We start from the raw sequence: 71,761 nt of genomic DNA, 5'->3' as shown, positions 1-71,761 counted from the left end.
CACCTCATTTGCTTACATCATATATAGACTTGTTTATACTGTATTATTGACTGTATGTTTGTTTTACTCCATGTGTAACTCTGTGTCGTCGTATGTGTCGAACTGCTTTGCTTTATCTTGGCCAGGTCGCAATTGTAAATGAGAACTTGTTCTCAACTTTGCCTACCTGGTTAAATAAAAGGTGAAATATATATATTTTTTTTAAAGAACAAATTCTTATTTTCAATGACGCCCTAGGAAGTGGGTTAACTGCCTGTTCAGGGGCAGAACGACAGATTTGTACCTTGTCAGCTCGGGATTTGAACTTGCGCTAGTCCAATGCTCTAACCACTAGGCTCCCCTGCCGCCCCATGAATATTTGTGTTGGAACTTGACATCAGTTGGAAAGGCAGCACATGTATCTGTTTATGTTTCCCTTCCAATGAGCTTATCATATAAACTACAACGCGAAAAGTACGGTTTACTTCACTTTTAATCATGTCAGCACAGGTAACAGCCGTTTACAGTCTTTTCTTTAGTTTTTCATTCTTACTCTTCCCAATTCACTTAAACTATTTTTCTTTATTTCCCATGTGCTTCACCAGAGTACCCCCTAGTGGCTGGAACTGTATTAAGCCCCTTACATTTAATTGCTACCTGATTCAAAAGTAGTGGACAGAAATGTGGGCATACTATAAAACAAGTTAAAATAAAATAATGACAACCACATCTTGTTCTTTTTGAATTCAGCGTTTTTTAAGTCAGGGTAGCTTGGTGATCATGGCCACGTGTAACAGCATTGATGTCCTCTCTGGTACCAGAACTGAATTGAGTATTACTAAACCAATATACCCTCAACTATACAGACACACAGCAATGTAGTGCTGCTGACCTGGGTTCAGGACCCACTAGGGGAGTCACTCTACATTCTAAGGGGCGGCACGTAGCCTCAAGGTTAGATCATTGGGCCAGTTACCGAAAGGTTGCTGGCTCAAATACCAGGTCAATTCTATGGCAGCCGGGTCACCTGGCGAGCACGGGGTCAGAAGGTGATCCACCATCAATTGACTGGTGGCACAGGATGGCCCTCACACCTAGAGTACCATCACAAACAACAAAATATCTTAAAATCTCCTAAATTGTAGAGAAAGAGATACACTTTTAGTGTGCTGTACAAGAGTGGACTTCAATAGAGTTACCATACAGTATTAGTAGAAAAGTTTTAAATAAATCACAAATGACTGAAATTACAGTATAGACAGAGAGATAGTCCTATGTGTTCATCTTATTATATTTCTACAATGCCAAAACTGTGTGTATTATTGGCAACGAAACTGAACCTGTTTGCAAATAATTAACTCTGAGAGGTCAATAGGGATCTGAGCATGGTATTTTCAAGTTAGGCCTACCTTTCCACCCCAGACCGAGTAGGCCTACTGACGCAGAAAAATGTAAGCTTCAACTGCTGGCTAATCTTCTTCCTCGTCTTAACCCAACGAGAGGTCACAAGTGTTTCCCTAAAAGCTGTCTGGCTTTAAATGTATTTTATTGCACAGAATGTGAATAGCTTAATCAATTGATAATGACAGAATTAGATTATTTCCAAATGAAACAACAATATCCCCACATGCATCAGAGTCACGTCTTTCCCAGTTATTCCTGTTTTACAGCTTGTTTCTAGCATTAAGTATCGCGGACCAAAGCGTTGTTATAGATAACTGCATATAATCACATCTGTTTGATTTTCTTCAAAATCTTGAACTAACAGTGTACTTTTTGCCCTTTTCTTTAAGAAAAGGTAGGCCTATGGCATACAGTCATACAAACTTAATTTGAAGTCTTAACAGACACAGAGGTGGGCTATTTAAAGAGTGCATGGCGGGTGGAGGAATTGACTAACATATCAATGGATATAGCAGCCTATAGCCTAATTTAATCTGTCAAACAGGTAGGCCTTCCTCTTATTTCTGAAATAGGAAGAAATAGGCTCCAACACATATCCCTATTTAAAATGGAGAGGTTTAAAATGAATAATGTTTACTCAATTTTTCATACTTTCAGCACCATGAGCTGTCCATTTCCGATTGATTGTGCCGTGGCTGCTGTTTCAAGTTTCAGCACCACAATGTAAGTTACTCAAATCTGACTTCTTGTGAGGTCAATAACTCTGATAAACCTTTTTTGATATCCTCAGAGGACCGTTATTAGCATGTTTTAACCACTCCTTCATTATTACTGAAACACGATTCAAAGTGGTAAATATAAAGATCCAGTCCATAAAAAAATTGGAGGCCCCTTACACTTCAGTGTTGTGATGCAAAAATGCTAGCAAAATGTATAGCGCATAGAATTAAAAAGGTATTGTCGGACATTATTAGTTCTAATCAGACAGGTTTTTTACATGGACAATATATTGGAGATAATTTTTGAGGCCCATGTTGACAAGATGTTGGGGAAACACTGGAGGGGAATATTGACCAACTGAGCATCTCCGTGTACATCTCAATAAACACAATAGGTGTTTTGTTACATTTCAGTCTTCTGTGAAATATTTCAAGTGTCATATTGGGGTGCAAACTCAACAATGAATACATTTAAACTATATCTGACATGTTACTGTTGTCTTCTTTTCAAGCCACTGACCATCTGTGTGAGGTGTATACAGGATGTAAATAAATGGGCATAAGCACTTGACACAGATAGTAAAAATATTGACATTTAGATGTGTCTATGGAATACATTTTAAAAATGTTTAAAAAGAATATATATGTGTATAAAATATATTTGTCTGTACAGTAAGTAAATGTAGGAAATCCAAAATGCATTTCTAAAATAAAATATATGTGTATAATATACACTTGTCTGTAACGTAAAGCAATGCAGAAGCAATAAGCATTGTAAGCGATGATAGAACACATCAAATTACATGAGGACACAAAGGAGAGATTTAATTAAAAATCATCTTTTAATATTTTTTAATGCTGAAGTTTTTTAACACTGAAAAAATCTATGTTTGGCAAATCCACTCTGGTTAATTGGCCTGTTGGACAACACAAAAATAGTTAACATTCTTGCTATCTCAGCCATTTGCTATGTTCAAGTAAAATCTCAGTTAATGATGAATGGATACAATTTGGAAGTATTCTCCAGAGTCATACCTCAGTAGGGTAGAATGTCAGGTGGCACAACCATTGGTGCCATGAGGTCAAAGTGTGAAGGAGGGAGCAAGCCAGAGAGCTGTCTAGTAAGCTGTCCAGGCCCATGGCTTGGAGGCTTTGAGTTGGTCCCATCATTCAAATGCATTGTAGGGTATCTGCTGCCCCATAGACCTGCTGGTAGTGGGAAAGGTATTAGCAGGAGATCACCAGGGACATCTATGATTGGCTGACACAGTTTTGGTTAAACCACATGTATTCTAAAGCAATATTCACCTGCTTTCATAGAGTAAGGATTCACTCCTTTGGGGACACTGCCAGTGTTCCCCTGATATCCATATGTCCCCATCGGTGGAGGGGTGGTACACACTTGTTCTGTAAAACACATCAACAATTTTTCCAAATTGTTAGTAATATTATCAGAGTTGAAATACAATGGTTGTTCACTGTTTTTAATTTAATTATGTACCTCAGCCTTGGGCTCAGTTTTGTTAACCCATCTGTGCAGAGTTGGATCCCAGACAATCTGAGGAAGAAGATATTAGCAATGTGAAGCAAGCCACAATTTCTTTGAAATAAAATCCACTCAATTGTCTCTACATAGAATATAGTGTTAAGAACCAGTTCCTAACAGATCTGTCTTTGTCCTCAGGTAGATGAACCTCCTTCTTATTAGCTCTTCCACTCCCAAAGACCCAGCTGAGCCAGCCTCCACTGTTATTGTGAACAGCAGGGGTCTCGGGCTCAGCCACCGGCCGGGTGCCAGTCTGGAACTGAGGTTTGGCATCGGAATGTTCCGGCTTGGTGATGGACATCATAGCAGGATGCTCAACATATCTAAGTCGGACATCTGTAATAAGTGGGAGAAGTCAGGCCACTCTGCTCATGTCACCATACAGAACAATTACTAGCTGACAGATAGGAACGTCTCGCTCTGATACTCTGTTACAACCCAATCTTAACCTACACGCAGTCACAGGGATTACTGGGAGGTTACTCAAGGACTCTGCGATCGCATTGTTTTGGTTGCAAAATCAACAATTCCCTGCATATTATGTGAGGGCTTACAAATTTGACCAATCACCGCACATTTACTGCATAATGGTTTAATCAAGCCACACCTCAACACAGTTTTTCCTTTGTCAGTGCATTTTTGCAACAAATGGACAAAACAATTGCATATTGCTATGCAAAATGTCATAATTGTCGCTGCAAAATCTAGCATATTTATCTGCCAATATCAAAAATGAAGTATGAGTATGAAAATGTACACTCACTACTGTAAGTCGCTCTGGATAAGAGCTTCTGCTAAATGACTAAAATGTCAAAGTAAAATGTAGCTAAACCTATTTTATGTAGAAAATGCATGAAAGTATTACAGATATACACTCACATGAGCCGTACATTTAACCTATCACAACTTATTCTCACGCTATCACAATGGTAATTTCTTTACTAATTAGGTAAGGTTAAGTGACCTCTTCTCTTGGAATAGAAATCCACAGGTGGAGTACACGCTCCACCATCCCATTTCCACAGTGGTGCCACCATGGGGATGATGGGAGGTGGTTGTGGATGATTGTTTTCATTCTTCACAGGGACACTGGCTGTGAGGAGAATCTCCTCCCTCTCTGCAGGGACACCAGCCTTTGGGACGATCCACTCCCTGTGCGCAGGGACGCTGGCCTTTGGGAAGATTCCCTTTCTCTGCGCAGTGACACTGGTCATCAGGAGGATCAACTTCCTTTGTGCAGGGGTGAGTTGTGATGCTCTGAGGATCTTATTCTTCTGCGCAGTGATAGAAGCTGCTGGAAGAATCCCCTCCCTCTTTGAAGGGATGAGGCCTGATGCTCGGAGGATCCCCTCTCTATGTGCAGGGATGCTAGCTGCTCGGAGAATTCCCTCCCTCGGTGCAGGGACACTGGCTGTTTGGAGGATCCCCTTCCTCTGTGCAGGGATGAGGCCTGATGCTCGGAGGATCTCCTCCCTCTCAGCAGGGACACTAGCCCTTGGGACAATCCCCTCCCTGTGCACAGGGACGCTGGCCATTGGGACGATTTCCTCCCTCTGCGCAGTGACACTGGCTGTTTGGAGGATCCCCTCCCTCCGTGCAGGGATGAGGCCTGATGATCGTAGGATCTCCTCCCTCTGTGCATTGATGCTGGCGGCTGAGAGAATCCCCTCCCTCTGTGAAGGGACACTGGCTGTTTGTAGGATACCCTTCCTCTGTGACGGGATGAGGCCTGATGCTCGGACGATCTCCTCCCTCTGCACAGCAACTTCGGCTGGTGTGATGATCTGAAGGTATAATATAGAGCATATTGTCATTCCCTAAAAAATCAACTCAATAGGAAGGTGTTCTTAATGTTTTGGTCACTCAGTGTAGATTAATCCCTAGCATATACTTTCATTTGTATGTGTACTGATACTGCAAATACACAAATTATAAGGAACACCAGAGGGCAGGCTGGGCTCATGGATAGTAGCCCAACAAGGCATGGGAGACAAGGTAACCAGAGGCAATACACAGCTATACTAATGACATACTCTCCTTCCCCTATAAGAGAGAGAATGGAACCAGCAGAGAGAGGGGGGAAACTATCTCTGGAAGATGGCCACCGAGAGAGAGGAGCTATCCAGGAAGAACCACTAAGACGGTGACAATCCCGTGACTTTTTGTTGTAGTTTAAAGATAAGCCTATTGTGTTCCTGTTTCATCTGGAGAAGATGTATGTTGTTCCTTGGAAGATTGTCATTGATTATGTTGGAGTGTTTGTGTTGACCAAATGCCCTCAATAGAGAACTGTGTTCAATCAAGAAAACTACTCCTGATTTTATTCCACCTTCTCGCTTTAAAGTGACGCTTCTTGGTCCGCTCACATTATATTAATGTTATCTACAATATATTATAATACCATAAGCCTCCCTGCTGCAGGGGCATTTCCTACTACAATTTTAAACTGATTTTCTTCACTTTAGCAATATTTTGTATCTTTGTTCATTTTCACATTTATTGTGTTTGGAATGGCACTGTTACTACAGCATTTGATGTAAGTATGTAGGACAATTACCCATAATGCTCAGTGACTGAACATTCAAAATGACCATGGCAATTATTGACGCATTCACATGCCATCGGAAACTTGGAACCTCAGAGTTAAAATGAATGTAAGTTATTAGCGTAGAGCTTCCTACTGGTTGATTCTGATACTTCACAAGTGGAAAACTTAAAATCATCATTCCATAATGAGTTAGCGAGTCAGAAATGTCAGAATTTCCTAGTTCCGAATTGAAGGTTCTTCTGTGATGTAGGACAGGTCAGTAACCAAATTATTTTACTGTGCCCAGTGCCCACACAGACTTTTATGGTCACACAAGTTGCCACCGGTGGATTCAAAATGAGTAGCCTAACAATTATTTACGGTGGCCCCAGTTACATTTACAACCAAATTGTTTTTCTGCGAGAAATCAATAATAGTTACACAGATAGGGTAACCGTGAGCAATTGACAGTGAGCAATGAGCAAGATAACCATAGACGGGAAGTTGACAATAGCTTATTAGTGTAAATAAATTGTATTTGTATGGTTGCAGTCCTCAAAGAATGAATTGCGTTGAATTGAATTAATCAGATCCAATGATTTACCGCCTGTAGGGTGGGGTAAAGCTAGTCATCATTATTATAATCACCATCTCAATCATTATCACCATACCATCATAGACTTATTCTTCTGTATCTGAGACTCATCTGACACTACCTTAGATATGGCAGTCTGCAACTCAATACACTGCCCTTGCATGGTGTTCAGCGTCCCCTGCATGTGGTTAATCGACTGCTTAACATCGTTCAGCAGGATCTGAATCTCAAGCCTGCAGGAAATCAGGTGGTTCAACATACTGAGATGACGAGAGGCTTCAGACCATGCCCATTGGACCATCTTTAGGATTCTTTCCCACTTAACACCAATCTTATTAGGAATGTAACTTTGTGCAGAAGATGTTACTATAGTGTTATTTAGAAGAAAAAAAAGTGTACTTTGTCAGGCGCAAAAAGGATGATGGGATGTCTCCCTGCTCCAGTGAGCTCTGCTGACAGGTCTTGCTCACTGTTGGGAGGAACGGGAGCCAAATTAGAGGAAAAATATCTATGGTTGTTCAGCAATGAAATATTCATGGCATAATGGGATTTGTCCTTCCCCGTGAAAAGAATAACAGCAGCTGGGGTTTACTTTCTCACTTTTAGATAATGTAATACAATCTTTAAACCCATCAGAAGTGTAGTGCTTACCTCCATGAAAATATTCAGCCCTGTTATTTTGGGCTGCATTGTCCCAATGTTGACCACTAGTTCCAACTTGTGATGAGTTCTTGATGAAATGATCAAGTCAACATTTTGTTAGACATTTCAGAGATAGCATTAACAATTGTACATGAGACAGTGCTTCCAGATATTGAGGTATCTTCCTTCTGAGGTATGTAAAAAAAATCTGGTGTGTGAGTACTCACATGAAAGGTATCCATGATTCTTGATTAAGCCAATCATGTATGTGATTACCATCCTATGGGTCAAGAGCAGGAATTATTGCTACACAGCTTTCAGGCAACTTTACGTCTTGGGCCTAGATGAATAATTGAAATACAAGAAGTATTGTGAATTTGTGATGCATAATTGCATTGTAATTTGGAATATTCCATCAAAGTTGTTTGTTTTGACAGTCAAAACAACTAACTAACTCTTACGATAAATCACTTGACGTGAGTAACTTGAATTGCCGGAAATAGCTATTATATATTCTGACCTAGACACCGACTTGTGCAATGCCTAATGCATAATCTATGCATGTTATTGGCTCATCATAGTATATAGCAAAGGATCTCAGAGTCCAAAAACAGCATTGGCCATTGGACTGCTCAGTCAAAACAACAAACTTTTAAGATTAATCACTTGACTGGAGTAACTTGAGTTCAGAACTAAAACATTAAAAGTAGGCTATAGCTTGACTCATATCCTTACCTTGGACAAGCGTATCTAAAAGGCCTATCCAGTCGTGCGTGAAGATACCTTTAGGCAGATAAAAGCGCGGGACGATTTGAGACACGCTCGGTATTGTGAATCTGTCACACTGATATAAAAGCACGTGTTCATTTATAATTTACACTGTAGAATGACCTGCAGGCCAATCAGAATCGAGTTTTAAACAATACCGTGGGTTCCATGGAACGTCACAAACATATTCGGCCACTTGCGTCACAGATTGCGTTCACTGAACATTGGTTTAATAGCTATATTGGCTATATGTACATTATATGCACATCGTATTGTATTGAGATTACATTTACTGCCCCACTAAAACTATCTAGCCTAATCCTATGAGGATCAAATGTCAGAATCATGGCACATGAAAACATTTTTTTATTTTTTTATTTCACCTTTATTTAACCAGGTAGGCAAGTTGAGAACAAGTTCTCATTTACAATTGCGACCTGGCCAAGATAAAGCAAAGCAGTTCGACACATACAACGACACAGAGTTACACATGGAGTAAAACAAACATACAGTCAATAATACAGTAAAAAAAAACAAGTCTATATACAATGTGAGCAAATTAGTTGAGAAGGGAGGTAAAGGCAAAAAAGGCCATGGTGGCAAAGTAAATACAATATAGCAAGTAAAACACTGGAATGGTAGTTTTGCAATGGAAGAATGTGCAAAGTAGAAATAAAAATAATGGGGTGCAAAGGAGCAAAATAAATTAATTAATTAAATACAGTTGGGAAAGAGGTAGTTGTTTGGGCTAAATTATAGGTGGGCTATGTACAGGTGCAGTAATCTGTAAGATGCTCTGACAGTTGGTGCTTAAAGCTAGTGAGGGAGATAAGTGTTTCCAATTTAAGAGATTTTTGTAGTTCGTTCCAGTCATTGGCAGCAGAGAACTGGAAGGAGAGGCGGCCAAAGAAAGAATTGGTTTTGGGGGTGACTAGAGAGATATACCTGCTGGAGCGTGTGCTACAGGTGGGAGATGCTATGGTGACCAGCGAGCTGAGATAAGGGGGGACTTTACCTAGCAGGGTCTTGTAGATGACATGGAGCCAGTGGGTTTGGCGACGAGTATGAAGCGAGGGCCAGCCAACGAGAGCGTACAGGTCGCAATGGTGGGTAGTATATGGGGCTTTGCTGACAAAACGGATTGCACTGTGATAGACTGCATCCACTTTGTTGAGTAGGGTATTGGAGGCTATTTTGTAAATGACATCGCCAAAGTCGAGGATTGGTAGGATGGTCAATTTTACAAGGGTATGTTTGGCAGCATGAGTGAAGGATGCTTTGTTGCGAAATAGGAAGCCAATTCTAGATTTAACTTTGGATTGGAGATGTTTGATATGGGTCTGGAAGGAGAGTTTACAGTCTAACCAGACACCTAAGTATTTGTAGTTGTCCACGTATTCTAAGTCAGAGCCGTCCAGATTAGTGATGTTGGACAGGCGGGTAGGTGCAGGTAGCGATCGGTTGAAGAGCATGCATTTAGTTTTACTTGTATTTAAGAGCAATTGGAGGCCACGGAAGGAGAGTTGTATGGCATTGAAGCTTGCCTGGAGGGTTGTTAACACAGTGTCCAAAGAAGGGCCGGAAGTATACAGAATGGTGTCGTCTGCGTAGAGGTGGATCAGAGACTCACCAGCAGCAAGAGCGACCTCATTGATGTATACAGAGAAGAGAGTCGGTCCAAGAATTGAACCCTGTGGCACCCCCATAGAGACTGCCAGAGGTCCGGACAGCAGACCCTCCGATTTGACACACTGAACTCTATCAGAGAAGTAGTTGGTGAACCAGGCGAGGCAATCATTTGAGAAACCAAGGCTGTCTAGTCTGCCGATGAGGATGTGGTGGTTGACAGTCGAAAGCCTTGGCCAGATCAATGAATACGGCTGCACAGTAATGTTTCTTATCGATGGCGGTTAAGATATCGTTTAGGACCTTGAGCGTGGCTGAGGTGCACCCATGACCAGCTCTGAAACCAGATTGCATAGCAGAGAAGGTATGGTGAGATTCGAAATGGTCGGTAATCTGTTTGTTGACTTGGCTTTCGAAGACCTTAGAAAGGCATGGTAGGATAGATATAGGTCTGTAGCAGTTTGGGTCAAGAGTGTCCCCCCCTTTGAAGAGGGGGATGACCGCAGCTGCTTTCCAATCTTTGGGAATCTCAGATGACACGAAAGAGAGGTTGAACAGGCTAGTAATAGGGGTGGCAACAATTTCGGCAGATAATTTTAGAAAGAAAGGGTCCAGATTGTCTAGCCCGGCTGATTTGTAGGGGTCCAGATTTTTCAGCTCTTTCAGAACTTCAGCTGAATGGATTTGGGAGAAGGAGAAATGGGGAAGGCTTGGGCGAGTTGCTGTTGGGGGTGCAGTGCTGTTGACCGGGGTAGGAGTTGCCAGGTGGAAAGCATGGCCAGCCGTAGAAAAATGCTTATTGAAATTCTCAATTATGGTGGATTTATCAGTGGTGACAGTGTTTCCTATCTTCAGTGCAGTGGGCAGCTGGGAGGAGGTGTTCTTATTCTCCATGGACTTTACAGTGTCCCAGAACTTTTTAGAGTTAGTGTTGCAGGAAGCAAATTTCTGCTTGAAAAAGCTAGCCTTGGCTTTTCTAACTGCCTGTGTATAACGGTTTCTAGCTTCCCTGAACAGCTGCATATCACGGGGCTGTTCGATGCTAATGCAGAACGCCATAGGATGTTTTTGTGTTGGTTAAGGGCAGTCAGGTCTGGGGAGAACCAAGGGCTATATCTGTTCCTGGTTCTAATTTTCTTGAATGGGGCATGTTTATTTAAGATTGTTAGGAAGGCATTTAAAAAAAATATCCAGGCATCCTCTACTGACGGGATGAGATCAATATCCTTCCAGGACACCCCGGCCAGGTCGATTAGAAAGGCCTGCTCGCTGAAGTGTTTCAGGGAGCGTTTTACAGTGATGAGTGGAGGTCGTTTGACCGCTGACCCATTACGGATGCAGGCAATGAGGCAGTGATCGCTGAGATCTTGGTTGAAGACAGCAGAGGTGTATTTAGAGGGGAAGTTGGTTAGGATGATATCTATGAGGGTGCCCGTGTTTAAGGCTTTGGGGGGGTACCTGGTAGGTTCATTGATAATTTGTGTGAGATTGAGGGCATCAAGTTTAGATTGTAGGATGGCTGGGGTGTTAAGCATGTTCCAGTTTAGGTCGCCTAGCAGCACGAGCTCTGAAGATAGATAACATAATGAAATTGACTGCAGATTATAAAATTCACTGTGACACAATAAACCCATGTAATTTCAATGAAATTACGTTGAACCAACGTCGAATAAAAATTGAATTGATGTATGTGCCCATTGGGAAGTGATCCATTCGAAATTATTGAATACTGTAGCGACCCGCACAGACAGCTGTGTGTTATGTGCTAGGCTAGGAGGTGGTTGTGTTGTACTGACCAGTACCCGGTGTTCGCGGGGTCCGACATGTCAATCAACCTGCTATCTGCCAATCACGGGAATGCCTGGAATGTTCTGATGCCGGGCATCCTGGTGGTTGGCGGAGTGGTGTGGAGGGGGGGTTGGGCATTGGAAGTTAAGACCAGGTTCAGCCTTTGTTCTCTCTCTCTTACATCTGGGCTTCACAAGAGAAGGTCACGGTTGGATTGTGGGTTATCTGTCATCTATTTGGCGTGTGCTACGGCCCAAACAGTAGCCTGTGTAAAGTTGGTTCAATAAACCGTCAATTCGCAAACTCAAGCCTCTGTCTGGACAATTGTTCATTTATGATCTAGTCAGGTCATTACATTGGTGTCAGAAGTAAAAACGTTGATACAAGTTAGCCAGCTAGCTAGCTGACTTATGTGGCTAGCTACCGTAGGTGAGAACGGGGATTGAAAATGCTTCGAGGGAATCCGAAAGTGAAGGTGGAGGTAGGGGACGATTATGGCCAAGGAGGTGCGTGTGAATGGACGTCGGGGGGTTCTGTCTGAGGAGATCGCCAGGGCGTCGGAGCGCAGAGGCCGCTTGAGGGAGGACGTTAGAGTGATGGTGGCTGAAGCGGGCATGAGTGCTTCGTCGAGTGTATTTCGCGCGGATTCTGGTGGGCGGACCGAAGTGGCGACGTCGACGCGGCGTGACGAGGAATCTGGGGCTCAGGATGTAAACAAACATGGCGGCGCCCAGTTCCCGGCTGCGTCCGTATCTGTTAAGACCCCGAAGTATTCCGGTAAGGCGGATTGGGAAGCTTTTCATGCTCAGTTTGAACTGTTAGCTCATTTTAGGGGGGTGGTCGGATGAAGAAAGGGCACTGCAGTTGGCTTTATGCCTCACGGATGAAGCTCTGTCCTGTTTGATATTGATTAGCCCCGAGGACAGGCATGATTATGGTGCTCTAGTGGGAGCACTGAGGCGCTATGGACAGTGTGTACAGCCCGGGCTACTGCGCTCCGAACTGAGGAATAGACGCAGGCAGCCTGGAGAGCCTCTACGGGTGCTAGCTAATGACATTGAGAGCCTCTCTCGGCGGGCATATGCTCACATGCCCCCCTCCGTGCAGAGCGAGCTAGCACGGGACCAGTTCATACAGGCGCTCTCCCCTACGGAGCTGCGCATACAGACCCAGCTGGCTCATCCTGAGTCATTGCAGACAGCCTTGGAGATGGCTTTGGAGAGGGAGCTGGTGTGGGCTGGGGCTTCAGCTGGGGCTTTGGTGGGGGTGCAGGGAGACACACCCTCTGTGCGAGCTGGGGGGCAGAGCAGCCCGGAGCCGGAAAAGCCTGCTTGGGTGGCCGAAATGACAGAACTCATTCGGGCTGTGTCGCTACAGGCGGCACGAAACACAAGCCCTGGTCCCAGGGTCTGCTGGGGTTGTGGCCAGCCAGGCCATCTGCGCCGAGATTGCCCCATGTCCCCAGAGCTCAGGAAACGGCTCGGGGTCCGCATAGACCGGGTAGTGCGGACCCCTGGCTTTCTATCCCAACCACCATCATCTTCAGGAGGAGCCCACCGGCACAGACGGGGAAGCAAGGCTCCACTTCCCCCAGAAGCAGACGAGGGCAAGCGGAGGGAGCCTGTTGTTGTGGTGGGCCGGACCTGTGTTGGGGACTTTTGTCATGTCCCTGTCACTGTGGAGGGGTGCCCTGCTCCGCCCTGGTGGACACTGGGTCCACAGTAACCCTGGTGAGGCCAGATATTGTGCCAGGTTGGACTCAGTGTGAGCCTACAACTGTGCAGCTCCGCACAGTCACAGGTGAGCTGGCACCCATGAAAGGGAAGGGAATAATGACTCTGACAGTAGGGGCAGGACTGTGCGTCATCCTGTGTGGGTGGCGGCTGTGCAGGACCCTTGTATCCTGGGGTTGGACTTTCTTAGGAGCACAGGCTGCCAGTTAGACCTAAATAGGGGCACACTGAGCTTCCAGGGAGGGACGGAAGTCACCATGGCCCCCCCTAATGTCACATTCACTCAACCCAACAAACCCTTTACTCCAACAGTTAAAGCAGCAGAGACTCATGGCTGCGCCCCCTCCCCCACAGCTGTGTGTGACTTTTCCCCAGTCCCCCTGTCACCTACGGCGGTGTGTTACATTCCCCCAGCTACCTCCATGACACAGCCCTCTGTGAGCCCGGGCCGCACCCCCAGCCCAGCTACCCCAGATGGGAGAGGAGAGGACACTGTCTGCAGTGAGGGAGATATGGGGAGGAACTGTGTTGGTCTTGACCCTGAGCAGCAGGAACGGTTGTGGCAGTTGCTGTTTGAATTCAGAGACAGCTTTGCGTTGAGTGAGGAAGAGGTGGGTCAGACTCTTCTGGTGCAGCATGAGATCGACACAGGTGATGCTCGACCCATCAAGATGCGTCCCCGCCGTATCCCGCTGGCACGCCAGGAGGCGGCAGACAAGGCTGTGTTGGAGATGCAGCGGGCAGACTTCATTGAGCCCTCAGACAGCCCCTGGGCGGCGCCAGTCGTCATGGTTCCGAAGAAGGGGGGCAAGCTGAGGTTCTGTGCGGACTACAGGCGGCTGAATGAGGTAACCAGGAAGGACTCATACCCCATACCACGTATCGATGAGTCGCTGGACCTGGTTAGGGGTCCTCCTGGTTCTCCTCACTAGACCTCCGCAGTGGCTACTGGCAGGTGCCCCTCTCCCCAGAGGCCAGAGCCAAAACTGCGTTCTCCACTAACAGAGGACACTGGCAGTTCAAGGTCCTGTGCTTTGGCCTGTGCAACGCTCCAGCTACTTTTGAGCGTTTGATGGACAGGGTGCTGGATGGCATCCCCCGACAGCAGTGTCTGGTATACCTCGATGACATCCTGGCCCATGGCAGCTCCTTCCAGTCAGCCCTGGGGGCGCTACGGCGTGTGCTGGAGAGGGTGGCTGCCGCAGGTCTGAAGCTCCACCCCGAGAAGTGCCACTTCATGAGGAGAGAGGTGTCCTTCTTGGGCCACCGAGTGGGGAAGGAGGGGATCAGCACCATGGAGGACAAGGTAGGGGCTGTCAGAGACTGGCCCACCCCCACCGACCAGCGTCAGCTGAAGAGCTTCCTGGGCCTGGCCTCGTACTACAGGAGGTTTGTACGGGGCTTCTCAAGCGTTGCTGCTCCACTGAACCGCCTGCTGCCGAAGGACAAGGCTTTCACTTGGACAGTGGAGTGTGAGGAGGCGTTCAACACCCTCAAACGTGCACTGATCGAGGCCCCGTGCTCGCCCCTGACCTCACCTTGCCCTTTATCCTGGACACAGACGCGAGCAATGTGGGCATGGGTGGGGTGCTGGCCCAGGTGGGGCCAGAGGGGGAGAGAGTGGTGGCGTACTTCAGCAAAACATTTGACAAACATGAGCGCCGCTACTGTGTCACCCGGCGGGAGCTCTTGGCTGTTGTGGCTTCCGTCAAACACTTCAAGTACTACCTGGGTGGTCTGCCCTTTACTGTAAGGACTGACCACTCTGCTCTCCAGTGGCTCATGTCTTTCAGAGAGCCAGAGGGGCAGGTGGCACGCTGGTTGGAGGAGCTTCAGCCGTATGACTTCACGGTGGTGCACAGGGCAGGGGCACGCCACTCCAACGCCGACGCCATGTCCCGTCGGCCCTGTACTGCAGACGGCTGCCGCCACTGTGAACGGAGAGAGGGACGGGAGAGAGAGCTGCGGGCAGAGGAGGGTGTCTGTGCCACAGTGTGTCGGGCGAGCGGGCCTGTCTGCTGTGAGCTGCAGACTGTCGACGTGGCTGAATGGCGGCAGCAGCAGGGACGGGACACAGACCTACAGCCAGTGCTACAGTGGGTAGAGGCGCAGGTGAGGCCACCATGGGAAGAGGTGACAGCGCTCTCACTCGCGACCAAAGGGTTGTGGTCGAAGTTTGAGAGACTGCGGCTGGCTGATGGCGTGCTACAGCGGGCATGGAAGGAGTCAGCTACGGGAGAGGAGAGGTGGCAGGTGGTGGTCCCAAAAGCATTGCGGGAGGCTGTGCTCCAGAGTACTCATGGGGGTGGGGACTGGACACTTTGGGGTCACAAAAACACTGCGCCCGTCTCCGTCAGGGCTTCTACTGGGGGCAGCACAAGAGGGATGTGGAGGACTTTTGTCGCCGCTGTGACAACTGCACAGCGAGAAAGGGCCCCCAGGCCGCTCTCATGCTCAGCTCCAACAGTTCCCAGTGGGGGCTCCCATGGAGAGGGTGGGAGTGGATGTAGTTGGGCCGTTCCCACCACCACAGACAGTGGAAACCGCTGGGTGCTCACGGCCATGGACTATTTCACAAAATGGCCCGAGGCCTATGCTCTGCCTGACCAGGAGGCAGAGACCATCGTCGACGCCCTGACAGCGGGGATGTTCAGCAGGTTTGGAGCTGCAGAGTCCATCCACAGCGACCAAGGCAGAAACTTTGAGTCCCGTGTGTTCGCCACCATGTGTGAGAGGCTGGGTATGCACAAGACCCGCACTACTCCTCTCCATCCTCAAAGTGATGGCCTTGTGGAGCGCTTCAACAAAACGCTTGGACAGCAGCTGGCCATCGTCTCTTCCAAACACCAGCGTGACTGGGACAAGCACCTGCCTATGGTCCTCATGGCATGCCGCTCCGCTGTCCAAGACTCCACCTCCTGCACGCCTGCCCTCCTCATGCTGGGGAGAGAGATCCGCACCCCTGCGGAGATGGCGTTTGGTCGGCCCCTGGATAGCCCTCATGTTCCTCCGGGGCCGGAGTATGCCCGGAGACTCCAGGACCGCCTGGAGACAGCCCACACCTTCGCCAGAGAGCAGCTGGTGAATGCAGGTGTGAGGCAGAAAAGGAACTATGACGTGCACACCCGGGAAGGCACTTTGTGGCTGGGGAGCTGGTCTGGGTCTACAGCCCCTAAGGAAAAAAGGCAGATGCCCCAAGTTGGACAGTCACTGGGTGGGACCCTGCAGTGTCCTGGAGAGGGTAGGGGAGGTTGTGTACCGGGTGCAGCTTCCTCCCAGGGGGAGAAAGGTGGCACTGCACCGGGACAGGTTAGCCCCATACAGAGGGGCCTCTTCTCCCCAAACCCCAGGAACCCCCACAATTCCCCTCTCTGGCAATGACATTCTCCAGGCACCCACCCTCAGGTGCCGCAGACAAGGCTCCAGACAGCCCACTCCCCCTGTCTCCCCCTGTGTCACCGCGTGGTTCCCCAGAACCACGGACTGTATTACCCGTTCCCGCTTCCTTGTCCCCCATATCCCTGCCTTCATCCCCTGGTTCCCAGAGGGGCACTCTGCGACCATCACGGCCACGCAGGCAAAGGAGACCTCCGGGTCGCTTCAGAGACTTTGTTTGTTCCCTCGGGGACGAGGGACTTTGTGGTGGGGGGGCTGTGTAGCGACCCGCACAGACAGCTGTGTGTTATGTGCTAGGCTAGGAGGTGGTTGTGTTGTACTGACCAGTACCCGGTGTTCGCGGGGTCCGACATGTCAATCAACCTGCTATCTGCCAATCACGGGAATGCCTGGAATGTTCTGATGCCGGGCATCCTGGTGGTTGGCGGAGTGGCGTGGAGGGGGGGTTGGGCATTGGAAGTTAAGACCAGGTTCAGCCTTTGTTCTCTCTCTCTTACATCTGGGCTTCACAAGAGAAGGTCACGGTTGGATTGTGGGTTATCTGTCATCTATTTGGCGTGTGCTACGGCCCAAACAGTAGCCTGTGTAAAGTTGGTTCAATAAACCGTCAATTCGCAAACTCAAGCCTCTGTCTGGACAATTGTTCATTTATGATCTAGTCAGGTCATTACAATACATACAGTATTATAAAGAAAGACGTAAAAAAAATGGAATCGGAAAAACCTTTGAAAAAGTCCAATTTTACGTAGGTAAAATGTATGTATGCATTACTGTAAATCGTTTTGGATGAAAACGTCTGCTTTCAAATCTGACTCTCACACATATTTACAATCTCGCGATGTTTATTTCTGGCGCTCTCACGTTTGCGGGATTTTGTTTAGTAAATGATGCGTTGGAGAGCCGATCCCACCACCAGGGTTGTGGGTTCGTTTCCCGGGGCAACCCATACGTAAAATGTATGTGCAAATGACTAAATCGCTTTGGATGAAAACATCTGCTAAATGGCATATATTATGATTTTATTGTTTTTACAACAGACCTACAATGTGAAAGTCTATTGCTTTTTCAAAATTTTCCCATTATTTAACTAGGCAAGTCAGTTATACGTGTCCCGTATATATATATATTTACAACTTTTTTCACATAATGTTTTTTAATTTTCCATAAATTAATCTTCAAAACACTCTCCTGCAACCCGCCTCACCAATTTATATTTATAAAAAAGTATTATTTACCTCAAATCTGTAATCCTCCAAGAAGCTAGCCAGAAACTCCAAGAAGCTAGCCAGAAGCAAATCCAGAAGCTAGTTAGCTTCTTTACTGGCAAATCATTAGTATTAAGCTAACCACGGTTTGTGGTCATCAGCTATCCTTTAGCTCGAAAATCTATTGCCAGTTTTGTATGGCGCAGCGCGGCTCGGAACGAAACATACCGGACCAATTTTTCTCTCCATGTCCCTGGATTTCAACCGCTAACTCTGGACATTCATACCTGGATCTCACAGCTAGCTAGCTGCTATCCGTGTGACTATCGGCTTTCGTCGATTCCGAGCAAACATCAATTGTTGGCTGGCCCTCGCTTCATACTCGTCGCCAAACCCACTGGCTCCATGTCATCTACAAGACCCTGCTAGGTAAAGTCCCCCCTTATCTCAGCTCGCTGGTCACCATAGCATTTCCCACCTGTAGCACACGCTCCAGCAGGTATATCTCTCTAGTCACCCCCAAAACCAATTCTTTCTTTGGCCGCCTCTCCTTCCAGTTCTCTGCTGCCAATGACTGGAACGAACTACAAAAATCTCTGAAACTGGAAACACTTATCCCCCTCACTAGCTTTAAGCACCAACTATCAGAACAGCTCACAGATTACTGCACCTGTACATAGCCCACCTATAATTTAGCCCAAACAACTACCTCTTTCCCTACTGTATTTAATTAATTAGGCTCCTTTGCACCCCATTATTTTTATTTCTACTTTGCACATTCTTCCATTGCAAATCTAGCATTCCAGTGTTTTACTTGCTATATTGTATTTACTTTGCCATCATGGCCTTTTTTTGCCTTTTACCTCCCTTATCTCACCTCATTTGCTCACATCGTATTTTTTTATTATTTTTTTATTTTTTTATTTCACCTTTATTTAACCAGGTAGGCTAGTTGAGAACAAGTTCTCATTTGCAACTGCGACCTGGCCAAGATAAAGCATAGCAGTGTGAACAGACAACACAGAGTTACACATGGAGTAAACAATTAACAAGTCAATAACACAGTAGAAAAAAAAATGGGCAGTCTATATACAATGTGTGCAAAAGGCATGAGGAGGTAGGCGAATAATACAATTTTGCAGATTAACACTGGGGTGATAAATGATCAGATGGTCATGTACAGGTAGAGATATTGGTGTGCAAAAGAGCAGAAAAGTAAATAAATATTTTTTTTTTAAAAACAGTATAAAAACAGTATGGGAATGAGGTAGGTGAAAATGGGTGGGCTATTTACCAATAGACTATGTACAGCTGCAGCGATCGGTTAGCTGCTCGGATAGCTGATGTTTGAAGTTGGTGAGGGAGATAAAAGTCTCCAACTTCAGCGATTTTTGCAGTTCGTTCCAGTCACAGGCAGCAGAGTACTGGAACGAAAGGCGGCCAAATGAGGTGTTGGCTTTAGGGATGATCAGTGAGATACACCTGCTGGAGCGTGTGCTACGGATGGGTGTTGCCATCGTGACCAGTGAACTGAGATAAGGCGGAGCTTTACCTAGCATGGACTTGTAGATGACCTGGAGCCAGTGGGTCTGGCGACGAATATGTAGCGAGGGCCAGCCGACTAGAGCATACAAGTCGCAGTGGTGGGTGGTATAAGGTGCTTTGGTGACAAAACGGATGGCACTATGATAGACTGCATCCAGTTTGCTGAGTAGAGTGTTGGAAGCCATTTTGTAGATGACATCGCCGAAATCGAGGATCGGTAGGATAGTCAGTTTTACTAGGGTAAGCTTGGCGGCGTGAGTGAAGGAGGCTTTGTTGCGGAATAGAAAGCCGACTCTTGATTTGATTTTCGATTGGAGATGTTTGATGTGAGTCTGGAAGGAGAGTTTGCAGTCTAGCCAGACACCTAGGTACTTATAGATGTCCACATATTCAAGGTCGGAACCATCCAGGGTGGTGATGCTAGTCGGGCATGCGGGTGCAGGCAGCGATCGGTTGAAAAGCATGCATTTGGTTTTACTCGTATATAGACTTGTTTATACTGTATTATTGACTGTATGTTTGTTTTACTCCATGTGTAACTCTGTGTCGTTGTATGTGTCGAACTGCTTTGCTTTATCTTGGCCAGGTCGCAATTGTAAATGAGAACTTGTTCTCAACTTGCCTACCTGGTTAAATAAAGGTGAAATAAATAAATAAAAAATTCTTATTTTCAATGACGGCCTAGGAACAGTGGGTTAACTGCCTGTTCAGGGGCAGAACGACAGATTTGTACCTTGTCAGCTCGGGGATTTGAACTAGTCCAATGCTCTAACCACTAGGCTCCCCTGCCGCCCCATGAATATTTGTGTTGGAACTTGACATCAGTTGGAAAGGCAGCACATGTATCTGTTTATGTTTCTCTTCCAATGAGCTTATCATATAAACTACAACGCGAAAAGTACGGTTTACTTCACTTTTAATCATGTCAGCACAGGTAACAGCCGTTTACAGTCTTTCTTTAGTTTTTCATTCTTACTCTTCCCAATTCACTTAAACTACATTTCTTTTTTTCCCATGGGCTTCACCAGAGTACCCCCCTAGTGGCTAGAACTGTATTAAGCCCTTTACATTTAATTGCTACCTGATTCAAAAGTAGTGGACAGAAATGTGGGCATACTATAATACAAGTTAAAATAAAATAATGACAAGCACATCTTGTTCTTTTTGAATTCAGGTTTTATTAAGTCAGGGTAGCTTGGTGATCATGGCCACGTGTAACAGCATTGATGTCCCCTCTGGTACCAGAACTGAATTGAGTATTACTAAACCAATATACCCTCAACTATACAGACACACAGCAATGTAGTGCTGCTGACCTGGGTTCAGGACCCACTAGGGGGAGTCACCCTACATTCTAAGGGGCAGCACGTAGCCTCAAGGTTAGATCATTGGGCCAGTTACCGAAAGGTTGCTGGCTCAAATACCAGGTCAATTCTATGGCAGCTGGGTCACCTGGCGAGCACGGGGTCAGAAGGTGATCCACCATCAATTGACTGGTGGCACAGGATGGCCCTCGCACCTAGAGTACCATCACAAACAACAAAATATCTTAAAATCTCCTAAATTGTAGAGAAAGAGATACACCTTTAGTGTGCTGTACAAGAGTGGACTTCAATAGAGTTACCATACAGTATTAGTAGAAACGTTTTAAATAAATCACAAATGACTGAAATTACAGTATAGACAGAGAGATAGTCCTATGTGTTCATCTTATTATATTTCTACAATGCCAAAACAGTGTGTATTATTTGCAACGAAACTGAACCCGTTTGCAAATAATTAACTCTGAGACGTCAATAGGGATCTGAGCATGGTACTTTCAAGTTAGGCCTACCTTTCCACCCCAGACCGAGTAGGCCTACTGACGCAGAAAAATGTAAGCTTCAACTGCTGGCTAATCTTCTTCCTTGGCTTAACCCAACGAGAGGTCACAATTGTTTCCCTAAAAGCTGTCTGGGTTTAAATATATTTTACCTTTATTTAACTAGGCAAGTCAGTTAAGAACAAATTCTTATTTTCAATGACGGCCTAGGAACAGTGGGTTAACTGCCTGTTCAGGGGCAGAACGACAGATTCGTACCTTGTCAGCTCGGGGATATGAACTTGCAACCTTTCGGTTACTAGTCCAACGCTCTAACCACTAGGCTACCCTGCCGCCCCCAGAATGTGAATACCTTAATCAATTCATAGTGACAGAATTAGATTATTTCCAAATGAAACAACAATATCCCCACATGCATCAGAGTCACGTCTTTCCCAGTTATTCCTATTTTACATCTTGTTTCTAGCATTAAGTATCGCGGACCAAAGCGTTGTTATAGATAACTGTATATAATCACATCTGTTTGATTTTCTTCAAAATCTTGAACTAACAGTGTACTTTTTGCCCTTTTCTTTAAGAAAAGGTAGGCCTATAGCATACCCTGTCATACGAACTTAATTTCAAGTCTTAACAGACACAGAGGTGGGCTATTTAAAGAGTGCATGGCGGGTGGAGGAAATGACTAACATATCAATGGATATAGCAGCCTATAGCCTAATTTCATCTGTCAAAACAGGTAGGCCTACCTCTTATTTCTTAAATAGGAAGAAATAGGCTCCAACACATATCCCTATTTAAAATGGAGAGGTTTAAATGAATAATGTTTACTCAATTTTTCATACTTTCAGCACCATGAGCTGTCCATTTCCGATTGATTGTGCCGTGGCTGCTGCTTCAAGTTTCAGCACCACAATGTAAGTTACTCAAATCTGACTTCTTGTGAGGTCAATAACTCTGATAAACCTTTTTTGATATCCTCAGAGGACCGTTATTAGCATGTTTTAACCACTCCTTCATTATTACTGAAACACGATTCAAAGTGGTAAATATAAAGATCCAGTCCATAAAAAATTGGAGGCCCCTTACACTTCAGTGTTGTGATGCAAAAATGCTAGCAAAATGTATAGCGCATAGAATTAAAAAGGTATTGTCGGACATTATTAGTTCTAATCAGACAGGTTTTTTACATGGACAATATATTGGAGATAATTTTTGAGGCCCATGTTGACAAGATGTTGGGGAAACACTGGAGGGGAATATTGACCAACTGAGCATCTCCGTGTACATCTCAATAAACACAATAGGTGTTTTGTTACATTTCAGTCTTCTGTGAAATATTTCAAGTGTCATATTGGGGTGCAAACTCAACAATGAATACATTTAAACTATATCTGACATGTTACTGTTGTCTTCTTTTCAAGCCACTGACCATCTGTGTGAGGTGTATACAGGATGTAAATAAATGGGCATAAGCACTTGACACAGATAGTAAAAATATTGACATTTAGATGTGTCTATGGAATACATTTTAAAAAATGTTTAAAAAGAATATATATGTGTATAAAATATATTTGTCTGTACAGTAAGTAAATGTAGGAAATCCAAAATGCATTTCTAAAATAAAATATATGTGTATAATATACACTTGTCTGTAACGTAAAGCAATGCAGAAGCAATAAGCATTGTAAGCGATGATAGAACACATCAAATTACATGAGGACACAAAGGAGAGATTTAATTAAAAAATCATCTTTTAATATTTTTTAATGCTGAAGTTTTTTAACACTGAAAAAATCTATGTTTAGCAAATCCACTCTGGTTAATTGGCCTGTTGGACAACACAAAAAATAGTTAACATTCTTGCTATCTCAGCCATTTGCTATGTTCAAGTAAAATCTCAGTTAATGATGAATGGATACAATTTGGAAGTATTCTCCAGAGTCATACCTCAGTAGGGTAGAATGTCAGGTGGCACAACCATTGGTGCCATGAGGTCAAAGTGTGAAGGAGGGAGCAAGCCAGAGAGCTGTCTAGTAAGCTGTCCAGGCCCATGGCTTGGAGGCTTTGAGTTGGTCCCATCATTCAAATGCATTGTAGGGTATCTGCTGCCCCATAGACCTGCTGGTAGTGGGAAAGGTATTAGCAGGAGATCACCAGGGACATCTATGATTGGCTGACACAGTTTTGGTTAAACCACATGTATTCTAAAGCAATATTCACCTGCTTTCATAGAGTAAGGATTCACTCCTTTGGGGACACTGCCAGTGTTCCCCTGATATCCATATGTCCCCATCGGTGGAGGGGTGGTACACACTTGTTCTGTAAAACACATCAACAATTTTTCCAAATTGTTAGTAATATTATCAGAGTTGAAATACAATGGTTGTTCACTGTTTTTAATTTAATTATGTACCTCAGCCTTGGGCTCAGTTTTGTTAACCCATCTGTGCAGAGTTGGATCCCAGACAATCTGAGGAAGAAGATATTAGCAATGTGAAGCAAGCCACAATTTCTTTGAAATAAAATCCACTCAATTGTCTCTACATAGAATATAGTGTTAAGAACCAGTTCCTAACAGATCTGTCTTTGTCCTCAGGTAGATGAACCTCCTTCTTATTAGCTCTTCCACTCCCAAAGACCCAGCTGAGCCAGCCTCCACTGTTATTGTGAACAGCAGGGGTCTCGGGCTCAGCCACCGGCCGGGTGCCAGTCTGGAACTGAGGTTTGGCATCGGAATGTTCCGGCTTGGTGATGGACATCATAGCAGGATGCTCAACATATCTAAGTCGGACATCTGTAATAAGTGGGAGAAGTCAGGCCACTCTGCTCATGTCACCATACAGAACAATTACTAGCTGACAGATAGGAACGTCTCGCTCTGATACTCTGTTACAACCCAATCTTAACCTACACGCAGTCACAGGGATTACTGGGAGGTTACTCAAGGACTCTGCGATCGCATTGTTTTGGTTGCAAAATCAACAATTCCCTGCATATTATGTGAGGGCTTACAAATTTGACCAATCACCGCACATTTACTGCATAATGGTTTAATCAAGCCACACCTCAACACAGTTTTTTCCTTTGTCAGTGCATTTTTGCAACAAATGGACAAAACAATTGCATATTGCTATGCAAAATGTCATAATTGTCGCTGCAAAATCTAGCATATTTATCTGCCAATATCAAAAAATGAAGTATGAGTATGAAAATGTACACTCACTACTGTAAGTCGCTCTGGATAAGAGCTTCTGCTAAATGACTAAAATGTCAAAGTAAAACGTAGCTAAACCTGTTTTATGTAGAAAATGCATGAAAGTATTACAGATATACACTCACATGAGCCGTACATTTAACCTATCACAACTTATTCTCACGCTATCACAATGGTAATTTCTTTACTAATTAGGTAAGGTTAAGTGACCTCTTCTCTTGGAATAGAAATCCACAGGTGGAGTACACGCTCCACCATCCCATTTCCACAGTGGTGCCACCATGGGGATGATGGGAGGTGGTTGTGGATGATTGTTTTCATTCTTCACAGGGACACTGGCTGTGAGGAGAATCTCCTCCCTCTCTGCAGGGACACCAGCCTTTGGGACGATCCACTCCCTGTGCGCAGGGACGCTGGCCTTTGGGAAGATTCCCTTTCTCTGCGCAGTGACACTGGTCATCAGGAGGATCAACTTCCTTTGTGCAGGGGTGAGTTGTGATGCTCTGAGGATCTTATTCTTCTGCGCAGTGATAGAAGCTGCTGGAAGAATCCCCTCCCTCTTTGAAGGGATGAGGCCTGATGCTCGGAGGATCCCCTCTCTATGTGCAGGGATGAGGCCTGATGCTCTGAGGATCTCCTCCCTCTGCGCAGTGATGCTAGCTGCTCGGAGAATTCCCTCCCTCGGTGCAGGGACACTGGCTGTTTGGAGGATCCCCTTCCTCTGTGCAGGGATGAGGCCTGATGCTCGGAGGATCTCCTCCCTCTCAGCAGGGACACTAGCCCTTGGGACAATCCCCTCCCTGTGCACAGGGACGCTGGCCATTGGGACGATTTCCTCCCTCTGCGCAGTGACACTGGCTGTTTGGAGGATCCCCTCCCTCCGTGCAGGGATGAGGCCTGATGATCGTAGGATCTCCTCCCTCTGTGCATTGATGCTGGCGGCTGAGAGAATCCCCTCCCTCTGTGAAGGGACACTGGCTGTTTGTAGGATACCCTTCCTCTGTGACGGGATGAGGCCTGATGCTCGGACGATCTCCTCCCTCTGCACAGCAACTTCGGCTGGTGTGATGATCTGAAGGTATAATATAGAGCATATTGTCATTCCCTAAAAAATCAACTCAATAGGAAGGTGTTCTTAATGTTTTGGTCACTCAGTGTAGATTAATCCCTAGCATATACTTTCATTTGTATGTGTACTGATACTGCAAATACACAAATTATTGTGGAAGGAACACCAGAGGGCAGGCTGGGCTCATGGATAGTAGCCCAACAAGGCATGGGAGACAAGGTAACCAGAGGCAATTAAGCACAGCTGACGGTACTAATGACATACTCTCCTTCCCCTATAAGAGAGAGAATGGAACCAGCAGAGAGAGGGGGAAACTATCTCTGGAAGATGGCCACCGAGAGAGAGGAGCTATCCAGGAAGAACCACTAAGACGGTGACAATCCCGTGACTTTTTGTTGTAGTTTAAAGATAAGCCTATTGTGTTCCTGTTTCATCTGGAGAAGAAGATGTATGTTGTTCCTTGGAAGATTTTCATTGATTATGTTGGAGTGTTTGTGTTGACCAAATGCCCTCAATAGAGAACTGTGTTCAATCAAGAAAAACTACTCCTGACTCGTTTATTCCACCTTCCCGCTTTAAAGTGACGCCCAATTACTTGGTCCGCTCACATTATATTAATGTTATCTACAATATATTATAATACCATAAGCCTCCCTGCTGCAGGGGCATTTCCTACTACAATTTTAAACTGATTTTCTTCACTTTAGCAATATTTTGTATCTTTGTTCATTTTCACATTTATTGTGTTTGGAATGGCACTGTTACTACAGCATTTGATGTAAGTATGTAGGACAATTACCCATAATGCTCAGTGACTGAACATTCAAAATGACCATGGCAATTATTGACGCATTCACATGCCATCGGAAACTTGGAACCTCAGAGTTAAAATGAATGTAAGTTATTAGCGTAGAGCTTCCTACTGGTTGATTCTGATACTTCACAAGTGGGAAACTTGAAATCATCATTCCATAATGAGGTAGCGAGTCAGAAATGTCAGAATTTCCTAGTTCCGAATTGAAGGTTCTTCTATGATGTAGGACAGGTCAGTAACCAAATTATTTTACTGTGCCCAGTGCCCACACAGACTTTTATGGTCACACAAGTTGCCACCGGTGAATTCAAAATGAGTAGCCTAACAATTATTTACGGTGGCCCCAGTTACATTTACAACCAAATTGTTTTTCTGCGAGAAATCAATAATAGTTACACAAATAGGGTAACCGTGAGCAATTGACAGTGAGCAATGAGCAAGATAACCATAGACGGGAAGTTGACAATAGCTTATTATTAGTGTAAATAAATTGTATTTGTATGGTTTGCAGTCCTCAAAGAATGAATTGCGTTGAATTGAATTAATCAGATCCAATGATTTACCGCCTGTAGGGTGGGGTAAAGCTAGTCATCATTATTATAATCACCATCTCAATCATTATCACCATACCATCATAGACTTATTCTTCTGTATCTGAGACTCATCTGACACTACCTTAGATATGGCAGTCTGCAACTCAATACACTGCCCCTGCATGGTGTTCAGCGTCCCCTGCATGTGGTTAATCGACTGCTTAACATCGTTCAGCAGGATCTGAATCTCAAGCCTGCAGGAAATCAGGTGGTTCAACATACTGAGATGACGAGAGGCTTCAGACCATGCCCATTGGACCATCTTTAGGATTCTTTCCCACTTAACACCAATCTTATTAGGAATGTAACTTTGTGCAGAAGATGTTACTATAGTGTTATTTAGAAGAAAAAAAAGTGTACTTTGTCAGGCGCCAAAAGGATGACGGGATGTCTCCCTGCTCCAGTGAGCTCTGCTGACAGGTCTTGCTCACTGTTGGGAGGAACGGGAGCCAAATTAGAGGAAAAATATCTATGGTTGTTCAGCAATGAAATATTCATGGCATAATGGGATTTGTCCTTCCCCGTGAAAAGAATAACAGCAGCTGGGGTTTACTTTCTCACTTTTAGATAATGTAATACAATCTTTAAACCCATCAGAAGTGTAGTGCTTACCTCCATGAAAATATTCAGCCCTGTTATTTTGGGCTGCATTGTCCCAATGTTGACCACTAGTTCCAACTTGTGATGAGTTCTTGATGAAATGATCAAGTCAACATTTTGTTAGACATTTCAGAGATAGCATTAACAATTGTACATGAGTCAGTGCTTCCAGATATTGAGGTATCTTCCTTCTGAGGTATGTAAAAAAAATCTGGTGTGTGAGTACTCACATGAAAGGTATCCATGATTCTTGATTAAGCCAATCATGTATGTGATTACCATCCTATGGGTCAAGAGCAGGAATTATTGCTACACAGCTTTCAGGCAACTTTATGTCTTGGGCCTAGATGAATAATTGAAATACAAGAAGTATTGTGAATTGGTGATGCATAATTGCATTGTAATTTGGAATATTCCATCAAAGTTGTTTGTTTTGACAGTCAAAACAACTAACTAACTCTTATGATAAATCACTTGACGTGAGTAACTTGAATTGCCAGAAATAGCTATTATATATTCTGACCTAGACACTGACTTGTGCAATGCCTAATGCATAATCTATGCATGTTATTGGCTCATCATAGTATATAGCAAAGGATCTCAGAGTCCAAAAACAGCATTGGCCATTGGACTGCTCAGTCAAAACAACAAACTTTTACGATTAATCACTTGACTGGAGTAACTTGAGTTCGGAACTAAAACATTAAAAGTAGGCTATAGCTTGACTCATATCCTTACCTTGGACAAGCGTATCTAAAAGGCCTATCCAGTCGTGCGTGAAGGCAGATAGGCAGATAAAAGCGCGGGACGGTTTGAGACACGCTCCGTACTGTGAATCTGTCACACTGATATAAAAGCACGTGTTCATTTATAATTTACACTGTAGAATGACCTGCAGGCCAATCAGAATCGAGTTTTAAACAATACCGTGGGTTCCATGGAACGTCACAAACATATTCGGCCACTTGCGTCACAGATTGCATTCACTGAACATTGGTTTAATAGCTATATTGGCTATATGTACATTATATGCACATCGTATTGTATTGAGATTACATTTACTGCCCCACTAAAACTATCTAGCCTAATCCTATGAGGGTCAAATGTCAGAATCATGGCACATGAAAACATTTTTTTATTTTTTTATTTTTTTATTTCACCTTTATTTAACCAGGTAGGCAAGTTGAGAACAAGTTCTCATTTACAATTGCGACCTGGCCAAGATAAAGCAAAGCAGTTCGACACATACAACGACACAGAGTTACACATGGAGTAAAACAAACATACAGTCAATAATACAGTAAAAAAAAACAAGTCTATATACAATGTGAGCAAATTAGTTGAGAAGGGAGGTAAAGGCAAAAAGGCCATGGTGGCAAAGTAAATACAATATAGCAAGTAAAACACTGGAATGGTAGTTTTGCAATGGAAGAATGTGCAAAGTAGAAATAAAAATAATGGGGTGCAAAGGAGCAAAATAAATAAATTAATTAAATACAGTTGGGAAAGAGGTAGTTGTTTGGGCTAAATTATAGGTGGGCTATGTACAGGTGCAGTAATCTGTAAGATGCTCTGACAGTTGGTGCTTAAAGCTAGTGAGGGAGATAAGTGTTTCCAATTTAAGAGATTTTTGTAGTTCGTTCCAGTCATTGGCAGCAGAGAACTGGAAGGAGAGGCGGCCAAAGAAAGAATTGGTTTTGGGGTGACTAGAGAGATATACCTGCTGGAGCGTGTGCTACAGGTGGGAGATGCTATGGTGACCAGCGAGCTGAGATAAGGGGGACTTTACCTAGCAGGGTCTTGTAGATGACATGGAGCCAGTGGGTTTGGCGACGAGTATGAAGCGAGGGCCAGCCAACGAGAGCGTACAGGTCGCAATGGTGGGTAGTATATGGGGCTTTGGTGACAAAACGGATTGCACTGTGATAGACTGCATCCACTTTGTTGAGTAGGGTATTGGAGGCTATTTTGTAAATGACATCGCCAAAGTCGAGGATTGGTAGGATGGTCAATTTTACAAGGGTATGTTTGGCAGCATGAGTGAAGGATGCTTTGTTGCGAAATAGGAAGCCAATTCTAGATTTAACTTTGGATTGGAGATGTTTGATATGGGTCTGGAAGGAGAGTTTACAGTCTAACCAGACACCTAAGTATTTGTAGTTGTCCACGTATTCTAAGTCAGAGCCGTCCAGATTAGTGATGTTGGACAGGCGGGTAGGTGCAGGTAGCGATCGGTTGAAGAGCATGCATTTAGTTTTACTTGTATTTAAGAGCAATTGGAGGCCACGGAAGGAGAGTTGTATGGCATTGAAGCTTGCCTGGAGGGTTGTTAACACAGTGTCCAAAGAAGGGCCGGAAGTATACAGAATGGTGTCGTCTGCGTAGAGGTGGATCAGAGACTCACCAGCAGCAAGAGCGACCTCATTGATGTATACAGAGAAGAGAGTCGGTCCAAGAATTGAACCCTGTGGCACCCCCATAGAGACTGCCAGAGGTCCGGACAGCAGACCCTCCGATTTGACACACTGAACTCTATCAGAGAAGTAGTTGGTGAACCAGGCGAGGCAATCATTTGAGAAACCAAGGCTGTCTAGTCTGCCGATGAGGATGTGGTGGTTGACAGTCGAAAGCCTTGGCCAGATCAATGAATACGGCTGCACAGTAATGTTTCTTATCGATGGCGGTTAAGATATCGTTTAGGACCTTGAGCGTGGCTGAGGTGCACCCATGACCAGCTCTGAAACCAGATTGCATAGCAGAGAAGGTATGGTGAGATTCGAAATGGTCGGTAATCTGTTTGTTGACTTGGCTTTCGAAGACCTTAGAAAGGCATGGTAGGATAGATATAGGTCTGTAGCAGTTTGGGTCAAGAGTGTCCCCCCCTTTGAAGAGGGGGATGACCGCAGCTGCTTTCCAATCTTTGGGAATCTCAGATGACACGAAAGAGAGGTTGAACAGGCTAGTAATAGGGGTGGCAACAATTTCGGCAGATAATTTTAGAAAGAAAGGGTCCAGATTGTCTAGCCCGGCTGATTTGTAGGGGTCCAGATTTTTCAGCTCTTTCAGAACTTCAGCTGAATGGATTTGGGAGAAGGAGAAATGGGGAAGGCTTGGGCGAGTTGCTGTTGGGGGTGCAGTGCTGTTGACCGGGGTAGGAGTTGCCAGGTGGAAAGCATGGCCAGCCGTAGAAAAATGCTTATTGAAATTCTCAATTATGGTGGATTTATCAGTGGTGACAGTGTTTCCTATCTTCAGTGCAGTGGGCAGCTGGGAGGAGGTGTTCTTATTCTCCATGGACTTTACAGTGTCCCAGAACTTTTTAGAGTTAGTGTTGCAGGAAGCAAATTTCTGCTTGAAAAAGCTAGCCTTGGCTTTTCTAACTGCCTGTGTATAACGGTTTCTAGCTTCCCTGAACAGCTGCATATCACGGGGCTGTTCGATGCTAATGCAGAACGCCATAGGATGTTTTTGTGTTGGTTAAGGGCAGTCAGGTCTGGGGAGAACCAAGGGCTATATCTGTTCCTGGTTCTAATTTTCTTGAATGGGGCATGTTTATTTAAGATTGTTAGGAAGGCATTTAAAAAAAATATCCAGGCATCCTCTACTGACGGGATGAGATCAATATCCTTCCAGGACACCCCGGCCAGGTCGATTAGAAAGGCCTGCTCGCTGAAGTGTTTCAGGGAGCGTTTTACAGTGATGAGTGGAGGTCGTTTGACCGCTGACCCATTACGGATGCAGGCAATGAGGCAGTGATCGCTGAGATCTTGGTTGAAGACAGCAGAGGTGTATTTAGAGGGGAAGTTGGTTAGGATGATATCTATGAGGGTGCCCGTGTTTAAGGCTTTGGGGGGGTACCTGGTAGGTTCATTGATAATTTGTGTGAGATTGAGGGAATCAAGTTTAGATTGTAGGATGGCTGGGGTGTTAAGCATGTTCCAGTTTAGGTCGCCTAGCAGCACGAGCTCTGAAGATAGATAACATAATGAAATTGACTGCAGATTATAAAATTCACTGTGACACAATAAACCCATGTAATTTCAATGAAATTACGTTGAACCAACGTCGAATAAAAATTGAATTGATGTATGTGCCCATTGGGAAGTGATCCATTCGAAATTATTGAATACATACAGTATTATAAAGAAAGACGTAAAAAAAATGGAATCGGAAAAACCTTTGAAAAAGTCCAATTTTACGTAGGTAAAATGTATGTATGCATTACTGTAAATCGTTTTGGATGAAAACGTCTGCTTTCAAATCTGACTCTCACACATATTTACAATCTCGCGATGTTTATTTCTGGCGCTCTCACGTTTGCGGGATTTTGTTTAGTAAATGATGGTTGGAGAGCCGATCCCACCACCAGGGTTGTGGGTTCGTTTCCCGGGGCAACCCATACGTAAAATGTATGTGCAAATGACTAAATCGCTTTGGATGAAAACATCTGCTAAATGGCATATATTATGATTTTATTGTTTTTACAACAGACCTACAATGTGAAAGTCTATTGCTTTTTCAAAATGTTCCCATTATTTAACTAGGCAAGTCAGTTATACGTGTCCCGTATATATATATATATTTACAACTTTTTTCACATGTTTTTTAATTTTCCATAAATTCATCTTCAAAACACTCTCCTGCAACCCGCCTCACCAATTTATATTTATAAAAAAGTATTATTTACCTCAAATCTGTAATCCTCCAAGAAGCTAGCCAGAAACTCCAAGAAGCTAGCCAGAAGCAAATCCAGAAGCTAGTTAGCTTCTTTACTGGCAAATCATTAGTATTCAGCTAACCACGGTTTGTGGTCATCAGCTATCCTTTAGCTCGAAAATCTATTGCCAGTTTTGTATGGCGCAGCGCGGCTCGGAACGAAACATACCGGACCAATTTTTCTCTCCATGTCCCTGGATTTCAACCGCTAACTCTGGACATTCATACCTGGATCTCACAGCTAGCTAGCTGCTATCCGTGTGACTATTGGCTTTCGTCGATTCCGGAGCAAACATCAATTGTTGGCTGGCCCTCGCTTCATACTCGTCGCCAAACCCACTGGCTTCCCATGGGCTTCACCAGAGTACCCCCTAGTGGCTAGAACTGTATTAAGCCCCTTTACATTTAATTGCTACCTGATTCAAAAGTAGTGGACAGAAATGTGGGCATACTATAATACAAGTTATATTGAGTATTACTAAACCAATATACCCTCAACTATACAGACACACAGCAATGTAGTGCTGCTGACTTGGGTTCAGGACCCACTAGGGGAGTCACCCTACATTCTAAGGGGCAGCACGTAGCCTCAAGGTTAGATCATTGGGCCAGTTACCGAAAGGTTGCTGGCTCAAATACCAGGTCAATTCTATGGCAGCTGGGTCACCTGGCGAGCACGGGGTCAGAAGGTGATCCACCATCAATTGACTGGTGGCACAGGATGGCCCTCGCACCTAGAGTACCATCACAAACAACAAAATATCTTAAAATCTCCTAAATTGTAGAGAAAGAGATACACCTTTAGTGTGCTGTACAAGAGTGGACTTCAATAGAGTTACCATACAGTATTAGTAGAAACGTTTTAAATAAATCACAAATGACTGAAATTACAGTATAGACAGAGAGATAGTCCTATGTGTTCATCTTATTATATTTCTACAATGCCAAAACAGTGTGTATTATTTGCAACGAAACTGAACCCGTTTGCAAATAATTAACTCTGAGACGTCAATAGGGATCTGAGCATGGTACTTTCAAGTTAGGCCTACCTTTCCACCCCAGACCGAGTAGGCCTACTGACGCAGAAAAATGTAAGCTTCAACTGCTGGCTAATCTTCTTCCTTGGCTTAACCCAACGAGAGGTCACAATTGTTTCCCTAAAAGCTGTCTGGGTTTAAATATATTTTATTGGACAGAATTTATTTTACCTTTATTTAACTAGGCAAGTCAGTTAAGAACAAATTCTTATTTTCAATGACGGCCTAGGAACAGTGGGTTAACTGCCTGTTCAGGGGCAGAACGACAGATTCGTACCTTGTCAGCTCGGGGATATGAACTTGCAACCTTTCGGTTACTAGTCCAACGCTCTAACCACTAGGCTACCCTGCCGCCCCCAGAATGTGAATACCTTAATCAATTCATAGTGACAGAATTAGATTATTTCCAAATGAAACAACAATATCCCCACATGCATCAGAGTCACGTCTTTCCCAGTTATTCCTATTTTACATCTTGTTTCTAGCATTAAGTATCGCGGACCAAAGCGTTGTTATAGATAACTGTATATAATCACATCTGTTTGATTTTCTTCAAAATCTTGAACTAACAGTGTACTTTTTGCCCTTTTCTTTAAGAAAAGGTAGGCCTATGGCATACCCTGTCATACGAACTTAATTTCAAGTCTTAACAGACACAGAGGTGGGCTATTTAAAGAGTGCATGGCGGGTGGAGGAAATGACTAACATATCAATGGATATAGCAGCCTATAGCCTAATTTCATCTGTCAAAACAGGTAGGCCTACCTCTTATTTCTTAAATAGGAAGAAATAGGCTCCAACACATATCCCTATTTAAAATGGAGAGGTTTAAATGAATAATGTTTACTCAATTTTTCATACTTTCAGCACCATGAGCTGTCCATTTCCGATTGATTGTGCCGTGGCTGCTGCTTCAAGTTTCAGCACCACAATGTAAGTTACTCAAATCTGACTTCTTGTGAGGTCAATAACTCTGATAAACCTTTTTTGATATCCTCAGAGGACCGTTATTAGCATGTTTTAACCACTCCTTCATTATTACTGAAACACGATTCAAAGTGGTAAATATAAAGATCCAGTCCATAAAAAAATTGGAGGCCCCTTACACTTCAGTGTTGTGATGCAAAAATGCTAGCAAAATGTATAGCGCATAGAATTAAAAAGGTATTGTCGGACATTATTAGTTCTAATCAGACAGGTTTTTTACATGGACAATATATTGGAGATAATTTTTGAGGCCCATGTTGACAAGATGTTGGGGAAACACTGGAGGGGAATATTGACCAACTGAGCATCTCCGTGTACATCTCAATAAACACAATAGGTGTTTTGTTACATTTCAGTCTTCTGTGAAATATTTCAAGTGTCATATTGGGGTGCAAACTCAACAATGAATACATTTAAACTATATCTGACATGTTACTGTTGTCTTCTTTTCAAGCCACTGACCATCTGTGTGAGGTGTATACAGGATGTAAATAAATGGGCATAAGCACTTGACACAGATAGTAAAAATATTGACATTTAGATGTGTCTATGGAATACATTTTAAAAATGTTTAAAAATAATATATATGTGTATAAAATATATTTGTCTGTACAGTAAGTAAATGTAGGAAATCCAAAATGCATTTCTAAAATAAAATATATGTGTATAATATACACTTGTCTGTAACGTAAAGCAATGCAGAAGCAATAAGCATTGTAAGCGATGATAGAACACATCAAATTACATGAGGACACAAAGGAGAGATTTAATTTAAAAATCATCTTTTAATATTTTTAATGCTGAAGTTTTTTAACACTGAAAAAATCTATGTTTAGCAAATCCACTCTGGTTAATTGGCCTGTTGGACAACACAAAAAATAGTTAACATTCTTGCTATCTCAGCCATTTGCTATGTTCAAGTAAAATCTCAGTTAATGATGAATGGATACAATTTGGAAGTATTCTCCAGAGTCATACCTCAGTAGGGTAGAATGTCAGGTGGCACAACCATTGGTGCCATGAGGTCAAAGTGTGAAGGAGGGAGCAAGCCAGAGAGCTGTCTAGTAAGCTGTCCAGGCCCATGGCTTGGAGGCTTTGAGTTGGTCCCATCATTCAAATGCATTGTAGGGTATCTGCTGCCCCATAGACCTGCTGGTAGTGGGAAAGGTATTAGCAGGAGATCACCAGGGACATCTATGATTGGCTGACACAGTTTTGGTTAAACCACATGTATTCTAAAGCAATATTCACCTGCTTTCATAGAGTAAGGATTCACTCCTTTGGGGACACTGCCAGTGTTCCCCTGATATCCATATGTCCCCATCGGTGGAGGGGGTGGTACACACTTGTTCTGTAAAACACATCAACAATTTTTCCAAATTGTTAGTAATATTATCAGAGTTGAAATACAATGGTTGTTCACTGTTTTTAATTTAATTATGTACCTCAGCCTTGGGCTCAGTTTTGTTAACCCATCTGTGCAGAGTTGGATCCCAGACAATCTGAGGAAGAAGATATTAGCAATGTGAAGCAAGCCACAATTTCTTTGAAATAAAATCCACTCAATTGTCTCTACATAGAATATAGTGTTAAGAACCAGTTCCTAACAGATCTGTCTTTGTCCTCAGGTAGATGAACCTCCTTCTTATTAGCTCTTCCACTCCCAAAGACCCAGCTGAGCCAGCCTCCACTGTTATTGTGAACAGCAGGGGTCTCGGGCTCAGCCACCGGCCGGGTGCCAGTCTGGAACTGAGGTTTGGCATCGGAATGTTCCGGCTTGGTGATGGACATCATAGCAGGATGCTCAACATATCTAAGTCGGACATCTGTAATAAGTGGGAGAAGTCAGGCCACTCTGCTCATGTCACCATACAGAACAATTACTAGCTGACAGATAGGAACGTCTCGCTCTGATACTCTGTTACAACCCAATCTTAACCTACACGCAGTCACAGGGATTACTGGGAGGTTACTCAAGGACTCTGCGATCGCATTGTTTTGGTTGCAAAATCAACAATTCCCTGCATATTATGTGAGGGCTTACAAATTTGACCAATCACCGCACATTTACTGCATAATGGTTTAATCAAGCCACACCTCAACACAGTTTTTTCCTTTGTCAGTGCATTTTTGCAACAAATGGACAAAACAATTGCATATTGCTATGCAAAATGTCATAATTGTCGCTGCAAAATCTAGCATATTTATCTGCCAATATCAAAAAATGAAGTATGAGTATGAAAATGTATACTCACTACTGTAAGTCGCTCTGGATAAGAGCTTCTGCTAAATGACTAAAATGTCAAAGTAAAATGTAGCTAAACCTATTTTATGTAGAAAATGCATGAAAGTATTACAGATATACACTCACATGAGCCGTACATTTAACCTATCACAACTTATTCTCACGCTATCACAATGGTAATTTCTTTACTAATTAGGTAAGGTTAAGTGACCTCTTCTCTTGGAATAGAAATCCACAGGTGGAGTACACGCTCCACCATCCCATTTCCACAGTGGTGCCACCATGGGGATGATGGGAGGTGGTTGTGGATGATTGTTTTCATTCTTCACAGGGACACTGGCTGTGAGGAGAATCTCCTCCCTCTCTGCAGGGACACCAGCCTTTGGGACGATCCACTCCCTGTGCGCAGGGACGCTGGCCTTTGGGAAGATTCCCTTTCTCTGCGCAGTGACACTGGTCATCAGGAGGATCAACTTCCTTTGTGCAGGGGTGAGTTGTGATGCTCTGAGGATCTTATTCTTCTGCGCAGTGATAGAAGCTGCTGGAAGAATCCCCTCCCTCTTTGAAGGGATGAGGCCTGATGCTCGGAGGATCCCCTCTCTATGTGCAGGGATGAGGCCTGATGCTCTGAGGATCTCCTCCCTCTGCGCAGTGATGCTAGCTGCTCGGAGAATTCCCTCCTCGGTGCAGGGACACTGGCTGTTTGGAGGATCCCCTTCCTCTGTGCAGGGATGAGGCCTGATGCTCGGAGGATCTCCTCCCTCTCAGCAGGGACACTAGCCCTTGGGACAATCCCCTCCCTGTGCACAGGGACGCTGGCCATTGGGACGATTTCCTCCCTCTGCGCAGTGACACTGGCTGTTTGGAGGATCCCCTCCCTCCGTGCAGGGATGAGGCCTGATGATCGTAGGATCTCCTCCCTCTGTGCATTGATGCTGGTGGCTGAGAGAATCCCCTCCCTCTGTGAAGGGACACTGGCTGTTTGTAGGATACCCTTCCTCTGTGACGGGATGAGGCCTGATGCTCGGACGATCTCCTCCCTCTGCACAGCAACTTCGGCTGGTGTGATGATCTGAAGGTATAATATAGAGCATATTGTCATTCCCTAAAAAAATCACTCAATAGGAAGGTGTTCTTAATGTTTTGGTCACTCAGTGTAGATTAATCCCTAGCATATACTTTCATTTGTATGTGTACTGATACTGCAAATACACAAATTATATTAATGGGCTCATGGATAGTAGCCCAACAAGGCATAGTTATTGACGGTACTAATGTTATCTACAATATATTATAATAAGACCATAAGCCTATTGTGTTCCCTGCTGCAGGGGCATTTCCTACTACAATTTTCAACTGATTTTCTTCACTTTTAGGGGCATTTCCTACTTTTTAAACTGTTTTCTTCATTTAGCAATTTTTGTATCTTTGTTCATTTTCACATTTATTGTGTTTGGAATGGCACTGTTACTACAGCATTTGATGTAAGTATGTAGGACAATTACCCATAATGCTCAGTGACTGAACATTCAAAATGACCATGGCAATTATTGACGCATTCACATGCCATCGGAAACTTGGAACCTCAGAGTTAAAATGAATGTAAGTTATTAGCGTAGAGCTTCCTACTGGTTGATTCTGATACTTCACAAGTGGAAAACTTAAAATCATCATTCCATAATGAGTTAGCGAGTCAGAAATGTCAGAATTTCCTAGTTCCGAATTGAAGGTTCTTCTGTGATGTAGGACAGGTCAGTAACCAAATTATTTTACTGTGCCCAGTGCCCACACAGACTTTTATGGTCACACAAGTTGCCACCGGTGGATTCAAAATGAGTAGCCTAACAATTATTTACGGTGGCCCCAGTTACATTTACAACCAAATTGTTTTTCTGCGAGAAATCAATAATAGTTACACAAATAGGGTAACCGTGAGCAATTGACAGTGAGCAATGAGCAAGATAACCATAGACGGGAAGTTGACAATAGCTTATTATTAGTGTAAATAAATTGTATTTGTATGGTTTGCAGTCCTCAAAGAATGAATTGCGTTGAATTGAATTAATCAGATCCAATGATTTACCGCCTGTAGGGTGGGGTAAAGCTAGTCATCATTATTATAATCACCATCTCAATCATTATCACCATACCATCATAGACTTATTCTTCTGTATCTGAGACTCATCTGACACTACCTTAGATATGGCAGTCTGCAACTCAATACACTGCCCCTGCATGGTGTTCAGCGTCCCCTGCATGTGGTTAATCGACTGCTTAACATCGTTCAGCAGGATCTGAATCTCAAGCCTGCAGGAAATCAGGTGGTTCAACATACTGAGATGACGAGAGGCTTCAGACCATGCCCATTGGACCATCTTTAGGATTCTTTCCCACTTAACACCAATCTTATTAGGAATGTAACTTTGTGCAGAAGATGTTACTATAGTGTTATTTAGAAGAAAAAAAGTGTACTTTGTCAGGCGCCAAAAGGATGATGGGATGTCTCCCTGCTCCAGTGAGCTCTGCTGGCAGGTCTTGCTCACTGTTGGGAGGAACGGGAGCCAAATTAGAGGAAAAATATCTATGGTTGTTCAGCAATGAAATATTCATGGCATAATGGGATTTGTCCTTCCCCGTGAAAAGAATAACAGCAGCTGGGGTTTACTTTCTCACTTTTAGATAATGTAATACAATCTTTAAACCCATCAGAAGTGTAGTGCTTACCTCCATGAAAATATTCAGCCCTGTTATTTTGGGCTGCATTGTCCCAATGTTGACCACTAGTTCCAACTTGTGATGAGTTCTTGATGAAATGATCAAGTCAACATTTTGTTAGACATTTCAGAGATAGCATTAACAATTGTACATGAGACAGTGCTTCCAGATATTGAGGTATCTTCCTTCTGAGGTATGTAAAAAAAATCTGGTGTGTGAGTACTCACATGAAAGGTATCCATGATTCTTGATTAAGCCAATCATGTATGTGATTACCATCCTATGGGTCAAGAGCAGGAATTATTGCTACACAGCTTTCAGGCAACTTTACGTCTTGGGCCTAGATGAATAATTGAAATACAAGAAGTATTGTGAATTTGTGATGCATAATTGCATTGTAATTTGGAATATTCCATCAAAGTTGTTTGTTTTGACAGTCAAAACAACTAACTAACTCTTATGATAAATCACTTGACGTGAGTAACTTGAATTGCCAGAAATAGCTATTATATATTCTGACCTAGACACTGACTTGTGCAATGCCTAATGCATAATCTATGCATGTTATTGGCTCATCATAGTATATAGCAAAGGATCTCAGAGTCCAAAAACAGCATTGGCCATTGGACTGCTCAGTCAAAACAACAAACCTTTACGATTAGTCACTTGACTGGAGTAACTTGAGTTCGGAACTAAAACATTAAAAGTAGGCTATAGCTTGACTCATATCCTTACCTTGGACAAGCGTATCTAAAAGGCCTATCCAGTCGTGCGTGAAGATACCTTTAGGCAGATAAAAGCGCGGGACGATTTGAGACACGCTCGGTATTGTGAATCTGTCACACTGATATAAAAGCACGTGTTCATTTATAATTTACACTGTAGAATGACCTGCAGGCCAATCAGAATCGAGTTTTAAACAATACCGTGGGTTCCATGGAACGTCACAAACATATTCGGCCACTTGCGTCACAGATTGCGTTCACTGAACATTGGTTTAATAGCTATATTGGCTATATGTACATTATATGCACATCGTATTGTATTGAGATTACATTTACTGCCCCACTAAAACTATCTAGCCTAATCCTATGAGGGTCAAATGTCAGAATCATGGCACATGAAAACATTTTTTTATTTTTTTATTTCACCTTTATTTAACCAGGTAAGCAAGTTGAGAACAAGTTCTCATTTACAATTGCGACCTGGCCAAGATAAAGCAAAGCAGTTCGACACATACAACGACACAGAGTTACACATGGAGTAAAACAAACATACAGTCAATAATACAGTAAAAAAAACAAGTCTATATACAATGTGAGCAAATTAGTTGAGAAGGAGGTAAAGGCAAAAAAAAGGCCATGGTGGCAAAGTAAATACAATATAGCAAGTAAAACACTGGAATGGTAGTTTTGCAATGGAAGAATGTGCAAAGTAGAAATAAAAATAATGGGGTGCAAAGGAGCAAAATAAATTAATTAATTAAATACAGTTGGGAAAGAGGTAGTTGTTTGGGCTAAATTATAGGTGGGCTATGTACAGGTGCAGTAATCTGTAAGATGCTCTGACAGTTGGTGCTTAAAGCTAGTGAGGGAGATAAGTGTTTCCAATTTAAGAGATTTTTGTAGTTCGTTCCAGTCATTGGCAGCAGAGAACTGGAAGGAGAGGCGGCCAAAGAAAGAATTGGTTTTGGGGGTGACTAGAGATATACCTGCTGGAGCGTGTGCTACAGGTGGGAGATGCTATGGTGACCAGCGAGCTGAGATAAGGGGGACTTTACCTAGCAGGGTCTTGTAGATGACATGGAGCCAGTGGGTTTGGCGACGAGTATGAAGCGAGGGCCAGCCAACGAGAGCGTACAGGTCGCAATGGTGGGTAGTATATGGGGCTTTGCTGACAAAACGGATTGCACTGTGATAGACTGCATCCACTTTGTTGAGTAGGGTATTGGAGGCTATTTTGTAAATGACATCGCCAAAGTCGAGGATTGGTAGGATGGTCAATTTTACAAGGGTATGTTTGGCAGCATGAGTGAAGGATGCTTTGTTGCGAAATAGGAAGCCAATTCTAGATTTAACTTTGGATTGGAGATGTTTGATATGGGTCTGGAAGGAGAGTTTACAGTCTAACCAGACACCTAAGTATTTGTAGTTGTCCACGTATTCTAAGTCAGAGCCGTCCAGATTAGTGATGTTGGACAGGCGGGGTAGGTGCAGGTAGCGATCGGTTGAAGAGCATGCATTTAGTTTTACTTGTATTTAAGAGCAATTGGAGGCCACGGAAGGAGAGTTGTATGGCATTGAAGCTTGCCTGGAGGGTTGTTAACACAGTGTCCAAAGAAGGGCCGGAAGTATACAGAATGGTGTCGTCTGCGTAGAGGTGGATCAGAGACTCACCAGCAGCAAGAGCGACCTCATTGATGTATACAGAGAAGAGAGTCGGTCCAAGAATTGAACCCTGTGGCACCCCCATAGAGACTGCCAGAGGTCCGGACAGCAGACCCTCCGATTTGACACACTGAACTCTATCAGAGAAGTAGTTGGTGAACCAGGCGAGGCAATCATTTGAGAAACCAAGGCTGTCTAGTCTGCCGATGAGGATGTGGTGGTTGACAGTCGAAAGCCTTGGCCAGATCAATGAATACGGCTGCACAGTAATGTTTCTTATCGATGGCGGTTAAGATATCGTTTAGGACCTTGAGCGTGGCTGAGGTGCACCCATGACCAGCTCTGAAACCAGATTGCATAGCAGAGAAGGTATGGTGAGATTCGAAATGGTCGGTAATCTGTTTGTTGACTTGGCTTTCGAAGACCTTAGAAAGGCATGGTAGGATAGATATAGGTCTGTAGCAGTTTGGGTCAAGAGTGTCCCCCTTTGAAGAGGGGATGACCGCAGCTGCTTTCCAATCTTTGGGAATCTCAGATGACACGAAAGAGAGGTTGAACAGGCTAGTAATAGGGGTGGCAACAATTTCGGCAGATAATTTTAGAAAGAAAGGGTCCAGATTGTCTAGCCCGGCTGATTTGTAGGGGTCAGATTTTTCAGCTCTTTCAGAACTTCAGCTGAATGGATTTGGGAGAAGGAGAAATGGGGAAGGCTTGGGCGAGTTGCTGTTGGGGGTGCAGTGCTGTTGACCGGGGTAGGAGTTGCCAGGTGGAAAGCATGGCCAGCCGTGAGAAAATGCTTATTGAAATTCTCAATTATGGTGGATTTATCAGTGGTGACAGTGTTTCCTATCTTCAGTGCAGTGGGCAGCTGGGAGGAGGTGTTCTTATTCTCCATGGACTTTACAGTGTCCCAGAACTTTTTAGAGTTAGTGTTGCAGGAAGCAAATTTCTGCTTGAAAAAGCTAGCCTTGGCTTTTCTAACTGCCTGTGTATAACGGTTTCTAGCTTCCCTGAACAGCTGCATATCACGGGGCTGTTCGATGCTAATGCAGAACGCCATAGGATGTTTTTGTGTTGGTTAAGGGCAGTCAGGTCTGGGGAGAACCAAGGGCTATATCTGTTCCTGGTTCTAATTTTCTTGAATGGGGCATGTTTATTTAAGATTGTTAGGAAGGCATTTAAAAAAATATCCAGGCATCCTCTACTGACGGGATGAGATCAATATCCTTCCAGGACACCCCGGCCAGGTCGATTAGAAAGGCCTGCTCGCTGAAGTGTTTCAGGGAGCGTTTTACAGTGATGAGTGGAGGTCGTTTGACCGCTGACCCATTACGGATGCAGGCAATGAGGCAGTGATCGCTGAGATCTTGGTTGAAGACAGCAGAGGTGTATTTAGAGGGGAAGTTGGTTAGGATGATATCTATGAGGGTGCCCGTGTTTAAGGCTTTGGGGGGGTACCTGGTAGGTTCATTGATAATTTGTGTGAGATTGAGGGCATCAAGTTTAGATTGTAGGATGGCTGGGGTGTTAAGCATGTTCCAGTTTAGGTCGCCTAGCAGCACGAGCTCTGAAGATAGATAACATAATGAAATTGACTGCAGATTATAAAATTCACTGTGACACAATAAACCCATGTAATTTCAATGAAATTACGTTGAACCAACGTCGAATAAAAATTGAATTGATGTATGTGCCCATTGGGAAGTGATCCATTCGAAATGATTGAATACATACAGTATTATAAAGAAAGACGTAAAAAAAATGGAATCGGAAAAACCTTTGAAAAAGTCCAATTTTACGTAGGTAAAATGTATGTATGCATTACTGTAAATCGTTTTGGATGAAAACGTCTGCTTTCAAATCTGACTCTCACACATATTTACAATCTCGCGATGTTTATTTCTGGCGCTCTCACGTTTGCGGGATTTTGTTTAGTAAATGATGCGTTGGAGAGCCGATCCCACCACCAGGGTTGTGGGTTCGTTTCCCGGGGCAACCCATACGTAAAATGTATGTGCAAATGACTAAATCGCTTTGGATGAAAACATCTGCTAAATGGCATATATTATGATTTTATTGTTTTTACAACAGACCTACAATGTGAAAGTCTATTGCTTTTTCAAAATTTTCCCATTATTTAACTAGGCAAGTCAGTTATACGTGTCCCGTATATATATATATATTTACAACTTTTTTCACATAATGTTTTTTAATTTTCCATAAATTCATCTTCAAAACACTCTCCTGCAACCCGCCTCACCAATTTATATTTATAAAAAAGTATTATTTACCTCAAATCTGTAATCCTCCAAGAAGCTAGCCAGAAACTCCAAGAAGCTAGCCAGAAGCAAATCCAGAAGCTAGTTAGCTTCTTTACTGGCAAATCATTAGTATTCAGCTAACCACGGTTTGTGGTCATCAGCTATCCTTTAGCTCGAAAATCTATTGCCAGTTTTGTATGGCGCAGCGCGGCTCGGAACGAAACATACCGGACCAATTTTTCTCTCCATGTCCCTGGATTTCAACCGCTAACTCTGGACATTCATACCTGGATCTCACAGCTAGCTAGCTGCTATCCGTGTGACTATCGGCTTTCGTCGATTCCGGAGCAAACATCAATTGTTGGCTGGCCCTCGCTTCATACTCGTCGCCAAACCCACTGGCTCCATGTCATCTACAAGACCCTGCTAGGTAAAGTCCCCCCTTATCTCAGCTCGCTGGTCACCATAGCATTTCCCACCTGTAGCACACGCTCCAGCAGGTATATCTCTCTAGTCACCCCCAAAACCAATTCTTTCTTTGGCCGCCTCTCCTTCCAGTTCTCTGCTGCCAATGACTGGAACGAACTACAAAAATCTCTGAAACTGGAAACACTTATCCCCCTCACTAGCTTTAAGCACCAACTATCAGAACAGCTCACAGATTACTGCACCTGTACATAGCCCACCTATAATTTAGCCCAAACAACTACCTCTTTCCCTACTGTATTTAATTAATTAATTAATTTGGCTCCTTTGCACCCCATTATTTTTATTTCTACTTTGCACATTCTTCCATTGCAAATCTAGCATTCCAGTGTTTTACTTGCTATATTGTATTTACTTTGCCATCATGGCCTTTTTTTTGCCTTTACCTCCCTTATCTCACCTCATTTGCTCACATCGTATATAGACTTGTTTATACTGTGTTATTAACTGTATGTTTGTTTTACTCCATGTGTAAGTAACTCTGTGTCGTTGTATGTGTCGAACTGCTTTGCTTTATCTTGGCCAGGTCGCAATTGTAAATGAGAACTTGTTCTCAACTTGCCTACCTGGTTAAATAAAGGTGAAATAAATAAATAAAAATAAAAAAAATCTTATTTTCAATGACGGCCTAGGAACAGTGGGTTAACTGCCTGTTCAGGGGCAGAACGACAGATTTGTACCTTGTCAGCTCGGGGATTTGAACTAGTCCAATGCTCTAACCACTAGGCTCCCCTGCCGCCCCATGAATATTTGTGTTGGATCTTGACATCAGTTGGAAAGGCAGCACATGTATCTGTTTATGTTTCCCTTCCAATGAGCTTATCATATAAACTACAACGCGAAAAGTACGGTTTTACTTCACTTTTAATCATGTCAGCACAGGTAACAGCCGTTTACAGTCTTTCTTTAGTTTTTCATTCTTACTCTTCCCAATTCACTTAAACTACATTTCTTTTTTTCCCATGGGCTTCACCAGAGTACCCCCTAGTGGCTAGAACTGTATTAAGCCCCTTACATTTAATTGCTACCTGATTCAAAAGTAGTGGACAGAAATGTGGGCATACTATAATACAAGTTATATTGAGTATTACTAAACCAATATACCCTCAACTATACAGACACACAGCAATGTAGTGCTGCTGACCTGGGTTCAGGACCCACTAGGGGAGTCACCCTACATTCTAAGGGGCAGCACGTAGCCTCAAGGTTAGATCATTGGGCCAGTTACCGAAAGGTTGCTGGCTCAAATACCAGGTCAATTCTATGGCAGCTGGGTCACCTGGCGAGCACGGGGTCAGAAGGTGATCCACCATCAATTGACTGGTGGCACAGGATGGCCCTCGCACCTAGAGTACCATCACAAACAACAAAATATCTTAAAATCTCCTAAATTGTAGAGAAAGAGATACACCTTTAGTGTGCTGTACAAGAGTGGACTTCAATAGAGTTACCATACAGTATTAGTAGAAACGTTTTAAATAAATCACAAATGACTGAAATTACAGTATAGACAGAGAGATAGTCCTATGTGTTCATCTTATTATATTTCTACAATGCCAAAACATGTATTATTTGCAACGAAACTGAACCCGTTTGCAAATAATTAACTCTGAGACGTCAATAGGGATCTGAGCATGGTACTTTCAAGTTAGGCCTACCTTTCCACCCCAGACCGAGTAGGCCTACTGACGCAGAAAAATGTAAGCTTCAACTGCTGGCTAATCTTCTTCCTTGGCTTAACCCAACGAGAGGTCACAATTGTTTCCCTAAAAGCTGTCTGGGTTTAAATATATTTTATTGGACAGAATTTATTTTACCTTTATTTAACTAGGCAAGTCAGTTAAGAACAAATTCTTATTTTCAATGACGGCCTAGGAACAGTGGGTTAACTGCCTGTTCAGGGGCAGAACGACAGATTCGTACCTTGTCAGCTCGGGATATGAACTTGCAACCTTTCGGTTACTAGTCCAACGCTCTAACCACTAGGCTACCCTGCCGCCCCCAGAATGTGAATACCTTAATCAATTCATAGTGACAGAATTAGATTATTTCCAAATGAAACAACAATATCCCCACATGCATCAGAGTCACGTCTTTCCCAGTTATTCCTATTTTACATCTTGTTTCTAGCATTAAGTATCGCGGACCAAAGCGTTGTTATAGATAACTGTATATAATCACATCTGTTTGATTTTCTTCAAAATCTTGAACTAACAGTGTACTTTTGCCCTTTTCTTTAAGAAAGGTAGGCCTATGGCATTCCCTGTCATACGAACTTAATTTCAAGTCTTAACAGACACAGAGGTGGGCTATTTAAAGAGTGCATGGCGGGTGGAGGAAATGACTAACATATCAATGGATATAGCAGCCTATAGCCTAATTTCATCTGTCAAAACAGGTAGGCCTACCTCTTATTTCTTAAATAGGAAGAAATAGGCTCCAACACATATCCCTATTTAAAATGGAGAGGTTTAAATGAATAATGTTTACTCAATTTTTCATACTTTCAGCACCATGAGCTGTCCATTTCCGATTGATTGTGCCGTGGCTGCTGCTTCAAGTTTCAGCACCACAATGTAAGTTACTCAAATCTGACTTCTTGTGAGGTCAATAACTCTGATAAACCTTTTTTGATATCCTCAGAGGACCGTTATTAGCATGTTTTAACCACTCCTTCATTATTACTGAAACACGATTCAAAGTGGTAAATATAAAGATCCAGTCCATAAAAAAATTGGAGGCCCCTTACACTTCAGTGTTGTGATGCAAAAATGCTAGCAAAATGTATAGCGCATAGAATTAAAAAGGTATTGTCGGACATTATTAGTTCTAATCAGACAGGTTTTTTACATGGACAATATATTGGAGATAATTTTTGAGGCCCATGTTGACAAGATGTTGGGGAAACACTGGAGGGGAATATTGACCAACTGAGCATCTCCGTGTACATCTCAATAAACACAATAGGTGTTTTGTTACATTTCAGTCTTCTGTGAAATATTTCAAGTGTCATATTGGGGTGCAAACTCAACAATGAATACATTTAAACTATATCTGACATGTTACTGTTGTCTTCTTTTCAAGCCACTGACCATCTGTGTGAGGTGTATACAGGATGTAAATAAATGGGCATAAGCACTTGACACAGATAGTAAAAATATTGACATTTAGATGTGTCTATGGAATACATTTTAAAAAATGTTTAAAAAGAATATATATGTGTATAAAATATATTTGTCTGTACAGTAAGTAAATGTAGGAAATCCAAAATGCATTTCTAAAATAAAATATATGTGTATAATATACACTTGTCTGTAACGTAAAGCAATGCAGAAGCAATAAGCATTGTAAGCGATGATAGAACACATCAAATTACATGAGGACACAAAGGAGAGATTTAATTAAAAAATCATCTTTTAATATTTTTTAATGCTGAAGTTTTTTAACACTGAAAAATCTATGTTTAGCAAATCCACTCTGGTTAATTGGCCTGTTGGACAACACAAAAAATAGTTAACATTCTTGCTATCTCAGCCATTTGCTATGTTCAAGTAAAATCTCAGTTAATGATGAATGGATACAATTTGGAAGTATTCTCCAGAGTCATACCTCAGTAGGGTAGAATGTCAGGTGGCACAACCATTGGTGCCATGAGGTCAAAGTGTGAAGGAGGGAGCAAGCCAGAGAGCTGTCTAGTAAGCTGTCCAGGCCCATGGCTTGGAGGCTTTGAGTTGGTCCCATCATTCAAATGCATTGTAGGGTATCTGCTGCCCCATAGACCTGCTGGTAGTGGGAAAGGTATTAGCAGGAGATCACCAGGGACATCTATGATTGGCTGACACAGTTTTGGTTAAACCACATGTATTCTAAAGCAATATTCACCTGCTTTCATAGAGTAAGGATTCACTCCTTTGGGGACACTGCCAGTGTTCCCCTGATATCCATATGTCCCCATCGGTGGAGGGGGTGGTACACACTTGTTCTGTAAAACACATCAACAATTTTTCCAAATTGTTAGTAATATTATCACAGTTGAAATACAATGGTTGTTCACTGTTTTTAATTTAATTATGTACCTCAGCCTTGGGCTCAGTTTTGTTAACCCATCTGTGCAGAGTTGGATCCCAGACAATCTGAGGAAGAAGATATTAGCAATGTGAAGCAAGCCACAATTTCTTTGAAATAAAATCCACTCAATTGTCTCTACATAGAATATAGTGTTAAGAACCAGTTCCTAACAGATCTGTCTTTGTCCTCAGGTAGATGAACCTCCTTCTTATTAGCTCTTCCACTCCCAAAGACCCAGCTGAGCCAGCCTCCACTGTTATTGTGAACAGCAGGGGTCTCGGGCTCAGCCACCGGCCGGGTGCCAGTCTGGAACTGAGGTTTGGCATCGGAATGTTCCGGCTTGGTGATGGACATCATAGCAGGATGCTCAACATATCTAAGTCGGACATCTGTAATAAGTGGGAGAAGTCAGGCCACTCTGCTCATGTCACCATACAGAACAATTACTAGCTGACAGATAGGAACGTCTCGCTCTGATACTCTGTTACAACCCAATCTTAACCTACACGCAGTCACAGGGATTACTGGGAGGTTACTCAAGGACTCTGCGATCGCATTGTTTTGGTTGCAAAATCAACAATTCCCTGCATATTATGTGAGGGCTTACAAATTTGACCAATCACCGCACATTTACTGCATAATGGTTTAATCAAGCCACACCTCAACACAGTTTTTTCCTTTGTCAGTGCATTTTTGCAACAAATGGACAAAACAATTGCATATTGCTATGCAAAATGTCATAATTGTCGCTGCAAAATCTAGCATATTTATCTGCCAATATCAAAAAATGAAGTATGAGTATGAAAATGTATACTCACTACTGTAAGTCGCTCTGGATAAGAGCTTCTGCTAAATGACTAAAATGTCAAAGTAAAATGTAGCTAAACCTATTTTATGTAGAAAATGCATGAAAGTATTACAGATATACACTCACATGAGCCGTACATTTAACCTATCACAACTTATTCTCACGCTATCACAATGGTAATTTCTTTACTAATTAGGTAAGGTTAAGTGACCTCTTCTCTTGGAATAGAAATCCACAGGTGGAGTACACGCTCCACCATCCCATTTCCACAGTGGTGCCACCATGGGGATGATGGGAGGTGGTTGTGGATGATTGTTTTCATTCTTCACAGGGACACTGGCTGTGAGGAGAATCTCCTCCCTCTCTGCAGGGACACCAGCCTTTGGGACGATCCACTCCCTGTGCGCAGGGACGCTGGCCTTTGGGAAGATTCCCTTTCTCTGCGCAGTGACACTGGTCATCAGGAGGATCAACTTCCTTTGTGCAGGGGTGAGTTGTGATGCTCTGAGGATCTTATTCTTCTGCGCAGTGATAGAAGCTGCTGGAAGAATCCCCTCCCTCTTTGAAGGGATGAGGCCTGATGCTCGGAGGATCCCCTCTCTATGTGCAGGGATGAGGCCTGATGCTCTGAGGATCTCCTCCCTCTGCGCAGTGATGCTAGCTGCTCGGAGAATTCCCTCCCTCGGTGCAGGGACACTGGCTGTTTGGAGGATCCCCTTCCTCTGTGCAGGGATGAGGCCTGATGCTCGGAGGATCTCCTCCCTCTCAGCAGGGACACTAGCCCTTGGGACAATCCCCTCCCTGTGCACAGGGACGCTGGCCATTGGGACGATTTCCTCCCTCTGCGCAGTGACACTGGCTGTTTGGAGGATCCCCTCCCTCCGTGCAGGGATGAGGCCTGATGATCGTAGGATCTCCTCCCTCTGTGCATTGATGCTGGCGGCTGAGAGAATCCCCTCCCTCTGTGAAGGGACACTGGCTGTTTGTAGGATACCCTTCCTCTGTGACGGGATGAGGCCTGATGCTCGGACGATCTCCTCCCTCTGCACAGCAACTTCGGCTGGTGTGATGATCTGAAGGTATAATATAGAGCATATTGTCATTCCCTAAAAATCACTCAATAGGAAGGTGTTCTTAATGTTTTGGTCACTCAGTGTAGATTAATCCCTAGCATATACTTTCATTTGTATGTGTACTGATACTGCAAATACACAAATTATATTAATGTTATCTACAATATATTATAATACCATAAGCCTCCCTGCTGCAGGGGCATTTCCTACTACAATTTTAAACTGATTTTCTTCACTTTAGCAATATTTTGTATCTTTGTTCATTTTCACATTTATTGTGTTTGGAATGGCACTGTTACTACATCATTTGATGTAAGTATGTAGGACAATTACCCATAATGCTCAGTGACTGAACATTCAAAATGACCATGGCAATTATTGACGCATTCACATGCCATCGGAAACTTGGAACCTCAGAGTTAAAATGAATGTAAGTTATTAGCGTAGAGCTTCCTACTGGTTGATTCTGATACTTCACAAGTGGGAAACTTGAAATCATCATTCCATAATGAGGTAGCGAGTCAGAAATGTCAGAATTTCCTAGTTCCGAATTGAAGGTTCTTCTATGATGTAGGACAGGTCAGTAACCAAATTATTTTACTGTGCCCAGTGCCCACACAGACTTTTATGGTCACACAAGTTGCCACCGGTGAATTCAAAATGAGTAGCCTAACAATTATTTACGGTGGCCCCAGTTACATTTACAACCAAATTGTTTTTCTGCGAGAAATCAATAATAGTTACACAAATAGGGTAACCGTGAGCAATTGACAGTGAGCAATGAGCAAGATAACCATAGACGGGAAGTTGACAATAGCTTATTATTAGTGTAAATAAATTGTATTTGTATGGTTTGCAGTCCTCAAAGAATGAATTGCGTTGAATTGAATTAATCAGATCCAATGATTTACCGCCTGTAGGGTGGGGTAAAGCTAGTCATCATTATTATAATCACCATCTCAATCATTATCACCATACCATCATAGACTTATTCTTCTGTATCTGAGACTCATCTGACACTACCTTAGATATGGCAGTCTGCAACTCAATACACTGCCCCTGCATGGTGTTCAGCGTCCCCTGCATGTGGTTAATCGACTGCTTAACATCGTTCAGCAGGATCTGAATCTCAAGCCTGCAGGAAATCAGGTGGTTCAACATACTGAGATGACGAGAGGCTTCAGACCATGCCCATTGGACCATCTTTAGGATTCTTTCTCACTTAACACCAATCTTATTAGGAATGTAACTTTGTGCAGAAGATGTTACTATAGTGTTATTTAGAAGAAAAAAAGTGTACTTTGTCAGGCGCCAAAAGGATGACGGGATGTCTCCCTGCTCCAGTGAGCTCTGCTGGCAGGTCTTGCTCACTGTTGGAAAGAACGGGAGCCAAATTAGAGGAAAAATATCTATGGTTGTTCAGCAATGAAATATTCATGGCATAATGGGATTTGTCCTTCCCCGTGAAAAGAATAACAGCAGCAGGGGTTTACTTTCTCACTTTTAGATAATGTAATACAATCTTTAAACCCATCAGAAGTGTAGTGCTTACCTCCATGAAAATATTCAGCCCTGTTATTTTGGGCTGCATTGTCCCAATGTTGACCACTAGTTCCAACTTGTGATGAGTTCTTGATGAAATGATCAAGTCAACATTTTGTTAGACATTTCAGAGATAGCATTAACAATTGTACATGAGTCAGTGCTTCCAGATATTGAGGTATCTTCCTTCTGAGGTATGTAAAAAAAATCTGGTGTGTGAGTACTCACATGAAAGGTATCCATGATTCTTGATTAAGCCAATCATGTATGTGATTACCATCCTATGGGTCAGGAGCAGGAATTATTGCTACACAGCTTTCAGGCAACTTTATGTCTTGGGCCTAGATGAATAATTGAAATACAAGAAGTATTGTGAATTGGTGATGCATAATTGCATTGTAATTTGGAATATTCCATCAAAGTTGTTTGTTTTGACAGTCAAAACAACTAACTAACTCTTATGATAAATCACTTGACGTGAGTAACTTGAATTGCCAGAAATAGCTATTATATATTCTGACCTAGACACTGACTTGTGCAATGCCTAATGCATAATCTATGCATGTTATTGGGTCATCATAGTATATAGCAGAGGGTCTCATAGTTCAAAAACAGCATTGGCCATTGGACTGCTCAGTCAAAACAACAAACTTTTACGATTAATCACTTGACTGGAGTAACTTGAATTGCCGGAAATAGCTAATATATTCTGACCTAGACACTGACTTGTGCAATGCCTAATGCATAATCTATGCATGTTATTGGCTCATCATAGTATATAGCAAAGGATCTCAGAGTCCAAAAACAGCATTGGCCATTGGACTGCTCAGTCAAAACAACAAACCTTTACGATTAGTCACTTGACTGGAGTAATTTGAGTTCGGAACTAAAACATTAAAAGTAGGCTATAGCTTGACTCATATCCTTACCTTGGACAAGCGTATCTAAAAGGCCTATCCAGTCGTGCGTGAAGATACCTTTAGGCAGATAAAAGCGCGGGACGGTTTGAGACACGCTCGGTATTGTGAATCTGTCACACTGATATAAAAGCACGTTTTCACTTATAATTTACACTGTAGAATGACCTGCAAGCCAATCAGAATCGAGTTTTAAACAATACCGTGGGTTCCATGGAACGTCACAAACATATTCGGCCACTTGCGTCACAGATTGCATTCACTGAACATGGGTTTAATAGCTATATTGGCTATATGTACATTATATGCACATCGTATTGTATTGAGATTACATTTACTGCCCCACTGAAACTAGCTAGCCTAATCCTATGAGGGTCAAATGTCAGAATCATGGCACATGAAAACATAATGAAATTGACTGCAGATTATAAAATTCACTGTGACACAAACCCACTGGGCATCAATGTTGTTTCCATGTAATTTCAATGAAATTACGTTGAACCAACGTCGAATAAAAATTGAATTGATGTATGTGCCCATTGGGAAGTGATCCATTCGAAATGTTGAATACATACAGTATTATAAAGAAAGACGTAAAAAATTGAATCGGAAAAACCGTTGAAAAAGTCTCATTTTACATAGGTAAAATGTATGTACGCATTACTGTAAATCGGTTTGGATGAAAACGTCTGCTTTCAAATCTGACTCTCACACATTTTTACAATCTCGCGATGTTTATTTCTGGCGCTCTCACGTTTGCGGGATTTTGTTTAGTAAATGATGCGTTGGAGAGCCGATCCCACCACCAGGGTTGTGGGTTCGATTCCCGGGGCAACCCATACGTAAAATGTATGTGCAAATGATTAAGTCGCTTTGGATGAAAACATCTGCTAAATGGCATATATTATGATTATATTGTTTTTACAACAGATCTACAATGTGAAAGTCTATTGCTTTTTCAAAATTGGACCTTTATTTAACTAGGCAAGTCAGTTATACGTGTCCCATATATATATATATATTTACAACTTTTTTCACATAATTTTTTTTAATTTTCCATAAACTCATCTTCAAAACACTCTCCTGCAACCCGCCTCACCAATTTATATTTATAAAAAAGTATTATTTACCTCAAATCTGTAATCCTCCAAGAAGCTAGCCAGAAACTCCAAGAAGCTAGCCAGAAACTAATCTAGAAGATAATCCAGAAGCTAGTTCAGAAGCTAGTTAGCTTCTTTACTGGCAAATCGTTAGTATTCAGCTAACCACGGTTTGTGGTCATCAGCTATCCTTTAGCTCGAAAATCTATCGCCAGTTTTGTACGGCGCAGCGCGGCTCGGAACGAAACATACCGGACCAATTTTTCTCTCCATGTCCCTGGATTTCAACCGCTAACTCTGGACATTCATACCTGGATCTCACAGCTAGCTAGCTGCTATCCGTGTGACTATCGGCTTCGTCGATTCCGGAGCAAACATCAATTATTCCGGAGCCAGCCAGCTGAAGAGTTCCATCAATCACTCCTGGGCTGCAGTCACCTATCTGGACCCGTTTTACTGCCTATCAGGAGCCCCACCGGGCCTTCAAAACTGGAGTTATCCGGCTGGCTCCTCCGTCGCGACGTCACCTGAACGCCCATCTGCGGCCTGCTAACCGTTAGCTGTCTTATCGACTGCTATCTGAATAGACAATCGGACATTTTTAATTTTTACTTTATTATTATTATAATTTTTCTTGGGCCTCTATAACTATATCTATTGTTTTTATTTTTGTTGTTGTTGTGTGATTTGGATTAATCCCCTCTACCACACGGAACCCCACTAATCTACTGACGGAACGCAAGAGGTGGCTAATAACAGACCTCCATCCTATGCTAGCTTGCTACCGATGGCCTGGCTAGCTGTCTAAATCGCCGTGACCCCCAACCAACCTCTCCACTCACCGGACCCTTTTGATCACTCGACTAAGCATGCCTCTCCTTAATGTCAATATGCCTTGTCCATTGTTGTTCTGGTTAGTGTTTATTGGCTTATTTCACTGTAGAGCCTCTAGTCCTGCTCACTATACCTTATCCAACCTATTAGTTCCACCACCCACATGACATCTCCTGGTTTCAATGATGTTTCTAGAGACAATATCTCTCTCTTCATCACTCAATACCTAGGTTTACCTCCACTGTATTCACATCCTACCATACCTTTGTCTGTACATTATACCTTGATGCTATTTTATCGCCCCTAGAAACCTCCTTTTACTCTCTGTTCTAGATGACCAATTCTTATTGCTTTTAGCCGCACCCTTATTCTACTCCTCCTCTGTTCCTCTGGCGATGTAGAGGTGAATCCAGGCCCTGCAGTGCCTAGCTCCACCCTATTCCCCAGGCGCTCTCTTTTGACGACTTCTGTAACCGTAATAGCCTTGGTTTCATGCATGTTAACATTAGAAGCCTCCTCCCTAAGTTTGTTCTATTCACTGCTTTAGCACACTCTGCCAACCCGGATGTTCTAGCTGTGTCTGAATCCTGGCTTAGGAAGACCATCAAAATTTCTGAAATTTTAATTCCAAACTACAACATTTTCAGACAAGATAGAACTGCCAAAGGGGCGGTGTTGCAATCTACTGCAAAGATAGCCTGCAGAGTTCTGTCCTACTATCCAGGTCTGTACCCAAACAATTTGAACTTCTACTTTTAAAAATCCACCTCTCTAAAAACAAGTCTCTCACCGTTGCCACCTGCTATAGACCACCCTCTGCCCCAGCTGTGCTCTGGACACCATATGTGAACTGATTGCCCCCATCTATCTTCAGAGCTCGTGCTGCTAGGCGACCTAAACTGGAACATGCTTAACACCCCCAGCCATCCTAAAATCTAAACTTGATGCCCTCAATCTCACACAAATGATCAATGAACCTACCAGGTACCTCCCAAAGCCTTAAACACGGGCACCCTCATAGATATCATCCTAACCAACTTGCCCTCTAAATACACCTCTGCTGTCTTCAACCAAGATCTCAGCGATCACTGCCTCATTGCCTGCATCTGTAATGGGTCAGCGGTCAAACAACCTCCACTCATCACTGTAAAACGCTCCCTGAAACACTTCAGCGAGCAGTCCTTTCTAATCGACCTGGCCGGGGTATCCTGGAAGGATATTGATCTCATCCCGTCAGTAGAGGATGCCTGGATATTTTAAATGCCTTCCTAACCATCTTAAATAAACATGCCCCATTCAAGAAATTTAGAACCAGGAACAGATATAGCCCTTGGTTCTCCCCAGACCTGTCTGCCCTTAACCAACACAAAAACATCCTATGAGGTTCTGCATTAGCATCGAACAGCCCCCGTGATATACAGCTGTTCAGGGAAGCTAGAAACCATTATACAAAAGCAGTTAGAAAAGCCAAGGCTAGCTTTTTCAAGCAGAAATTTGCTTCCTGCAACACTAACTCAAAAAAGTTCTGGGACACTGTAAAGTCTGAATGACTTGAGGTGAGGTGTTGGCTTTAGGGATGATCAGTGAGATACACCTGCTGGAGCGTGTGCTACGGATGGGTGTTGCCATCGTGACCAGTGAACTGAGATAAGGCGGAGCTTTACCTAGCATGGACTTGTAGATGACCTGGAGCCAGTGGGTCTGGCGACGAATATGTAGCGAGGGCCAGCCGACTAGAGCATACAAGTCGCAGTGGTGGGTGGTATAAGGTGCTTTGGTGACAAAACGGATGGCACTATGATAGACTGCATCCAGTTTGCTGAGTAGAGTGTTGGAAGCCATTTTGTAGATGACATCGCCGAAATCGAGGATCGGTAGGATAGTCAGTTTTACTAGGGTAAGCTTGGCGGCGTGAGTGAAGGAGGCTTTGTTACTGCAATAGAAAGCCGACTCTTGATTTGATTTTCGATTGGAGATGTTTTATGAGTCTGGAAGGAGAGTTTGCAGTCTAGCCAGACACCTAGGTACTTATAGATGTCCACATATTCAAGGTCGGAACCATCCAGGGTGGTGATGCTAGTCGGGCATGCGGGTGCAGGCAGCGATCGGTTGAAAAGCATGCATTTGGTTTTACTCGTATATAGACTTGTTTATACTGTATTATTGACTGTATGTTTGTTTTACTCCATGTGTAACTCTGTGTCGTTGTATGTGTCGAACTGCTTTGCTTTATCTTGGCCAGGTCGCAATTGTAAATGAGAACTTGTTCTCAACTTGCCTACCTGGTTAAATAAAGGTGAAATAAATAAATAAAAATTCTTATTTTCAATGACGGCCTAGGAACAGTGGGTTAACTGCCTGTTCAGGGGCAGAACGACAGATTTGTACCTTGTCAGCTCGGGATTTGAACTAGTCCAATGCTCTAACCACTAGGCTCCCTGCCGCCCCATGAATATTTGTGTTGGAACTTGACATCAGTTGGAAAGGCAGCACATGTATCTGTTTATGTTTCTCTTCCAATGAGCTTATCATATAAACTACAACGCGAAAAGTACGGTTTACTTCACTTTTAATCATGTCAGCACAGGTAACAGCCGTTTACAGTCTTTCTTTAGTTTTTCATTCTTACTCTTCCCAATTCACTTAAACTACATTTCTTTTTTTCCCCATGGGCTTCACCAGAGTACCCCCTAGTGGCTAGAACTGTATTAAGCCCCTTACATTTAATTGCTACCTGATTCAAAAGTAGTGGACAGAAATGTGGGCATACTATAATACAAGTTATATTGAGTATTACTAAACCAATATACCCTCAACTATACAGACACACAGCAATGTAGTGCTGCTGACCTGGGTTCAGGACCCACTAGGGGAGTCACCCTACATTCTAAGGGGCGGCACGTAGCCTCAAGGTTAGATCATTGGGCCAGTTACCGAAAGGTTGCTGGCTCAAATACCAGGTCAATTCTATGGCAGCTGGGTCACCTGGCGAGCACGGGGTCAGAAGGTGATCCACCATCAATTGACTGGTGGCACAGGATGGCCCTCGCACCTAGAGTACCATCACAAACAACAAAATATCTTAAAATCTCCTAAATTGTAGAGAAAGAGTTACACCTTTAGTGTGCTGTACAAGAGTGGACTTCAATAGAGTTACCATACAGTATTAGTAGAAACGTTTTAAATAAATCACAAATGACTGAAATTACAGTATAGACAGAGAGATAGTCCTATGTGTTCATCTTATTATATTTCTACAATGCCAAAACAGTGTGTATTATTTGCAACGAAACTGAACCCGTTTGCAAATAATTAACTCTGAGACGTCAATAGGGATCTGAGCATGGTACTTTCAAGTTAGGCCTACCTTTCCACCCCAGACCGAGTAGGCCTACTGACGCAGAAAAATGTAAGCTTCAACTGCTGGCTAATCTTCTTCCTTGGCTTAACCCAACGAGAGGTCACAATTGTTTCCCTAAAAGCTGTCTGGGTTTAAATATATTTTATTGGACAGAATTTATTTTACCTTTATTTAACTAGGCAAGTCAGTTAAGAACAAATTCTTATTTTCAATGACGGCCTAGGAACAGTGGGTTAACTGCCTGTTCAGGGGCAGAACGACAGATTCGTACCTTGTCAGCTCGGGGATATGAACTTGCAACCTTTCGGTTACTACATTTACATTACATTTAAGTCATTTAGCAGACGCTCTTATCCAGAGCGACTTACAAATTGGGTTACTAGTCCAACGCTCTAACCACTAGGCTACCCTGCCGCCCCCAGAATGTGAATACCTTAATCAATTCATAGTGACAGAATTAGATTATTTCCAAATGAAACAACAATATCCCCACATGCATCAGAGTCACGTCTTTCCCAGTTATTCCTATTTTACATCTTGTTTCTAGCATTAAGTATCGCAGACCAAAGCGTTGTTATAGATAACTGTATATAATCACATCTGTTTGATTTTCTTCAAAATCTTGAACTAACAGTGTACTTTTTGCCCTTTTCTTTAAGGCTGGTGTGATGATCTGAAGGTATAATATAGAGCATATTGTCATTCCCTAAAAAATCAACTCAATAGGAAGGTGTTCTTAATGTTTTGGTCACTCAGTGTAGATGAATCCCTAGCATATACTTTCATTTGTATGTGTACTGATAGTGCAAATACACAAATTTTTGTGGAAGGACCACCAGAGGGCAGGCTGGGCTCATGGATAGTAGCCCAACAAGGCATGGGAGACAAGGTAACCAGAGGCAATTAAGCACAGCTGACGGTACTAATGACATACTCTCCTTCCCCTATAAGAGAGAGAATGGAACCAGCAGAGAGAGGGGGGAAACTATCTCTGGAAGATGGCCACCGAGAGAGAGGAGCTATCCAGGAAGAACCACTAAGACGGTGACAATCCCGTGACTTTGTGTTCCTGTTTCATCTGGAGAAGATGTATGTTGTTCCTTGGAAGATTTTCATTGATTATGTTGGAGTGTTTGTGTTGACCAAATGCCCTCAATAGAGAACTGTGTTCAATCAAGAAAAACTACTCCTGACTCATTTATTCCACCTTCCCGCTTTAAAGTGACGCCCAATTACTTGGTCCGCTCACATTATATTAATGTTATCTACAATATATTATAATACCATAAGCCTCCCTGCTGCAGGGGCATTTCCTACTACAATTTTAAACTGATTTTCTTCACTTTAGCAATATTTTGTATCTTTGTTCATTTTCACATTTATTGTGTTTGGAATGGCACTGTTACTACAGCATTTGATGTAAGTATGTAGGACAATTACCCATAATGCTCAGTGACTGAACATTCAAAATGACCATGGCAATATTGACGATTCACATGCCATCGGAAACTTGGAACCTCAGAGTTAAAATGAATGTAAGTTATTAGCGTAGAGCTTCCTACTGGTTGATTCTGATACTTCACAAGTGGGAAACTTGAAATCATCATTCCATAATGAGGTAGCGAGTCAGAAATGTCAGAATTTCCTAGTTCCGAATTGAAGGTTCTTCTATGATGTAGGACAGGTCAGTAACCAAATTATTTTACTGTGCCCAGTGCCCACACAGACTTTTATGGTCACACAAGTTGCCACCGGTGAATTCAAAATGAGTAGCCTAACAATTATTTACGGTGGCCCCAGTTACATTTACAACCAAATTGTTTTTCTGCGAGAAATCAATAATAGTTACACAAATAGGGTAACCGTGAGCAATTGACAGTGAGCAATGAGCAAGATAACCATAGACGGGAAGTTGACAATAGCTTATTATTAGTGTAAATAAATTGTATTTGTATGGTTTGCAGTCCTCAAAGAATGAATTGCGTTGAATTGAATTAATCAGATCCAATGATTTACCGCCTGTAGGGTGGGGTAAAGCTAGTCATCATTATTATAATCACCATCTCAATCATTATCACCATACCATCATAGACTTATTCTTCTGTATCTGAGACTCATCTGACACTACCTTAGATATGGCAGTCTGCAACTCAATACACTGCCCCTGCATGGTGTTCAGCGTCCCCTGCATGTGGTTAATCGACTGCTTAACATCGTTCAGCAGGATCTGAATCTCAAGCCTGCAGGAAATCAGGTGGTTCAACATACTGAGATGACGAGAGGCTTCAGACCATGCCCATTGGACCATCTTTAGGATTCTTTCTCACTTAACACCAATCTTATTAGGAATGTAACTTTGTGCAGAAGATGTTACTATAGTGTTATTTAGAAGAAAAAAAGTGTACTTTGTCAGGCGCCAAAAGGATGACGGGATGTCTCCCTGCTCCAGTGAGCTCTGCTGACAGGTCTTGCTCACTGTTGGAAAGAACGGGAGCCAAATTAGAGGAAAAATATCTATGGTTGTTCAGCAATGAAATATTCATGGCATAATGGGATTTGTCCTTCCCCGTGAAAAGAATAACAGCAGCTGGGGTTTACTTTCTCACTTTTAGATAATGTAATACAATCTTTAAACCCATCAGAAGTGTAGTGCTTACCTCCATGAAAATATTCAGCCCTGTTATTTTGGGCTGCATTGTCCCAATGTTGACCACTAGTTCCAACTTGTGATGAGTTCTTGATGAAATGATCAAGTCAACATTTTGTTAGACATTTCAGAGATAGCATTAACAATTGTACATGAGTCAGTGCTTCCAGATATTGAGGTATCTTCCTTCTGAGGTATGTAAAAAAAATCTGGTGTGTGAGTACTCACATGAAAGGTATCCATGATTCTTGATTAAGCCAATCATGTATGTGATTACCATCCTATGGGTCAGAGCAGGAATTATTGCTACACAGCTTTCAGGCAACTTTATGTCTTGGGCCTAGATGAATAATTGAAATACAAGAAGTATTGTGAATTGGTGATGCATAATTGCATTGTAATTTGGAATATTCCATCAAAGTTGTTTGTTTTGACAGTCAAAACAACTAACTAACTCTTATGATAAATCACTTGACGTGAGTAACTTGAATTGCCAGAAATAGCTATTATATATTCTGACCTAGACACTGACTTGTGCAATGCCTAATGCATAATCTATGCATGTTATTGGCTCATCATAGTATATAGCAAAGGATCTCAGAGTCCAAAAACAGCATTGGCCATTGGACTGCTCAGTCAAAACAACAAACCTTTACGATTAGTCACTTGACTGGAGTAATTTGAGTTCGGAACTAAAACATTAAAAGTAGGCTATAGCTTGACTCATATCCTTACCTTGGACAAGCGTATCTAAAAGGCCTTATCCAGTCGTGCGTGAAGATACCTTTAGGCAGATAAAAGCGCGGAACGGTTTGAGACACGCTCGGTATTGTGAATCTGTCACACTGATATAAAAGCACGTTTTCACTTATAATTTACACTGTAGAATGACCTGCAAGCCAATCAGAATCGAGTTTTAAACAATACCGTGGGTTCCATGGAACGTCACAAACATATTCGGCCACTTGCGTCACAGATTGCATTCACTGAACATGGGTTTAATAGCTATATTGGCTATATGTACATTATATGCACATCGTATTGTATTGAGATTACATTTACTGCCCCACTGAAACTAGCTAGCCTAATCCTATGAGGATCATATATCAAATGTCAGAATCATGGCACATGAAAACATAATGAAATTGACTGCAGATTATAAAATTCACTGTGACACAAACCCACTGGGCATCAATGTTGTTTCCATGTAATTTCAATGAAATTACGTTGAACCAACGTCGAATAAAAATTGAATTGATGTATGTGCCCATTGGGAAGTGATCCATTCGAAATGTTGAATACATACAGTACTATAAAGAAAGACGTAAAAAAATTGAATCGGAAAAACCGTTGAAAAAGTCTCATTTTACATAGGTAAAAAGTATGTACGCATTACTGTAAATCGGTTTGGATGAAAACGTCTGCTTTCAAATCTGACTCTCACACATTTTTACAATCTCGCGATGTTTATTTCTGGCGCTCTCACGTTTGCGGGATTTTGTTTAGTAAATGATGCGTTGGAGAGCCGATCCCACCACCAGGGTTGTGGGTTCGATTCCCGGGGCAACCCATACGTAAAATGTATGTGCAAATGATTAAGTCGCTTTGGATGAAAACATCTGCTAAATGGCATATATTATGATTATATTGTTTTTACAACAGATCTACAATGTGAAAGTCTATTGCTTTTTCAAAATTGGACCTTTATTTAACTAGGCAAGTCAGTTATACGTGTCCCATATATATATATATATTTACAACTTTTTTCACATAATTTTTTTTAAATTTTCCATAAACTCATCTTCAAAACACTCTCCTGCAACCCGCCTCACCAATTTATATTTATAAAAAAGTATTATTTACCTCAAATCTGTAATCCTCCAAGAAGCTAGCCAGAAACTCCAAGAAGCTAGCCAGAAACTAATCCAGAAGATAATCCAGAAGCTAGTTCAGAAGCTAGTTAGCTTCTTTACTGGCAAATCGTTAGTATTCAGCTAACCACGGTTTGTGGTCATCAGCTATCCTTTAGCTCGAAAATCTATCGCCAGTTTTGTACGGCGCAGCGCGGCTCGGAACGAAACATACCGGACCAATTTTTCTCTCCATGTCCCTGGATTTCAACCGCTAACTCTGGACATTCATACCTGGATCTCACAGCTAGCTAGCTGCTATCCGTGTGACTATCGGCTTTCGTCGATTCCGGAGCAAACATCAATTATTCCGGAGCCAGCCAGCTGAAGAGTTCCATCAATCACTCCTGGGCTGCAGTCACCTATCTGGACCCGTTTTACTGCCTATGCGGAGCCCCACCGGGCCTTCAAAACTGGAGTTATCCGGCTGGCTCCTCCGTCGCGACGTCACCTGAATGCCCATCTGCGGCCTGCTAACCGTTAGCTGTCTTATCGACTGCTATCTGAATAGACAATCGGACATTTTTAATTTTTTACTTTATTATTATTATTTTTTTTTCTTGGGCCTCTATAACTATATCTATTGTTTTTATTTTTGTTGTTGTTGTGTGATTTGGATTAATCCCCTCTACCACACGGAACCCCACTAATCTACTGACGGAACGCAAGAGGTGGCTAATAACAGACCTCCATCCTATGCTAGCTTGCTACCGATGGCCTGGCTAGCTGTCTAAATCGCCGTGACCCCCAACCAACCTCTCCACTCACCGGACCCTTTTGATCACTCGACTAAGCATGCCTCTCCTTAATGTCAATATGCCTTGTCCATTGTTGTTCTGGTTAGTGTTTATTGGCTTATTTCACTGTAGAGCCTCTAGTCCTGCTCACTATACCTTATCCAACCTATTAGTTCCACCACCCACACATGACATCTCCTGGTTTCAATGATGTTTCTAGAGACAATATCTCTCTCTTCATCACTCAATACCTAGGTTTACCTCCACTGTATTCACATCCTACCATACCTTTGTCTGTACATTATACCTTGATGCTATTTTATCGCCCCTAGAAACCTCCTTTTACTCTCTGTTCTAGATGACCAATTCTTATTGCTTTTAGCCGCACCCTTATTCTACTCCTCCTCTGTTCCTCTGGCGATGTAGAGGTGAATCCAGGCCCTGCAGTGCCTAGCTCCACTCCTATTCCCCAGGCGCTCTCTTTTGACGACTTCTGTAACCGTAATAGCCTTGGTTTCATGCATGTTAACATTAGAAGCCTCCTCCCTAAGTTTGTTCTATTCACTGCTTTAGCACACTCTGCCAACCCGGATGTTCTAGCTGTGTCTGAATCCTGGCTTAGGAAGACCATCAAAATTTCTGAAATTTTAATTCCAAACTACAACATTTTCAGACAAGATAGAACTGCCAAAGGGGGCGGTGTTGCAATCTACTGCAAAGATAGCCTGCAGAGTTCTGTCCTACTATCCAGGTCTGTACCCAAACAATTTGAACTTCTACTTTTAAAAATCCACCTCTCTAAAAACAAGTCTCTCACCGTTGCCACCTGCTATAGACCACCCTCTGCCCCCAGCTGTGCTCTGGACACCATATGTGAACTGATTGCCCCCCATCTATCTTCAGAGCTCGTGCTGCTAGGCGACCTAAACTGGAACATGCTTAACACCCCCAGCCATCCTAAAATCTAAACTTGATGCCCTCAATCTCACACAAATGATCAATGAACCTACCAGGTACCTCCCCAAAGCCTTAAACACGGGCACCCTCATAGATATCATCCTAACCAACTTGCCCTCTAAATACACCTCTGCTGTCTTCAACCAAGATCTCAGCGATCACTGCCTCATTGCCTGCATCCGTAATGGGTCAGCGGTCAAACGACCTCCACTCATCACTGTAAAACGCTCCCTGAAACACTTCAGCGAGCAGTCCTTTCTAATCGACCTGGCCGGGGTATCCTGGAAGGATATTGATCTCATCCCGTCAGTAGAGGATGCCTGGATATTTTTTTAAATGCCTTCCTAACCATCTTAAATAAACATGCCCCATTCAAGAAATTTAGAACCAGGAACAGATATAGCCCTTGGTTCTCCCCAGACCTGTCTGCCCTTAACCAACACAAAAACATCCTATGAGGTTCTGCATTAGCATCGAACAGCCCCGTGATATACAGCTGTTCAGGGAAGCTAGAAACCATTATACAAAAGCAGTTAGAAAAGCCAAGGCTAGCTTTTTCAAGCAGAAATTTGCTTCCTGCAACACTAACTCAAAAAAGTTCTGGGACACTGTAAAGTCCATGGAGAATAAGAACACCTCCTCCCAGCTGCCCACTGCACTGAAGATAGGAAACACTGTCACCACTGATAAATCCACCATAATTGAGAATTTCAATAAGCATTTTTCTACGGCTGGCCATGCTTTCCACCTGGCTACTCCTACCCCGGTCAATAGCACTGCACCCTCCACAGCAACTCGCCCAAGCCTTCCCCATTTCTCCTTCTCCCAAATCCGTTCCGCTGATGTTCTGAAAGAGCTGCAAAATCTGGACCCCTACAAATCAGCCGGGCTAGACAATCTGGACCCTTTCTTTCTAAAATTATCTGCCGAAATTGTTGCCACCCCTATTACTAGCCTGTTCAACCTCTCTTTCGTGTCGTCTGAGATTCCCAAAGATTGGAAAGCAGCTGCAGTCATCCACCTCTTCAAAGGGGGACACTCTTGACCCAAACTGCTACAGACCTATATCTATCCTACCATGCCTTTCTAAGGTCTTGAAAGCCAAGTCAACAAGCAGATTACCGACCATTTCGAATCTCACCATACCTTCTCTGCTATGCAATCTGGTTTCAGAGCTGGTCATGGGTGCACCTCAGCCACGCTCAAGGTCCTAAGCGATATCTTTAACCGCCATCGATAAGAAACATTACTGTGCAGCCGTATTCATTGATCTGGCCAAGGCTTTCGACTCTGTCAATCACCACATCCTCATCGGCAGACTCGACAGCCTTGGTTTCTCAAATGATTGCCTCGCCTGGTTCACCAACTACTTCTCTGATAGAGTTCAGTGTGTCAAATCGAAGGGTCTGCTGTCCGGACCTCTGGCAGTCTCTATGGGGGTGCCACAGGGTTCAATTCTTGGAACGACTCTCTTCTCGTTATACATCAATGAGGTCGCTCTTGCTGCTGGTGCGTCTCTGATCCACCTCTACGCAGACGACACCATTCTGTATACTTCTGGCCCTTCTTTGGACACTGTGTTAACAACCCTCCAGGCAAGCTTCAATGCCATACAACTCTCCTTCCGTGGCCTCCAATTGCTCTTAAATACAAGTAAAACTAAATGCATGCTCTTCAACCGATCGCTACCTGCACCTGCCCGCCTGTCCAACATCACTACTCTGGACGGCTCTGATTTAGAATACGTGGACAACTACAAATACTTAGGTGTCTGGTTAGACTGTAAACTCTCCAAAGTTAAATCTAGAATTGGCTTCCTATTTCGCAACAAAGCATCCTTCACTCATGCTTCCAAACATACCCTTGTAAAACTGACCATCCTACCAATCCTCGACTTTGGCGATGTCATTTACAAAATAGCCTCCAATACCCTACTGAACAAATTGGATGCAGTCTATCACAGTGCAATCCATTTGGTCCCCAAAGCCCCATATACTACCCACCATTGCGACCTGTACGCTCTCGTTGGCTGGCCCTCGCTTCATACTCGTCGCCAAACCCACTGGCTCCATGTCATCTACAAGACCCTGCTAGGTAAAGTCCCCCCTTATCCCAGCTCGCTGGTCACCATAGCATCTCCCACCTGTAGCACACGCTCCAGCAGGTATATCTGTCTAGTCACCCCAAAACCAATTCTTTCTTTGGCCGCCTCTCCTTCCAGTTCTCTGCTGCCAATGACTGGAACGAACTACAAAAATCTCTGAAACTGGAAACACTTATCCCCCTCACTAGCTTTAAGCACCAACTATCAGAACAGCTCACAGATTACTGCACCTGTACATAGCCCACCTATAATTTAGCCCAAACAACTACCTCTTTCCCTACTGTATTTAATTAATTAATTAATTTGGCTCCTTTGCACCCCATTATTTTTATTTCTACTTTGCACATTCTTCCATTGCAAATCTAGCATTCCAGTGTTTTACTTGCTATATTGTATTTACTTTGCCATCATGGCCTTTTTTTTTGCCTTTACCTCCCTTATCTCACCTCATTTGCTCACATCGTATTTTTTTTTTTTTTTTTTTTTAATTTTTTTATTTCACCTTTATTTAACCAGGTAGGCTAGTTGAGAACAAGTTCTCATTTGCAACTGCGACCTGGCCAAGATAAAGCATAGCAGTGTGAACAGACAACACAGAGTTACACATGGAGTAAACAATTAACAAGTCAATAACACAGTAGAAAAAAAATGGGCAGTCTATATACAATGTGTGCAAAAGGCATGAGGAGGTAGGCGAATAATACAATTTTGCAGATTAACACTGGGGTGATAAATGATCAGATGGTCATGTACAGGTAGAGATATTGGTGTGCAAAAGAGCAGAAAAGTAAATAAATAAATAAATATAAAAACAGTATAAAAACAGTATGGGAATGAGGTAGGTGAAAATGGGTGGGCTATTTACCAATAGACTATGTACAGCTGCAGCGATCGGTTAGCTGCTCGGATAGCTGATGTTTGAAGTTGGTGAGGGAGATAAAAGTCTCCAACTTCAGCGATTTTTGCAGTTCGTTCCAGTCACAGGCAGCAGAGTACTGGAACGAAAGGCGGCCAAATGAGGTGTTGGCTTTAGGGATGATCAGTGAGATACACCTGCTGGAGCGTGTGCTACGGATGGGTGTTGCCATCGTGACCAGTGAACTGAGATAAGGCGGAGCTTTACCTAGCATGGACTTGTAGATGACCTGGAGCCAGTGGGTCTGGCGACGAATATGTAGCGAGGGCCAGCCGACTAGAGCATACAAGTCGCAGTGGTGGGTGGTATAAGGTGCTTTGGTGACAAAACGGATGGCACTATGATAGACTGCATCCAGTTTGCTGAGTAGAGTGTTGGAAGCCATTTTGTAGATGACATCGCCGAAATCGAGGATCGGTAGGATAGTCAGTTTTACTAGGGTAAGCTTGGCGGCGTGAGTGAAGGAGGCTTTGTTGCGGAATAGAAAGCCGACTCTTGATTTGATTTTCGATTGGAGATGTTTGATGTGAGTCTGGAAGGAGAGTTTGCAGTCTAGCCAGACACCTAGGTACTTATAGATGTCCACATATTCAAGGTCGGAACCATCCAGGGTGGTGATGCTAGTCGGGCATGCGGGTGCAGGCAGCGATCGGTTGAAAAGCATGCATTTGGTTTTACTCGTATATAGACTTGTTTATACTGTATTATTGACTGTATGTTTGTTTTACTCCATGTGTAACTCTGTGTCGTTGTATGTGTCGAACTGCTTTGCTTTATCTTGGCCAGGTCGCAATTGTAAATGAGAACTTGTTCTCAACTTGCCTACCTGGTTAAATAAAGGTGAAATAAATAAATAAAAAATTCTTATTTTCAATGACGGCCTAGGAACAGTGGGTTAACTGCCTGTTCAGGGGCAGAACGACAGATTTGTACCTTGTCAGCTCGGGGATTTGAACTAGTCCAATGCTCTAACCACTAGGCTCCCCTGCCGCCCCATGAATATTTGTGTTGGAACTTGACATCAGTTGGAAAGGCAGCACATGTATCTGTTTATGTTTCTCTTCCAATGAGCTTATCATATAAACTACAACGCGAAAAGTACGGTTTACTTCACTTTTAATCATGTCAGCACAGGTAACAGCCGTTTACAGTCTTTCTTTAGTTTTTCATTCTTACTCTTCCCAATTCACTTAAACTACATTTCTTTTTTTTTCCCATGGGCTTCACCAGAGTACCCCTAGTGGCTAGAACTGTATTAAGCCCTTTACATTTAATTGCTACCTGATTCAAAAGTAGTGGACAGAAATGTGGGCATACTATAATACAAGTTAAAATAAAATAATGACAAGCACATCTTGTTCTTTTTGAATTCAGGTTTTATTAAGTCAGGGTAGCTTGGTGATCATGGCCACGTGTAACAGCATTGATGTCCCCTCTGGTACCAGAACTGAATTGAGTATTACTAAACCAATATACCCTCAACTATACAGACACACAGCAATGTAGTGCTGCTGACCTGGGTTCAGGACCCACTAGGGGAGTCACCCTACATTCTAAGGGGCAGCACGTAGCCTCAAGGTTAGATCATTGGGCCAGTTACCGAAAGGTTGCTGGCTCAAATACCAGGTCAATTCTATGGCAGCTGGGTCACCTGGCGAGCACGGGGTCAGAAGGTGATCCACCATCAATTGACTGGTGGCACAGGATGGCCCTCGCACCTAGAGTACCATCACAAACAACAAAATATCTTAAAATCTCCTAAATTGTAGAGAAAGAGATACACCTTTAGTGTGCTGTACAAGAGTGGACTTCAATAGAGTTACCATACAGTATTAGTAGAAACGTTTTAAATAAATCACAAATGACTGAAATTACAGTATAGACAGAGAGATAGTCCTATGTGTTCATCTTATTATATTTCTACAATGCCAAAACAGTGTGTATTATTGGCAACGAAACTGAACCTGTTTGCAAATAATTAACTCTGAGAGGTCAATAGGGATCTGAGCATGGTATTTTCAAGTTAGGCCTACCTTTCCACCCCAGACCGAGTAGGCCTACTGACGCAGAAAAATGTAAGCTTCAACTGCTGGCTAATCTTCTTCCTTGGCTTAACCCAACGAGAGGTCACAATTGTTTCCCTAAAAGCTGTCTGGGTTTAAATATATTTTATTGGACAGAATTTATTTTACCTTTATTTAACTAGGCAAGTCAGTTAAGAACAAATTCTTATTTTCAATGACGGCCTAGGAACAGTGGGTTAACTGCCTGTTCAGGGGCAGAACGACAGATTCGTACCTTGTCAGCTCGGGGATATGAACTTGCAACCTTTCGGTTACTAGTCCAACGCTCTAACCACTAGGCTACCCTGCCGCCCCCAGAATGTGAATACCTTAATCAATTCATAGTGACAGAATTAGATTATTTCCAAATGAAACAACAATATCCCCACATGCATCAGAGTCACGTCTTTCCCAGTTATTCCTATTTTACATCTTGTTTCTAGCATTAAGTATCGCGGACCAAAGCGTTGTTATAGATAACTGTATATAATCACATCTGTTTGATTTTCTTCAAAATCTTGAACTAACAGTGTACTTTTTGCCCTTTTCTTTAAGAAAAGGTAGGCCTATGGCATACCCTGTCATACGAACTTAATTTCAAGTCTTAACAGACACAGAGGTGGGCTATTTAAAGAGTGCATGGCGGGTGGAGGAAATGACTAACATATCAATGGATATAGCAGCCTATAGCCTAATTTCATCTGTCAAAACAGGTAGGCCTACCTCTTATTTCTTAAATAGGAAGAAATAGGCTCCAACACATATCCCTATTTAAAATGGAGAGGTTTAAATGAATAATGTTTACTCAATTTTTCATACTTTCAGCACCATGAGCTGTCCATTTCCGATTGATTGTGCCGTGGCTGCTGCTTCAAGTTTCAGCACCACAATGTAAGTTACTCAAATCTGACTTCTTGTGAGGTCAATAACTCTGATAAACCTTTTTTGATATCCTCAGAGGACCGTTATTAGCATGTTTTAACCACTCCTTCATTATTACTGAAACACGATTCAAAGTGGTAAATATAAAGATCCAGTCCATAAAAAATTGGAGGCCCCTTACACTTCAGTGTTGTGATGCAAAAATGCTAGCAAAATGTATAGCGCATAGAATTAAAAAGGTATTGTCGGACATTATTAGTTCTAATCAGACAGGTTTTTTACATGGACAATATATTGGAGATAATTTTTGAGGCCCATGTTGACAAGATGTTGGGGAAACACTGGAGGGGAATATTGACCAACTGAGCATCTCCGTGTACATCTCAATAAACACAATAGGTGTTTTGTTACATTTCAGTCTTCTGTGAAATATTTCAAGTGTCATATTGGGGTGCAAACTCAACAATGAATACATTTAAACTATATCTGACATGTTACTGTTGTCTTCTTTTCAAGCCACTGACCATCTGTGTGAGGTGTATACAGGATGTAAATAAATGGGCATAAGCACTTGACACAGATAGTAAAAATATTGAAAATGCATTTAGATGTGTCTATGGAATACATTTTAAAAATGTTTAAAAAGAATATATATGTGTATAAAATATATTTGTCTGTACAGTAAGTAAATGTAGGAAATCCAAAATGCATTTCTAAAATAAAATATATGTGTATAATATACACTTGTCTGTAACGTAAAGCAATGCAGAAGCAATAAGCATTGTAAGCGATGATAGAACACATCAAATTACATGAGGACACAAAGGAGAGATTTAATTTAAAAATCATCTTTTAATATTTTTTAATGCTGAAGTTTTTTAACACTGAAAAATCTATGTTTAGCAAATCCACTCTGGTTAATTGGCCTGTTGGACAACACAAAAATAGTTAACATTCTTGCTATCTCAGCCATTTGCTATGTTCAAGTAAAATCTCAGTTAATGATGAATGGATACAATTTGGAAGTATTCTCCAGAGTCATACCTCAGTAGGGTAGAATGTCAGGTGGCACAACCATTGGTGCCATGAGGTCAAAGTGTGAAGGAGGGAGCAAGCCAGAGAGCTGTCTAGTAAGCTGTCCAGGCCCATGGCTTGGAGGCTTTGAGTTGGTCCCATCATTCAAATGCATTGTAGGGTATCTGCTGCCCCATAGACCTGCTGGTAGTGGGAAAGGTATTAGCAGGAGATCACCAGGGACATCTATGATTGGCTGACACAGTTTTGGTTAAACCACATGTATTCTAAAGCAATATTCACCTGCTTTCATAGAGTAAGGATTCACTCCTTTGGGGACACTGCCAGTGTTCCCCTGATATCCATATGTCCCCATCGGTGGAGGGGTGGTACACACTTGTTCTGTAAA

General features: G+C 42.8%; 3 protein-coding genes and 2 long non-coding RNA genes across 7 annotated transcripts; 2 read left to right on the top strand and 3 right to left on the bottom strand.

Annotated features, from left to right (window-relative positions):
• Positions 1-18,272: 18,272 nt before the first annotated feature.
• LOC135574336 (uncharacterized) lies at positions 18,273-36,505 on the top strand. Of its 3 annotated transcripts, none has more exons than XR_010465361.1 (7): positions 18,273-18,357; positions 22,144-22,209; positions 23,892-24,017; positions 24,840-24,997; positions 25,119-25,587; positions 34,206-34,271; positions 35,954-36,505. XR_010465361.1 is itself a non-coding variant. In XM_065025624.1 (6 exons), the coding sequence occupies exons 3-5, from the start codon at positions 23,896-23,898 to the stop codon at positions 25,583-25,585; spliced, it is 747 nt and encodes a 248-aa protein (XP_064881696.1). In that variant the 5' UTR covers positions 18,273-18,357; positions 22,144-22,209; positions 23,892-23,895; the 3' UTR covers positions 25,586-25,587; positions 25,860-25,888. The 3 variants fall into 3 exon arrangements, 1 of the variants encoding a protein (XP_064881696.1); XR_010465362.1 differs by having other exon boundaries at positions 25,161-25,587; positions 35,954-36,042; XM_065025624.1 differs by lacking the exons at positions 34,206-34,271; positions 35,954-36,505 and adding an exon at positions 25,860-25,888.
• Positions 23,018-23,599, bottom strand: LOC135574181 (uncharacterized). Its single transcript, XR_010465209.1, has 3 exons — positions 23,516-23,599; positions 23,243-23,416; positions 23,018-23,123 (listed from the first exon to the last, which is right to left on the bottom strand). It is a non-coding gene; the product is annotated as an uncharacterized LOC135574181 (long non-coding RNA).
• On the bottom strand, positions 35,124-37,242 carry LOC115138926 (protein transport protein Sec16A-like). The gene is made up of 6 exons (XM_065025623.1): positions 36,782-37,242; positions 35,934-36,151; positions 35,771-35,827; positions 35,577-35,676; positions 35,304-35,477; positions 35,124-35,184 (listed from the first exon to the last, which is right to left on the bottom strand). The coding sequence occupies exons 1-5, from the start codon at positions 37,029-37,031 to the stop codon at positions 35,305-35,307; spliced, it is 798 nt and encodes a 265-aa protein (XP_064881695.1). The 5' UTR covers positions 37,032-37,242; the 3' UTR covers positions 35,124-35,184; position 35,304.
• Positions 37,243-37,255: 13 nt separating this feature from the next.
• LOC135574337 (uncharacterized) lies at positions 37,256-49,713 on the top strand. Its single transcript, XR_010465363.1, has 4 exons — positions 37,256-37,648; positions 46,930-46,995; positions 48,679-48,804; positions 49,627-49,713. It is a non-coding gene; the product is annotated as an uncharacterized LOC135574337 (long non-coding RNA).
• On the bottom strand, positions 47,891-50,119 carry LOC135574335 (uncharacterized). The gene is made up of 5 exons (XM_065025621.1): positions 49,507-50,119; positions 48,659-48,876; positions 48,496-48,552; positions 48,302-48,401; positions 47,891-48,202 (listed from the first exon to the last, which is right to left on the bottom strand). Exons 1-5 carry the CDS (start codon positions 50,117-50,119, stop codon positions 48,030-48,032), a joined length of 1,161 nt encoding a protein of 386 aa, XP_064881693.1. The 3' UTR covers positions 47,891-48,029.
• Positions 50,120-71,761: the final 21,642 nt, after the last annotated feature.

The sequence above is a fragment of the Oncorhynchus nerka genome, linkage group LG12 (genome assembly GCF_034236695.1).
Source record: "Oncorhynchus nerka isolate Pitt River linkage group LG12, Oner_Uvic_2.0, whole genome shotgun sequence".
In the NCBI taxonomy this organism is placed as follows: Eukaryota; Metazoa; Chordata; class Actinopteri; order Salmoniformes; family Salmonidae; genus Oncorhynchus; species Oncorhynchus nerka.
Note: the sequence above shows the minus strand (reverse complement) of the source record. Positions and strands in the feature narration are given on the sequence as shown.

Coding starts and splice junctions, on each gene's coding strand:
- LOC135574336 (XM_065025624.1), top strand. CDS start 23,896: ATGAACCTCCTTCTTATTAGCTCTTCCACTCCCAAAGACCCAGCTGAG. Junction 24,018..24,839: donor GGTGCCAGTCTGGAACTGAG/GTTTGGCATCGG, acceptor CATTCTTCACAG/GGACACTGGCTGTGAGGAGA. Junction 24,998..25,118: donor TCAACTTCCTTTGTGCAGGG/GTGAGTTGTGAT, acceptor CTCTATGTGCAG/GGATGAGGCCTGATGCTCTG.
- LOC115138926 (XM_065025623.1), bottom strand. CDS start 37,031: ATGACCAGTGTCACTGCGCAGAGAAAGGGAATCTTCCCAAAGGCCAGC. Junction 36,152..36,781: donor TTTCTATTCCAAGAGAAGAG/GTCACTTAACCT, acceptor CACTTATTACAG/ATGTCCGACTTAGATATGTT. Junction 35,828..35,933: donor CTGAGGACAAAGACAGATCT/GTTAGGAACTGG, acceptor CTTCTTCCTCAG/ATTGTCTGGGATCCAACTCT.
- LOC135574335 (XM_065025621.1), bottom strand. CDS start 50,119: ATGGCCAGCGTCCCTGTGCACAGGGAGGGGATTGTCCCAAGGGCTAGT. Junction 48,877..49,506: donor TTTCTATTCCAAGAGAAGAG/GTCACTTAACCT, acceptor CACTTATTACAG/ATGTCCGACTTAGATATGTT. Junction 48,203..48,301: donor TCCTTACTCTATGAAAGCAG/GTGAATATTGCT, acceptor TCCCACTACCAG/CAGGTCTATGGGGCAGCAGA.